The sequence below is a fragment of the Henckelia pumila genome, chromosome 3 (assembly GCF_033568475.1).
Source record: "Henckelia pumila isolate YLH828 chromosome 3, ASM3356847v2, whole genome shotgun sequence".
Lineage (NCBI taxonomy): Eukaryota > Viridiplantae > Streptophyta > Magnoliopsida > Lamiales > Gesneriaceae > Henckelia > Henckelia pumila.
The window spans coordinates 65,112,423-65,173,835 of record NC_133122.1 but is presented as its reverse complement, the minus strand read 5'-3'; the positions used below and the strand labels follow the sequence as shown (position 1 = coordinate 65,173,835).

The 61,413-nt window shown below is 36.0% G+C and overlaps 4 protein-coding genes and 1 pseudogene across 4 annotated transcripts; 2 read left to right on the top strand and 3 right to left on the bottom strand.

Moving 5' to 3' along the window:
- The first annotated feature begins 1,328 nt into the window (after positions 1 to 1,328).
- Positions 1,329 to 3,701, top strand: LOC140892988 (pentatricopeptide repeat-containing protein At1g73400, mitochondrial-like). Its single transcript, XM_073302052.1, has one exon. It carries the CDS (start codon positions 1,844 to 1,846, stop codon positions 3,587 to 3,589), a length of 1,746 nt encoding a protein of 581 aa, XP_073158153.1. The 5' UTR covers positions 1,329 to 1,843; the 3' UTR covers positions 3,590 to 3,701.
- A 4,703-nt stretch (positions 3,702 to 8,404) lies between these two features.
- Positions 8,405 to 11,025, bottom strand: LOC140888911 (uncharacterized; annotated as a pseudogene).
- Positions 11,007 to 15,498, top strand: LOC140888910 (uncharacterized). Its single transcript, XM_073296612.1, has 7 exons — positions 11,007 to 11,110; positions 13,175 to 13,311; positions 13,489 to 13,999; positions 14,206 to 14,274; positions 14,359 to 14,665; positions 14,918 to 15,016; positions 15,348 to 15,498. Exons 3-7 carry the CDS (start codon positions 13,513 to 13,515, stop codon positions 15,496 to 15,498), a joined length of 1,113 nt encoding a protein of 370 aa, XP_073152713.1. The 5' UTR covers positions 11,007 to 11,110; positions 13,175 to 13,311; positions 13,489 to 13,512.
- A 1,936-nt stretch (positions 15,499 to 17,434) lies between these two features.
- On the bottom strand, positions 17,435 to 19,102 carry LOC140888909 (uncharacterized). Its single transcript, XM_073296611.1, has one exon. The coding sequence runs from the start codon at positions 19,100 to 19,102 to the stop codon at positions 17,435 to 17,437; it is 1,668 nt and encodes a 555-aa protein (XP_073152712.1).
- Positions 19,103 to 48,408: 29,306 nt separating this feature from the next.
- LOC140893412 (nudix hydrolase 26, chloroplastic-like) lies at positions 48,409 to 49,654 on the bottom strand. Its single transcript, XM_073302484.1, has 4 exons — positions 49,524 to 49,654; positions 49,396 to 49,446; positions 49,138 to 49,230; positions 48,409 to 48,507 (listed from the first exon to the last, which is right to left on the bottom strand). Exons 1-4 carry the CDS (start codon positions 49,587 to 49,589, stop codon positions 48,409 to 48,411), a joined length of 309 nt encoding a protein of 102 aa, XP_073158585.1. The 5' UTR covers positions 49,590 to 49,654.
- Between the last annotated feature and the right edge of the window lie 11,759 nt (positions 49,655 to 61,413).

Here is a 61,413-nt window from a genome sequence, read left to right as displayed (position 1 = left end):
GGTGCAGCAGTCCTAACTGTCCATGGGCAGAGACATGCATCAAAACCATGATATATGTGATGCACGCCCATCTGCTCACACCAGACTTCCAGCCACTTCCAAGGTTGAAACAACATGCCAAACAACCCTAAGGGACCCTAACACGACCCCAAAACAGTAGGCAGCAGTCTCAAACCAGACCATGTCCAGAAACTCATTAAAACCAAGCCATATGTGTGAAAAACTTGAGTTCATGCATGTTCAATGAAAAGTTGTCATTCAAAACTACATACACATGCAACATCAGATCTTTTATGCATAAATCATTGTAATATGACTTAAATGGTGAGCAAGAAGGGATTAAAAACGTGTCTTTGCATTATATACGCTCGAAAACACTATACTGTCGCGTAGATCGTTGTTTGGGACGAACGGGACATCCAATCTTCAAGATTTCTTCAAGGTTCACATGAAAAGTGTGTGAGAGTGTGAGGGAGGGCGGCTGGAATCTGATTTGAGGCTGCTAGGTAGACTTGAGAATGGTGAGAATAATGAGGGCCAAAATAGATTATTTATTTGTACAGGCAAATGGGCTAGGCTTTAGGAATTAATTAAAACAAGTTTAAAACTTTTAAACCCATTAATTTATAAAATTAAAAACTCTAAAATTTCATAATATATAGTTATGGGCTTTTGAAAGCATCTTAAAAGTCAATAAAATGATCTATTTTAGTGAAAAATGAACTTCTATATGTATGCGTATATATATATATATATACACATTAAAACTCTTAATTTTTTAAAATAAAATCTTAAAATAATAATTTATGGCTTTTGAAAACCTTAATCACAGTTCTCAATGAAAACCTTCTATCATGTTCGTTCACGATCCCGTCTACGCGATCACAAAATAACCTTTCTCAAAAAAATTCATAAATTTCATAATGACGGGCTAAATGCTATAGTAAAATTTAAAACATGCAAATAAGTCACATAATTCACATAAGAGCACATAAAAATCATTTAACCTCTTTTTCTTTATTTTTAAATCAATAAATTTTTTAATTATACATACGAGTTTACATAATTAATTTCTGGGCGTTAAAACTTACGCTGAAAATTGATGAAAGATTAATCAATCGGAAAACCACTACGAGTATTGTGGGGGGCGGTTATGCTCTGGTACCAAATTACGTATAGAATATTTCTATTGAGAGAATGTAATTTGGGAGAAAAATTATGTTCATTGATTAACTGAAAATGTATTTACATGACTCTTATATATAAAGTTACAGTGCGTCATCAAGTAAACTAACTTTTTCACTTACTGATTAATAACTACAATTAAACTAACTATTGTGGGAGAGTGTGTTGAGTTAATAACTAATATTATGCTAGCATGAACTCATACTAGCTAGTTTACGATATAAAACATCAAATTTATTATTGGCGCAAAACGAAATGTCCAAATGAATTTTAAAGTATTGGATTCACTAGTTGATGATATAAAACGCCAAATTTATTATCAGTAGAAAATGAATAATACTAGCTACAATTTTTTTCATTTTGTTATTTTTCTTTAAAATAGTCGCTCATTCTTTGTCAGCCTGAATCTGAAATAGAACCAAGATTATATTCTTCGGAAGTTGGATGACAATACTTGAGTGACTCCAGTTTCAATCGGGTACCTATCGTTTGTCATGCGAGCGGAGAATTTGTTATGCGGTGCACCTGTTCGACGAATTGTATCAACAAGTGATTGTGCATTGTGTTTGGTGTGCATGTATAAACCGTAAGCCGAATCCTTATCGTTGTGCATCAACTTCAAAGCGTTGGATTTGCTACTGGTTGTTATTCTCTTGAGATGTTGCGTCAACTTTCAGTTTCACATGCTCTTAATACAACTCAGAGATTCTTGAGCGTTTTATGTTCGCTACCACTGGCATGTCACGGTAACCCACCACCTCGCACGGATTCATTTAATTGTTTCAGCAGAAACGCCATTTCCGGACGTACATTGTCTGCATTGTATCAAACTGTGTTCATCAACCAATATTTTCTGCATGTTACGTATTTAAGTAAAGCTGCTAAGAATCCGAAGTGTTCGAGTTCATTGGTTTTGGGTTTGATTCTTCGGAAATTTTGTACACTGGAAGGGGAGATATCTAATATTGGTAGTGTTGATTGTGCTGATGAGGTTTACAAAATAGTGTTGGATTACTCGAATCCAGAATATAAAATGGAGAAGGCTCTTGATAGACTAGCGGTAAAACTGACAACCCCTTTGGTAATAGAGGTCTTGCACAGGATTCATTACGAGGAGAAATTAGCATTAAGGTTCTTTCAGTGGGCGGCGCTTCAAGAACATTATAATCACGATCCTGAAGCATATAATAAGATTATTGACATTATGTCTAGTACTAAACACAAGGTAAAGCAGTTTCGTATTGTTTGTGATCTTCTATATTACATGAAACAAAGCAAAAAGACTTCTGTTCCCATTGAGCAGTTGACCATTTTGAGGCGCTATGCTGAGAAGCATTTGACTCATCTTCGAAAGTTTGCGAAGAAGAAGAAGATTAGAGTGAAAACCCAACCAGAGATTAATGCATTTAATCTACTGCTGGATGCTTTGTGCAAATGTTCTCTTGTCGAGGATGCGGAGGCGATTTTTAAGAGAGTGAAGATTAAGATCCATCCAAATGGTGACACTTACAATATTTTGTTTTTCATGTGGTGCAGAGTTAGGAACCCGACTATAGGAATGAATGTGCTTCAAGAAATGATTAATGAGGGTCATTCACCTGAAAGTTTCACATATAACACAGCCATCAACACATTCTGCAAAGCAGGGATGGTAACTGGATCTGCCAGGCTTTTGGAGTTCATGAACTCCCAGGGCTCGTCTATATCATCCCCCACAGCAAAATCTTATGTGATTATGATGATAGCACTTGCTGAAAATGATAGGATGGAGGAATGTTTTAAAATTTTAAATGATATGAAAAAGAGTGGATACCTTCCTGATGTGTCAACATACAAAGAACTTGTTGAGGGCATGTGTTCTGCTGGAAATATTGAGGCAGCTTATAAATTTTTGGAAGAGATGGGAAGAACAGGCTACCCTCCCGATATTGTCACGTATAATTGCTTTCTCAAAGTTCTCTGCGATAATAAGAACCGTGATGAAGCTTTTGCACTTTTTAATAAAATGATTGAGGCAGGTTGTATCCCAAGTGTACAAACTTATAATATGCTGATTGCAATGTTTTTTAGAATTGGTGATCATGATGGTGCCTTTGAGGCTTGGGATGATATGGATGAGAAGGGTTGTTCACGCGACAGTAATACTTATTGTGTGATGATCGAAGGGCTTTTCGGATGCAATAATGCTAAAGATGCAAGTTTCCTTTTGAACCAAGTTATAAATATGGGGATGAAGTTGCCATATGTGAAATTTGATGCCTTCTTGACGCAGCTTTCTAAAGTTGGTGATCTTGGGTCAATTCATAGACTGTCAGAGCACATGAGAAAATTCTACAACCCTGCTATTGCACGTAGAGTCGCCTTGAATCAGAAGCGGAAAAGCATGAGCTTGAGAGGAAATTGAGTGGTGTGACAGTTTATCAAAATGGTTGTAAGTGTTTGTTTCCATTCTTCTCTGATATGACGTCAATCATTTATCCACGGGCTCTAAACAAATTCCTCAATAAACAGATTTGCTTGACACAAATTCTTTGAAATTCTTTGCCTGAGTTTTTACTGATTTAATTTCTTGTATTCTGAACTAAAGCAACTGTGGCATTTACACACACACACCACAAAGATGATTGATCTTTGAGAACAATGAAGAGCTCTTGAATCCTAATTTCGTTGGCAGAGGTGTTGCTATACGCAAGAGATAAAAGTGAACAATTCTGATTTGTAGGTTGCTTTCTCCTTGTTTAGGTTTCTTTGTTTCCTTCATAATCTTATAAAATCTATTGTTCCTCATGGAGAAACTTCTAGGGGTAAGGCATACCAAGGATTTGGATTGGATTGGATGAGGTGTCCTATTGTGTTTTAAGTGTAAAAACTTGAATTTTTAGTAAAATTTGAAAATTTTCATTTGGGATCATTGGCTTCCTCTGTTCTCCCTTCTTTGCTTGTTGTGGTTTTGGAAAACTTAATCAATAGCTTCTGAAGTTGGACAAAGGCTGATAATCTGCATAGTTCAAATCCATCATAGAGTGCTATATAACACTTCACGGGGCTGTAGAAATGGCAGATTAACTAGAATTGTTAAAGTTTGGACTTAGACCTAACTTCACCCCAAAAACTAACTCAAGGAGGGGAGGATTGTCTTATTCCATATATAGGACTCCCAGGAATTTTATCCACCCGATGTGGGATACAATTAACACACCAACGCAACCCTCTCACGCCTAGGAATGAAACAACTCGAGCCTGGATACATTAACGAATGACCCAACTATGGAAATAACTGGTGGCCCAAGTATACGAAGTTAGACAATCCTCTTCCCTTGAGTTAGCTTTTGAGGTTTAGTTAGGTCTAAGTCCACCTTAACATGATATCAGAGTCAAGTTCCAACCCTGACCCAGGCCCACCGTTATGTGTTTGGACTGCCGATAGTTGGGTCTCCCGTTAATATATTCAAGTTTCAGATGTTCATTCTGAGCGTGAAGGGGGTGTTGGTGTGTTAGTAGTACCACATCGGTTGCGTAAAATTCCTGGGAGTTCCATTTATGGAATTAGACAATCCTTCCCTCTTGAGCTAGCTTTTGATTTGAGTTAGGTCCAAGTCCACCTTCTTAACATGGTATCAAAGACAGTCACTCGTTAATATCTCCACGCTCCAGATGTTCATTCCTAGGTGTGAGAGCGGTGTGTTGGTATGTTAATTGTCTTCCTGGACGTGAAAGGGGCGTGTTGGTGTGTAATTGTCCCACATCGACCGGGTAAAGTTCCTTGGAGTTTCATACATAGGGTTGGACAATCCTCCCCCTTTGAGCTAGCTTTTGAAGTTGAATTAGGTCCAAATCCAATCACTTGTTGAGTTAGGTCCAATTCCAGTCTCTTTAACAAGAATACTGAGACCTGTGTGTTTGAGTGATTGAGTCATGTTTTTGTCTTTCGTACTTGATGAAAACTAGAAAGTTGTTTGGTTGGCTCTTTCTTTCCTTTGATTTTCTGAAAAAACGCCAATTTTAAAAAATATGCTGTAGTTTTTTCACATTTGCAGATGGAATGTTACACCAAAATTAAGGTGACTTAAATCATGGAATAAAATGTTTTGGGAATTCAAAACTTTCACTGCTCATTCTATTTTCTCAATCAGTGCTTGCGAAACTGAAGGTGAAGAGCAGGAAAAGCCATTCAAGAATATCTTTTGTGAATCCTATTCTGAGTAAAGCCGATGTGTCAGGTTACCACAAGCAAAAGGGCAGCCATGACACCCCGGACCTCTGGGAATCTGTAAGATATGGGATTTTCATATATCTGTCGTTTTTCTAAATAATGGTTTGATGAATTTTCATTATCTTCTTGCTTTATTGGTTCTTTACATTGATGTGTACTTAAAGTTTATGATTGATGCTAAAATACATTCAAAAATCATATAAAAATCTGGATTTGAACGATCATTCGAAGATTTTGTTTTTTTCGTTATTTAATGAGGTCTCTAACAAAAATGACCTTTCTCTTTCCTTTTCGGGTAGATGTCCAACAAAGAAGAATACCGTTATGAAAAATTGGAGTTAAAATCTGACTAGACAGAATAGCTCTAAACTTGATTGGCCAGATTCTGGTAGCAGCTCAATTTAAGCCCATGTTTTTCCTACCAGGCAAGGATTACGAGAAAAAAATGGGATTTATGATGACATTGCTCCAGTTCCAGCACACTGGAATCACAAGAGCTTTTTTCAGTATGAATTTTTTGTTGGGAGCGATCCTCCACATTTTGCAAGTGCTGAATTTCTTGGTTTGCATAGGAAATATGCCTCGCAAATAGCATTCTTTGTTTAACATTGTGCATAATTGACAACTCCGTTATGGATTTCTGGTTCAAATTTTGTCGCTTTATTGCAACAGTGATGAATTTCTATATACCCATCTCCCAATACTGTACAATGCATAGGTTCTTGATACACTGATATTAAATTGGAAACAAAGAAACCAAATGATAACAACAAATGGGTTCAATTATGGAGGGGGGATATCTCTCTAATAGACTTGAAGGATCAATTGGAATATGTAAAAGACCAGCCTACGAATATCTCTTACAATTGCAGACGGTCGATATGATGGCTCCCCTCTTAATTTATCTTTGACAATATTTGCCACCCAAACAGAATCAGCCTTTGGATGGCCTTTGCTCCGAAGATTTTCCTCTTCACATACGTGCTGAAGACAACATTTTCTAATTCCAAATGTTCCATCTGCCTTATATTTGGATGCATATATTTTCCATGCACAACCACTGACATTACAAACAACGGAAACCTTTTGTCTGTCATTTTTCTTATACACAAACGATTTCATGGTAGCAATAGCATAGTTTTTAAGAACCTTTCGAAACTCATCAGCATTTTTGAAAATTTGCCCATCTCCATGAATCAAATGACTCCAAGCATCAATGGAGTTACTCTGTAGAACCATTTCATATTGAGAAGCACTTGAAGAACCAACATCCACAACAAACTAATTCCTTAAAAAAATCAACAATAAAATAATTCAATAAATCAATTGAAATACCAACATCCATATCTTAAATAAAATGTACTTACTAATTGTATGAATAAATTAAACGGTAAATTGGATTATGCATTTTTAATGTTCAGGTGTAGCACAACTACAAACAAAGAAAGATATGAATTACCTGAGAGTATTCTTGTCAATTGGAATAATTTCTTCTTTTCGGATTGCTATCATGTCAATGATATTTACTTTCATGTATACAAACAAGCGGATCATATTACTGACATCCTGATCTTCATTTAATGTCACATATAACTTTCGGTGAGGTGCAAAATATTGTAAGATGGTTGAAGAAGGATTGATTTGATCACATTTTTTGCCAAGATGCAAATACATCTGCATTAGGCTCACATCCTCCTCTATTGTGAAGGTAAACAAATGCTTATTGTATGAACAACTTCCTAGCAACATCATACCACCTTCAATATAGACTCCAATATCTTCACACAGAAAAAAGTGTTATTGTTACAATATTAATGAAGATAAGTATTAGGACTTCTGAGCAGATTCTTGTAATTACGCATAGAAAACATTGCTGTTATTGGCTCAATTTTTCAACTTTTCTTTAAAAACAAATCCTCATAACTAAAATATATCATGAAAAACAACCAATCCATAACATATAAACGCAAAATAAAGCTTTTGGGATGACTCTCTGTGCACCTCGACAATACTGTTTATTTTTTTAAGTAAACTCAACCACTGTCTAGTTTAAAAAAAAAGCTTACTTTGGGGATTTTCCCAAATTTATTGAAAAATATACAATGACAACCAACCATTTACCATAGTTCAAAATCGACATAACCAAATTCAAAACAATAATGAACACAAGAATGCAAAATGTACAAATAAAAGCAAGATCAAAAAAATCTAACATAAATTGCATGAAAAGTGAGACAAACAGAACAAACAGATCATAAAAAACCCATTCCCTTGTTTTCTTTGCTTCAGGTCGTTGTCCCTCTTCGTCGCCCCTTCCAAATCTTTTTCAGTAGGTGTCGCAGGCCACAAGGTTCCTACGGCCCATGAATTTTGCGTAGGTTCTCTACGTTGAGGAGAATATATGGAAATCTGTCGAGAACAATTGAGGAAAAAGATAATAGATGGAAATGGGTGGAGAGAAATCGAGGGAGAAGAGAAAGATGAAAAAATCGGCAGAGATAGGCGGAGAAGGAGAGTGAGAAGAAAAGATGGGCTTGAACCAAATTAAAAAATAGAATAAAATAATTAGTTTAAGGGAAATATTAAATAAAATATGAACTAGGGAATGAGAAAACAGATTTGATGTATTAGGTAGTGCATAATACAATATTATTGGGTAAAGACTGAACATTAAATCCAATTTTTCATTAGGTATTTATCTTGAGTTGCCCCAAATCCATAATAACATAATTTCATTTGTCATTCTTAATCCATTATTAATTTCATATAATTAGAATCATTTTCTTCGTCTTGAATACTTCCATCCATGTAATTTTGTTATAATTAATGTGAAAACACAATTATATTTCAAGATTCAAATTGTTAACATATTAACTTACATTATGTGATAATTCATATAAATATCAAAAGTTTTTGCTCATAAATAACATGTTTTAATTAAAACCATTATAAGAGACAAATGCAATGAATATATGATGTGATATAAATAAAGGGCTCCGAATTTTGTCAACATTGATTATAAAAAATATGTAGTAAATGTTGAAGTATGTTTGCAACAATTTGAGGGGAGAAGCTTCTCATCATGTCCACCCTTGCTTGCCTCCCTCTAACTTTAGCTTCATTAGGATTGCTCACAACATGCCTCATCACAACCTGCAGCTTATCACCACTAGGCTCACCCCATAGATGCCCTTTAAATGCTCCTTCTCTCACTTCACTCATTCCGGCTAAAGGCAACGGATAGCTATTCTCATTATGACTCCGTCGGCCCTGACCAGTTTGTAGCGATCATCGGCAACGACATTGCCATGTCCTCCACGATGGGTCTGCCCCATCCTTCCCCTCTACTAGGCAAAACAAATGCATCCGCTGCCTTGTACAACTTGGGCAGACCGACATGAGGAATATGACCATCGATCACATAAACAGGAGCCCAACCATCCTCGGGTTTCACCAAATCAGAGTCTTCCACAAACTCAACAATCTTGTTCACAAAATCACCTCCCGTGTGATACGGATTCGTCAGCAAATACAAGGAAACAGGGTCCATCCCAGAGAACTCCTTGAGATATGACCCCAACAACACATCCCACCTGTAATGGACCGGGTGCGTCCCTCTGCTTCTAGCCCATCTGGCCTTCTGCTGTGGGGCCCCGCGACCATAATCATGATCTTCTCTCCACCTGGAAAGGAGAGTTTTTTTCCTTCCCAGGATTCGAACTTGGACTATATCCAAATTCAACTCAATCCTGTACCACCAAAGATCATGATTATGGTCGCGGGGCCCCAGAGCAGAAGGCCAGATGGGCTAGAAGCAGAGGGACGCACCCGGTCCATTACACCACCCCTTCCGGTACTCCCATTTGAAAACGCTCAGGAACACAAAGGGCTTTTTTGAATTCGATCCTAACACTAGAGTGGCGATGGGATTCAGGTCCAGTGGCTCCACCGATGATGGATCAAAAAACTCATAATCAACAGGCTGAACAATCTTGCGAAGCTTGAGGGGATCAACCCCGCTTCGATTAAAAGCATGGACATGGAAATTAGTGGGAACCCAAACAAAGTCCATCCTATTACAACTTTGGATGTGTTCAACATTGACCCTATCAGTCTCGAACATGGTCCTCCCTATCACGACCCTCCACTTGCCATAACCAGCGAGCGGGCACGGAAAGGTGTGGAACAGAGGGGGATAACAAGCACCAGGTTCGCTTTGGAAAATAACAATGGTCTCATCCATTCGGCATTCAGTTTTGTAGAGCTCAATAGCCAAGTTTTTCATATCCAAAGGCAAGCCCTCCCAAAATCCAAGATTTTGCCCATCTCCGTGTTGCCGAATCCCCAGCTTTAAAAATGGATTCTTAAGTGTTGATACATAAGACCAAGCTTCAGAGCTATAGCCACCTCCTGAAAGGAAAAGGGCCATCCAAATAACACAGCGAGAAGGCTCCTATTCTCGAAGAAATTTCAAGAATTTGTAAGGGTTTGTTCGGGAGAATAAAATGGCTAACAGGATTACCAAGATTGAAATGGATTTCAGTAACAAGGAATGCCCATTAACTGGCCGGCGATTGACTTCACCTGAATCAATCGGAGGAAGAGAAATGAATTAATTCACAACGGCCGGAATGTTATTTATTTTTTTACTCATTAGATAGTTTTTTTTTTTATCTTTTCTTATATTAAAAAAATGGAAGTTAATATATATTTTTAGAAATGAAAGTTAATATATAGTACGAGAGAAAACAAAATATACATTAAAAAAATGTTAGGATCATGTCAAGTTATTAAAACATGATAATAAATTTTCGGGATACTAAATAAACATAAAGTTTTATCAATATTATAAATTAATAATTGTTTAAAATTACAAAATATAATTAGGATAAGTTAGCAAAATATGATTCTATTGTTTTGTTTTGAAATTCAAATCTATTCATATCTAACTCTTTTGATGGTATACAAAAGTTCTAACGTTACATTTTTGAATTATAATGAAATATTGTGAAGATTTTTTTTTATAAATGTTTTTTTTATGCGTAATTAGTCACGAATATAGTATATCATCAACTTCATCATCAATGTGATTTTCAATTGTGTTAGCTGTAATTTTTTTCTAAGTTTTGTACTTGTGAAAACTTTCATTTTCACTTGATAATATAGAAAAAAAAAATTTTAAAAAATATATAACAAAAATGTTAATGTTAGATCAATTTAATTATTATATATTAGTTAAATAAAAAATGAACTCTTTAAAATAATAAATTATTGATTTATTGATTAAATAACATAATTATAAATTAATAAAATTTGAATATATTGAGGGAAGATTTAAAAATATGACCTTGCCCTTCTATAGGTTTTAAAAAATAACATTGATTTGGTATATTACAAAAATATCCCTCTTAAATAAATTATTAAAACATTTTTATTCACAAATATAATCATTAAAATTCAAAATCAGATTTTCACTCAAATATTACTTCTTAAACTCTTTACCTCACAATCCAATATCCATCTCGGTCGGTCGTGAGCCCTCTTTATGATAGTCTCCAGAAACCATTTTCATTCACCATCTTCTTCCTCCATTTTCCATATCTTTCTCCAGAAACTCCGGTGGTCATCTTCTTCCTCCCACAATCATCTTTTTCGAGAGCCCATCTTCTTCCCCATCACACGCTACTTCCAATGTCCAATGAAAGAGTTATCGTAAGTTTGTTTACCTATTTTGCAAAAAAATTGTGAAATTTGTTTGTATTAGTTTCTGGGTTGTGATGTTTTGTATGATTTGAAGATATTTGTGATTTTTCATAGATCAATTTGAAATATGTGATATGCCCTAGATTACGACTAGTTTAAGAATTTAGGGCTTCAGGGCTTCCAAGGGAGGGGATAGTCGGTTATATTTGAAATTTTGAATTTGTTTTTGAAATGAAGGGGAGACTAGATGGTTTACGAAGACCATTTCATTTTTTTGTTTGAAATGAAGGAAAAAAGAGAAAAAAATATGTATCGTGGAAACCATTTTTTTTACGACCATTGGATGGTTTTGGAGACCATTAGATGGTCTACGAAGACCATTTCATTTTTTTTTTAGCATAGACCATTTCATTTTTTGCGAGACCATGAAGACCATTTCATTTTTTGCTAAGGAAACCATTGGATGGTTTTTTGAGACCATTAAATGGTCTACGAAGACCATTTCATTTTTTATTTGAAACGAAAGGAAAAAAGAGGAAAAAAGGGGTATCTTGGAGACCATTGTTTTATGTACAGTGTTTTTTTTTGCTAAGGAAACCATTGGATGGTTTTTGGAGACCATTTCATTTTTTATTTGAAAGAAAGGCCAAAAAAGACGACAAAAGATGTATCTTGGAGATCGTTTTTTATGAGCACTGTTTTTTTGCTAAGGAGACCCATTGGATGGTCTACGAAAACCATTTCATTTTTATTTGAAACGAAGTAAAAAAAAAGGAAAAAAGAGGTATCTATGAGATCATTTTTTTTATTTTTTTATGTGCACTGTTTTTGTGCTAAGGAGACCATTTTTGGAGACCATTAGATGGTCTACAAAGACCATTTTATTTTTATTTGAAAGGAAGGCCAAAAAGGCGACAAAAAAGGTATCTTGGAGACCATTTTTTATGTGCACTATTTTTTTGCCAAGGAGACCATTGGATGGTCTAGGAAAACCATTTCATTTTTATTTGAAACGAAGTAAAAAAAAAAAAAGGAAAAAATGAGTATCTAGGAGACCATTTTTTTATGTGCACTCATTTTTTGCTAAAGAGACCATTGAATGGTTTTTGGAGACCAATAGATGGTCTATGAAGACCATTTTTATAACATGTAAAGATCGTCTTTTGATCATGAATAGGTTGAGGCGGTAATTTTTTTTCTATCATTTAATATTAAAATTGATATAATTTTAATATTATTTTCTCTTACGAACGCATGTACATTTAGATACTCAACTATCTACCAGAAAAGAGGCTTTCAAGTGCAAATTAACAGTTCAAGCACGTTACAAAGAAATATCGGAGATAATAATGAATAGTCTAAATCCAGAAGAGATGAAATTCATGGTAAATAGCACACAATTTGGAAATTTAATCACTTGTTCAAAAGATTACAAAGCATGGAGTCAAATTTTATGGTATCTTATGATCAGGATGGGTTCCACAAAAAAAAAGATGAATTATGGTTTGTAGTTTGTAAGAGACCAATCTGGTTTTCATTATATGAATATTGTCAGATAACAGTACTGGATTGTAGCGAAACTTTTCCACCAATCCAATAATGTAATGATTTTAACGAAAAATATTTTCCTGGGACGATTATAGTTTTATTGAGTGATGTACGTGCAAAATTATAAGAGATGGTTGGTAGTTCTTTAATTGAAGTGAATATGGATAAAATCATATTAGCTTGTTTGTTATTTGTTGGTGGACTTCTATGGCCAATTAAGGAGAAAGGTGATCCATCTATAGATGACAAGCTACTCTATCTTATTAATGATATAGATGGTTTTAGTAAATATCCTTGGGGTAGAGTTGCTTTCAAAGAAGCTCTTGGTAGTTTGAAAAAAAAAATTAGTAGAAAAAGAGCAACAATTGATTGAGGCTCGAGCAAAGAAAAAATGCGCAAAGAATGCCACCTTCAATATGAGTGGTTTCATCCAACCTCTTCAGATAAATAATATAATTGTTTTAAAATATGAATTATTTATAATGTTAATTGATTGATAATTTCATTTGTGTATTGTGATTGTAGATATTGGCATATGAATGTATTCCAGGGATTCGGGAAGTTTTTGCAACCAAGAAAGAGGGATATAACATTCCGCTACCTCGCATGTGTCTATGGGAGTCAAATAAATGGTCTAAAAAGAAAGCTCCTCACTTACTGAGGTTAGTGATGTAGCTAACAAATTTACCAATGTATGGATTAATTTATTTATTTAAATGCTAATAACATGCATTGTATTAGTTTGTCTGTATATATGTTAATATCCTACATTGTATTAGTTTATTAGTATATATGTTAATACCTTATACTTAACTAATACGTTTAAAATATATTTGTAGGATATTATTGGTTTGTTAAGGCCTATGACTGAAGAGGTCTTCGCTGCTTATGTTTTGAATGGTTTTTTTAGTCATTCATCTGAAGATGCAATCACCGAAAAAATTGTGGAGTATATGATGGAAGGAAAAAATGTATATTGCATTCAAACACCTGCACTAGAGTCATGTAAACAGTCAGATGCCGAGCAGTTATCCCATCGTGCACATGAAGCACCAAATTCTCCATCTCATACACATGTGAATGTAAATGTTGGGGCATCTACTTCAGTTCAGTCCAATGGCATTAGAGAATACATTATTAAAAGATTGTCACAAATGGAAGCCAATTTAGAAATAAGGTTGTCAAAAAGTGAGGTTAATATTGAAACAAGATTGACTAAGATTGAGGATACACTGCAAATCATTTTGGATTATATTTCAGAGCAACACAATCTGTTTGCGAGGAAAAGGAAAAGAAACGAGAGTTTGAGCACCGACACTCCACTGCAACAGTCCTCTTCACGATACATGGGTATTGTAATAGTAATTTATGAAATTTTTGTAGTTTACTCTTAATATTTTTTTGTTTATATGCTAACAGATAAATATAATGTTCATCAATCAAAGAAAAGATTCGAGCACATACAACAATCTTCCACACAACATATTGGTAATTTGTTGATTATGCATTACAAATATTTCGTTAAATTACTAATATTTTTTTTATTATGTTAATAGATACAGGTGATGTTCATCAATCGAATGGAATATTTGAGCACATACAAAAAACATCCACACTTCAAATCGGTATTTTATAATTAGAACATGTTGAGTTACATATTTCGAATGATTTTGTGGAGTTATTAATATTTTTTGTTTATATGTTAATAGATAATGATGATGTTCTTCGATCGGAGGGAAAACCATGTCCAGAGATAGCAGAACAACTAGATTTGATGATCCCTTCATCCCCAAAACGTGTTGTTAAAAAATCAAAGTTTTTATCGACTCCATTCACCACTGAACCCTCCACCACTCCAACGATTGTCATGAAATTCAATCCATTTTTAGGTTGGTTTGACAATAAAGCATATAAGAATGATATCAAGCAGCTGAAGTTGGATTTGAAAATTATGGAGGAAAACACTATGAAGAAAGGAATGTGTGGAGATTACAACAAATTGTGGCTCAACAAATTGTACACACCTGGATCTTGGATAGATAATGATGTGATTATCTTGATTTATTTATGAGGCCAATTAGAGCAATGATTGTTGTGCTGATGATGAAGTTGGGAATAGTTAACAATAACAAGAAGTGGAATGTTGATCGACCTAGATCTTTCCCCCAACAACAATTAATGTTAGTCATATATTACACTTACTGGAATAAACTTATTTATTTTTATTATATATACTAATGTAAATTAGTATTTTTTTTCATATTGTAGTGGAGAATGTGGAGTATGTGCCATCAAGAAAGCTGCGTTGGAGCTATCTGACATGAATGTGTTAACACTCAATGATGATATAGTTGCTGATTTTAGAAAGTTCTTTACTTTATCTATTTGGAATGAGCATTGGACATTGAATAGAAAATAGATCTATTATATATTGAATTGAAAATAGATCTATTATCTTCTCAAAAAGAAAAAAAAAAGGTCTATTATATTTTGTTATGTTAGAACTTTGTTGATCATGTTGAATTGAAATATATCCTTTGAAGAAGCATCGGTCTCTTAGCATGGTCAGGTGTTATGTAAAGTGTCTTGCATTTGAAATATCTGCTTAGGCATTGAATATATAATGGTCTAATTTAAGGTCTTCTAATGGTCTTTGCTAACGTTGTATGGTCTCTGACCATTAATGGTCTTATTGAAGGTCTTCTAATGGTCTTTCATTGAGCTTGCATGGTCTCCAGAGTCGTTATGCAATGTTGTCTCCTTTAAAGAAGCATCGGTCTCTTAGCATGGTCTGTTCTTCTGTAAAGTGGCTTGGATTTGAAATATATGCTTTGGCATTGAATATCTAATGGTATCATTGAAGGTCTTCTAATGTTCTCTGCTAACGTTGTATGGTCTCTGGCCATTAATGGTCTTATTGAAGGTCTTCTAATGGTCTTTCATTGAGCTTGCATGGTCTCCAGAGTCGTTATGCAACGGTCTCTTAGCATGGTCTCTTGTAAAGTGAAACGGTCTCCCGTCTCTTAGAACGATCTCTTAACGGACGGTCTTCTCCAAAGTGTCATGCTCTTTCACCACGGTCTCTTAACTAAAGTAGAATGGTCTCTATGCATGGTCACTATTTTATGAGGCTATATGTGTCGTACTTTATAATATAATGTGTTGTAAGTAATGCAAACTTAATGTAGTTATATGTCATAAACATGTAATATATTTTGTTAGACCAAAACACTTTATGTATGATATATATATCATAATTTAAATATGTCATAACATACATATCATAAATTCATATATCATAACTTAAATATGTATATTTTATGTATCTTATGACATATTGTGATGCACAATACTTCATAACATGTTGTATATGTATTCATATAAATATATCGTTCAGATGCATGAAATATGGTATGATATATAGAGATATAGATACTTATTTTAGTAAATACATAAACCGTTTATGGATTAGATATATATATATATATATATATACTTTTAGTAAATTTAAAAAGTAACTAAATGATTTGTACATATAATAACATATAATTAGATATATATTTTGATATATAATTGAGATGATGTCTTGAATACATATACCATAGCATATATTGATATATTATGACACATTGACTTATGCTACAATATATCATAACATATTTTACATATAGTAACAATATGTTATTTATATATTGAGATGCATCATACATTTATATGATAAATCTATATACATTGTCATATACATTGAGATCTCGTTGTAAATTCATATTTTATTATATACATATAATAACATATAAATGTTATTCAAAAAAATATAAATGATGTTATTTATATGAATGACATATAATTTGATATAGAGATATATCGTGACATATAAATATATTTTACATATAATAATAATACAAAGATATATATATGTCAGTTAGATGCACAAAATATTATATATATAGTATAATGAGATAAAAAATTTAATTAGGTTGAGTTGAAATAACATATAACTCAATTAGAAAGTTGGACGACCATCATACAACTAAAACGACCATCCAAAACTAAGGGGACCATCATATAGACCATCAGCGACCATTAGACAACCAAGGTGACCATCATGAAGCTAGTGCGACCATCAAGAGACCATCAAAGCAATAAAGGTACTGAGAAACCATCAGAGACCACCATGAAGCTAGTGCGACCATCAAGAGACCACGTGAAGCTAGAGTGATCATCAAAATACCATAAAAGCAATAATGGTCCTGCGAGACCATCAAAGACCATCACGAAGCTAGCAAGACCATCAAAAGACCATCAAAGAAATAAAGGCCAAGAGAGACCATCAGAGACCATCATGAACCTAGTGCGACCATCAAGAGAACAAAAGACCATAAAAGCAATAAGGGCCCTGCGAGACCATCAAAGACCATCACGAAGCTAGCAAGACCATCAAAAGACCATCAAAGCAATAATGTTATCATCATATGCCATACAAAGACCAATCTAGCATAAAGGTCATTTACGTCTACCAAACTCCCCAACAAAAGGAATTCTATTAGTTGTTCTTCTTCCACGCCTAATTTTTAGGTCTGGAGGCAACACATGAAATTTAGGATTATTCACGGTCCAATCACATTTCTGAGGCACAGGGTACACAGTTTGAGCATATGCAAGAGCCCATGTATTCGATGAATAATATTCTGAACAAAGGTCATAACATCTGATTTTGGCTTTGAAGCTTGCTGCTATAGCATGTACACATGGAATTCTATCAATATCAAGCACTCTGCAAGTGCATTATTTTGAACCAAAATCCACAATTTCATTGTGTCCATGACCAGTAACATCATATTCCATCTCATTCAATTCTTCCACATGCATTGTCTGAGATAAAATGAACCTTTCCCGAAGAATCTTCTCCACAGAAGGTGTCACTGATGTCGTGCATTCATTTGCAGCATTACGATATCTGGTAAACCAACCCGAAGTAACCTTTTGAAGTGCATCTAGCAATGAAATAATAGGAAGCTCTCTGTCATACCATAATCTAGAATTTATCGATTCAACCCCATTTGTTGTCATTATGTTATACCTTGAGCTCGGATAATATGATCTACACCATTTTTCAAAACAAGTGTGCTCTTCCAAATAGGCTGCTAGTTGTGGATATCTGCTCTTCATATCAGCGTATTGTGAATCAAATTCAGAAGATTTATATAAGTGTGCTATTCGTGCGAATGATTCAGAAGCACCTGTTTTTCTGAATTTAGATTTTATATTTTGTGAAAGATGCCACACACAATAACCATGATGTGCATTTTCATACACATTAGCAACAACATTTATTATACCTTGATGCCTATCAGAAATAATCAACAATCTTTCATCATCAGGTATCAATTCTTGGAGGTTTTTTAGAAACCATGTCCATGATTCGGTAGTCTCTGAGTCAACAACACCCCATGCAATAGGATATTGATAAAAATCTCCATACTGGGCAGTTGCAACAAGTAACACACCTTTGTATTTACCTTTCAAAAATGTTCCATCAATGGCAATAACTTTTCTCATAAATTTGAAGCCGCTGACACATGCACCAAAAACTACAAACACATATTTAAATCTATGTTGCTCATCATTCACTCGCTTTATCATTTCCAAATACGAAGGTAGCCACATACAATTCTCATCCGGATCACCTCTTAATTTGTTTTGAGAAATTTGTTTGCCTTTCCATTCCTTATAATAAGAAACACCAAGTCCCTTATTTTGCATCATTGTCATTATCAATTTTGGTGTAGGTGTCGTGTATTTACCTTTATAATTCTCCAATAACGCAACAACAGCAGAACTCGCTTGCCTATGTCTTCTTCTTCTATCGCCAAGGTCGCATGTGTGTGTATTGCAATAAGTTTTGATACGAAAACGAGTTGAATCATTCATTTTTCCAGCTCTCACTCTCCAGGTACATGCATTGGTGACACAACGAACTTCATAAAGAATTTTTGTAGATTTCAAAACATGAATCTCGAAGCATGCAGATATCGCAATCTTTATCAGCTCATTCTTCACTTCCTCTTTGGTTTCAAATTCTTGTCCAACAGCAAGAGTTGATCCGCCTACGAAAGAATAACTAGCACTACGAGGATCACCAATAAATTGTTGTTTCACCACATCACCTCCTAAATCTTCTACCATTTGTTCATCACACAAATTAGTTGGAGTTAAGTCCACTCCAGTATAAGTTACTAAATCTTTTGTCATTTTTTCATCGGACAAATTAATTCGACTTAATTTCACTCTAACAACCTCAGTTTCTTCAATATTTGATGGATGAGATATCAATACACCCTCGTCAGTGGTAAAAGTACGATCAAAATATTCATTACGCAAAGCATTGGGTGAATGAATATCAGCATGATTGGCAACATCACTATATCCCATATCAACTTGAAGATTTACCATTTCATTACATGTACTTCTGTTAGTCGCAACAACATAATTTTCTTCATAATCGTTAACATGTGATCTTTTGATGTGGATCACGGGTCTACTATGGTGATCCCCAAATAGTAAATATGATCTCAATGCTAGCTGGTTACGCACATAAATTGGCCTCGAATTGTATGTCTGAACTTTTGGAAGATAACTTTAACTTGAAGTTATAACTATCTCTATTCACCTCTAAAACACTGCATATCTCAAAAACAACATCTTCCACATTCAAGTTTAACTCTTCCACTGTAATGGTTATCATCTGAGAATTCAATCCAAAGCTCCAATTACAAATGTCATTCTCATTAATTTCCCACTCCCCATCATATTCGCATATAATATTTGTCATGGGCATCTTGCATAAACAACAAAATCAATGTTAAAAATAGTTCAATTTTTTTTTGGCAACACAATTATAGGTTAGAAGACCATCATATAACTATGAGAGACCCATTATAAAACTATGGAGACCAAAAACTATAGAGACCATCCATGGTGTAGGGCCCTGAAATTAGTTTTCGTGATTATTGGAATTTATTATAATTATTTTTGAGATTTATTGAGCCGGGATTGAATCGAATTAAATTGGGAGTTTCAGGGACCGAAATGCAAAAGTTGGATTTTATATTATATCTCATGCAAGTTGACTTATCAAGTCACTTCACCATCACTCATCCTTCCTCTCCCTTCCTCTCCATTTCGTACGTATTGAAGCGAAAGCCATGGGAGCTTTTCAAGCTTTTCTTCCGTCCGATTTGCACGATCCTTCCGTCAGATTTTGATTCCGAGTTAAGTTTCATGATCACCGCAACGAGGGCTTCGTTTTGAAATTTGGATTGGATTTTCGGGTTTGGATCGGACTTGGGAGTTGATCGATTGAGAATTGAAGGCGATTTGAATCCTCGAAGGACTTAAAAGGTAGAAGACGACATTGATTAGAATGGGGTTGAATACTCAAGTTTGATTGATTCTCGAGCCCCGAAAATCACATACTGCATGTTTATTTGCTTGTGTGAATTGGATTGGTCATTTTATTTACACTTGCATCCATATTGAGCCGATTTCTCGATTCGTTTTGAAATTAGACGATTTAGGGAGCTATACTGAAGTGGTCTTGGATTTCGAGTTTTTCCAAGTGCTAGAATACTTCTTATAGTTGCTCTGAAGTCTAGGGGTTGAGTTGAACGACATCCACCTCGAATGGGTGTGCCGGTGAGTTGTTGTGAAGACTTGGCCCCGGGATCCCAACCGAATATCGATTGATATTTCGATTATCTGATTTGATAGTCCCGAGATTTGAAGTCATGCATTCATTCATTCACATTTTGATTTGTTATTGATTATTGCATTTCAATCTGAGGTGTTTATCCGATATTTCATGCCTGTCTCTTTTACTTAGAAATTATATTTCTAACCGGTTTATCCGGCTGTTGTCTTTGTTTGTATGTGTACTTGGCAACAGGAGGATCAAGAGCAGGACCAAGTCGTTTGGGTTAGCTCGGGGTGAGATGATAGAAGTGAGACACCGTGTCTTAGGGTTGTGTCCTTTTGGACTTGTATTGTTTTGATTAGTCGATCAAATTATGTTGTCGAATTTGTTTGGTTGATCGCGTTTTGAAAGAGTGGGTGCCCGGTGAGCCAACTTGTGGCTAAGGGCTTTGATGACTCTTCGTATAAACAATCTTTTGTTTAATATAATTTACACTTTTATTAATGGCAATGACTTTATCTTTCTTCATATTGTTATATTGTGATATACTATTGTTGTTTTGATAAAGACCTTGAATATACTATAGTGTATGTAAGATGTGGTAGAACATGGAGATGTCTATCATGAAACACATCTTATAGTCACTGTATATTCTAAACTGTTCCTAGTCGATTGAGCCGTCCGATAATAAGGATAAGGATCGCTCGAGTTTGAGACTAGCATTTGCGATGCAGAGTACCACGTTTCATTGGTAAGGAACATAGAGATGTTCGAAGCATGCAAATGGATATTCATACGATGAATGATCGAACTACCCTATCCGGACTTTCCAAGTGGTTATCACTTATCGAGTGGATAAAGTCCGCGGTTTTGGTTGTACACCATTAGTCCTTACTACTTGAAACATCATTGAGACTCTATATGCTAGTACTGTGCTTTGACTCGTTTACCGACTCTATTGGGGTCATCAGGTGTCGGGATTGGGTACAGTTACAACACATATAGGAGTCGATGATTTGTTGTCAAGGATTCACCACATACTTGCGAGTGTGGATATCCTATGCGATCTGAGGAGATATTAGTGTGACGAATCTCTGGCCAGAGTACATGATGTGTTTTAAGAAATGGTTTCTTAGTAACACATGCGATGTCACTATTTGATCTTCAAGATGTATTGCATAGTTATCGAATCTCGAACGACTCTCGATTTACCAATGGTTGTTGATTCGATCGGGATATATGGATGAAGGGACCGTACTGTACGCTAACCAAAATCTATTGGTTCTTGTAGGCACTATCAGTGATACCTAGGGAATCATGGGGCGATGTTGCTAGGCGCTCTTACCATGATTCGATGGGCAAGTCGGAAATCGTTGTTCCGAGTCACAAGGAGTTGTGAGCCCACGGCTAGCTGTATCCCTGAACCATTGAGGGTCACACAGAGTAATGGATTTTTAATCACCGTTGAGATAGTTAAATTTAAAGAGTTAAATTTAATGAACAAAGAAGTTGGACTTCTTAATTATGAGTAGAGGAGTAAGATTTCCTAAAATGACATAGGGATGGGCATTTTTGGAAATCACTGAATTTGGATTCAGAAAAATTTATTTTGACTTTAAAAGGTGCAGAAATGGTTTCTGTGAACATTGGTAAAATCGGTTTATCAATCAGAGTCACGATGAATTTTATATTAATTTCTGAACATGCGGGCTTTGCTTGTCAGGCTTGAACTTATGACTAATGGGCCCTAAGCTGTTAGCGGCCTACATTATAAATAAGTTATTGCAGTACAGAAATTATACACAACAGGTCACAAAATTTTCGAAAAACCCTAGTGATTTTCCTCTGAAGTGGCCGACCCCCTCTCCCATCTGCTCGGTAAAATCCAGTCTGTGAATTTTGAATTACAGTCTGGTTTAACGAATCAAATTCGTTAATCTCTTCGTAGAAACTTCTGATAGATTTTCTAGTGCAATCTATCAGAGGGATTAAATATCCGTTCGTGGACCTGATTGAAGAACAGTTCGTCCATCAGTTCCAGGGATATACAACAAGAGCAGAGCAATCTGTTGGTGTCCATAATCTCGCTTCGAGATTGGAGGTAAAAATTTATAATCGTTATTTAATTTTTACACACACAAATTTAATCGTAAGGTTGATACCCATTATGGAATCGTTCCATATAAAAATTTTAAACTTCCGCTGCACCGGGTATCAATCCTGATTGATCTGATCGTCGCATTCTCCAACAGTGGTATCAAAGCCAGGTTGCTCAGATCAAGCGATTAAATTAATCGATTGTACAAAAATTTTTAAGCCTCGGTTTTTGAAACAAAATAAATATTTTAAAAATAAAAATTTTTTTTTCGGGCAAAAACCCGGGCAGCGATTGGATCGCTGCCCGGGAGGTGGGGGGCAGCGATGGTCGCTGCCCAGCGCAGCGCTCGTCGCTGCCCTAGGGGCAGCCGGGCTGCCCGGCCCGACCCCATTAGGGCGCGGGCAGCCCGGGAATGTCCCGGGCGGCCCGCGGGAAAAATTTATTTTTAATTTTTAAATTAAATTTTAATATGTTAAAATTCTATTTTTGGTCCGATCAAAAATTGTTTTGATTGGTCCACGAGGCGTCGGATCGAATTGTTCGAGTCCGAAAATTTTAAAATTGATTTTTGGATAAATTTGAATTTTTGGAAAATTTAAATATTTTATCCGTTAAATTGAATTTTGAAATTAATTATTTTTGGTACAATTGATGATAAGATATGATCTTATGGATATATTGAGTAAAATATGATTTTATGTATAAAATTAGATTTTATAGAAAAAATATGATTTTATTTGATAAAAAGATAAAATATGATTTTGTATGTAAAATGAGATTTTATGTATGAAATATGATTTTATCCTTTTAAATTTAAATTGCCAATGCATGTTATCCAATAAATTAATTTTGAATTAAATGTTATTGGATAAGGATGATCGATTGCCATGACCAATTTTGTAGGTGTATGTTAGAAATTTACATTTGTTTTTATTGTTGTTGGTTTTATTAATGGGTCTGGTTTATGGCCCAATATGAATTGTCATATGTAATAAAAGTGGGCTTGGTTTATGGCCCGTTCCCACCCCTTAAAATGTATCCCCTACTTGTCATTGTTATTTATTGTAAATACATTAGATTTAGTGGGAGATCAAGATTTGAAGACGGAGGTGGGCCCAGCAAACAATAAAGACAGAAGAAATGTAAATTGGAAGCTCAATGTAATAGGATTGCATTGCATACTGCATATTACCTAGGATTGGACTAAGACTCGTGATTGGCAACCACGGGTCGATTAGAAATGGAATCGATCATCCTATATAATATGTGATATTATTGTTGTATGCATGTTTTAGACAAAATTGTGTGAATCCGACAAGCATACAAAATTTTAAAAATGATGAGACAAATTTTCAAAATTAAAATCCCTCATTTAAATATGATTTAAAATTGATATCAAGATAAATAAAGAAAATTTAAATTTGTTTAAATGTTCCTACCTTCCATCAACGATCAATGTATGAGATGCTACCCGCGGATATGGTCCGGCTCATATTATTGGGGGGGCCCGTTCGTCGGAAAGTTGTACATTGGATCGACACATGTTGTAAGTTGGGTGGAACTCCCATGGGATCGGCTCATATTATTGGGGGATCCACATGGCGACCGTCCATCACAACTTAATATTGATGGGTCATCTTGACATGTCACAATAAACGGCGTTATATTATTGGGCCCTTATTGGACATGAGGTAAAAACATGGAGGTTGCTTTGGAAGCAATTGGGCTCTACCTTTTGAAAATTATGGTTGGCTGATATTATTCGGGACCATAGATTGTCAATTGGACTCCATGTTCTCACTAAGGAAAACAGTTTTCCGTTTTCACTAGAGGGTAGTGAAATCGTTAAAATAGTGGGAGTGAGATTCATAAAATAAATTTCGCCTATTTTATGTCTTAGTAAATTGCTTAAACAATCACTGATATTTGTCTGTTTCTTTTCAGTATTTCATAAAGATGAATTCGCGTAATCCACTTTTCTCGATCCTCGAACAAAATAAGTTGACTGGCGCAAACTATACGGAATGGTTCCGTAAGTTGAAGATTGTCTTGACTTCGGAGAAGATGCTCTACGTGTTAGAAAAATCTCCTCCGAAGGAAGCACCAGCTGACATAAGTCCGGAAGAGTTAGCCAAACTTGATACATGATGGGACCATGATATCAAGGCCAAATTCTATATGCAAGCCTCGATGTCTGATGAACTCCAGAGGCGATTTGAGGACACCGTGAATGCTGCTGACATTCACGTACAACTCAAGGAACTTTTTGGGGCTCAATCGAGGGCTGAAAGGTTCGCTACTGTAAAGGAGCTAATGACGTGTCGCATGCGTGAAGGGACTTCGGTCCGTGATCATGGGGTACGAGTGATTTGGCTCATACAGAAGTTGGTAACCCTTGATTTGGTGTTGGAGCATGAACTCAACGTGGACTTACTACTTCTATCTCTTCCTTCTTCGTTTGACGGTTTTGTGGTGAATTTCAATATGAACAAGATAGAGGCCTCCCTTGAAGAGATGGTCAATATGCTTGTGACATATGAATCCACATTAAAGAAGGATAAACCGGCTTTCTTGGTGGGCTCCTCTTCTTCTGCTAAGAAGGGGCCAAGTACAAAGGGTAAGAAACGTTCTGCCCTACCCAAGAAAATCGAACCCGAGAAGAAGTACAAGACAAAGGCTTCAAACATTGAAAAATCCAAGGATGTTTGCCATTACTGCAAGAAGCCCGGTCATTGGAAGCGTAACTGCAAGGAATATCTAGAGCAGTTGCGAACTGCGAAGGGTATGTTCTATATTGAAATAAATGTTTCACTTAATACTACTTCTTGGGTATTGGATACCGGATGTGGATCTCACATTTGCAATGATTTGCAGGTGATGACAAGAAGTCGCAGGCTTAGAATGGGTGAGACCCAGCTGAGGCTCGGAAATGGTTCCAGAGTTGAAGCTAAAGCTGTGGGAGATATTTATTTAATTTTGCAGAACGGTTTTAAGTTACTTTTGAGAGATGTTTTATTTGTTCCGGATTTGATTAAAAACATTATTTCTGTTTCTATGCTTGATAGAGATGGTTATTCTTGCAATTTTGTGAATGGGATTTGCAATATTTACAAGAATGAATGTTTGATTGGACATGGACAACTCGAAAACGATCTATATAACTTAAAACTAAAAGTCGTTCCAATAAATTATGTTGATAAATCGGCAACAACAAACAAAAGGAAAATCGATAGTCAAAACCCGGCAAACCTTTGGCATGCTAGGCTAGGTCATATTTCCTCAAGGAGGATGAACAAGCTAGTGGGAGAGGGCATGTTTGATATGTTTGATATTAACTCTCTACCTACTTGTGAATCCTGCCTGAAAGGAAAAATGACTAAATCTCCTTTTAAGGGGAAACCTGAGCGTAGTCAAAATCTGTTGGATTTGATCCATACAGATGTTTGTGGTCCATTTAGAGTTGGTACTCAATATGGCCACACCTACTTTATTACCTTTACTAATGATTATTCTAGGTATGGGTATTTATATTTAATGAAATATAAGTCTGAAGCATTTGAAAAGTTCAAAGAATTCAAGGCTGAAGTAAAAAACAAGCTAGGTAAAAGTATTAAAGCACTTCGATCGGATCGAGGTGGAGAATACTTAAGTACCGAGTTTTTGGACTATCTAAAAGAGAATGGGATTCTCTCTCAGTGGACTCCTCCTATGACACCAAAGTTGAATGGTGTATCGGAGCGTCGTAATCGAACTTTGTTGGACATGGTTCGATCCATGCTGAGTTTCACTGAGCTTCCACCTTCATTTTGGTGCTATGCGCTTGAAACGGCGGTATTGTTGTTGAACAACGTCCACACTAAAGCAGTGGACAAAACACCATACGAGTTATGGAATGGCAAAGCTCCTAAGTATTCGTACTTGAGGATTTGGGGATGTCCTGCTTACGTGAAGCGGACAGTGGGAGATAAGTTGGATAGTCGATCCAGCTTATGTTATTTTGTAGGGTATCCGAAGAATTCAATCGGATATTATTTCTATTATCCTGCTGAAACAAAGGTGTTTGTTTCAAGGAATGCCACCTTCTTGGAGAAGGAGTTCTTATTGGATAAGAAAGGCGAGATGATGGAACTCGAAGAAATTCGAGAAGAACCCGAAATACAAAATAACAATCCTACACCTCAGGAACCATTGATGGACACGCCTATACTTAGAAGATCCGAAAGGACTTCTAGACCTCCTATTCGATATGGTCTTCTTCTTGAAGGGGATCAAGATGAACCCGATATTGGATGTGATCCAAGAAACTTCAAGGAAGCAATTTCTGATGCGGATTCAAATTTATGGCTTGAAGCTATGCAGTCGGAAATAGATTCGATGCATACAAACCAAGTTTGGTCTTTAGTAGATCCTCCCAATGGAATTGTTCCAATAGGGTGTAAATGGATCTACAAGAGAAAGCTTGGGCCTGATGGTAAGGTATTGACCTACAAGGCGCGATTGGTGGCGAAAGGTTATACTCAAAGACAAGGAGTTGACTATGATGAAACCTTTTCACCAGTTGCAATGTTCAAGTCCATAAGAATCCTTATTGTCATAGCTGCTTGGTATGACTATGAGATATGGCAAATGGATGTGAAGACTGCTTTTCTTAATGGAGACATTAAGGAAAAAATCTATATGAAGCAGCCTGAGGGATACACATCCATGGGAAGCGAGCATAAGGTATGCAAGCTTCAGAGATCAATTTATGGTCTAAAACAAGCATCAAGAAGTTGGAACCAGAAATTTGATGAAACAATAAAGGATTTTGGTTTCATCAAGAACCCGGAGGAACCATGCGTGTACAAGAAAGTAGTTAAGGATGCGGTGACATTCTTAGTACTTTATGTTGATGACATCCTACTCATTGGGAATGACGTAGGGATGTTGCAGTCAACAAAGATATGGTTATCAGGTAGATTCTCGATGAAGGATTTGGGTGAGGCATCCTATATTCTAGGGATACAGATCTATAGAGATAGATCTAAGAGAATGATAGGACTCACTCAATCAACCTACATCGACACCATATTGAAACGGTTTTCAATGGATGGGTCCAAGAGAGGACATCTACCCATGTGTCATGGAGTTTTTCTATCCAAGTCTATGTGTCCCAAGACGGATGAAGAGATAAAGAAAATGACACATGTACCATATGCGTCAGCCATAGGTAGTATCATGTATGGGATGATATCTACCAGACCGGATGTAGCATTTGCTCTGAGTGTCACGAGCAGATATCAAGCTAATCCCGGTCAAATGCTTTGGAAAGCCGTGAAGGATATTCTTAAGTACTTACGAAGGACTAAGAATATGTTCATGGTATATGGAGGAAGAGAACTAAAATTGGAAGGCTATACCGACTCTAGCTTCCAAAGTGACGTGGATGACTCGAAGTCAACCTCTGGATTTGTGTTCATGCTCAATGGCGGTGCTGTCTCTTGGAAGAGTTCCAAGCAGGACACCACAGCGGATTCCACCACTGAAGCAGAATACATTGCAGCATCAGCTGCTGCAAAAGAGGCCGTTTGGATGAGGAATTTCGTCCAAGAGTTGGGCGTCATTCCTGAAGTTGTTGGTCCAGTCCCGGTGTACTGTGACAACACGGGTGCCGTTGCTCAGGCAAAGGAACCAAGGTCTCATCAAAGATCCAAACACGTACTGAGGAAATACCACATCATCCGGGAGATTGTGGAAAGAGGAGACATCACTGTCGAAAGAGTGGCCTCTGCAGACAATATCGCTGATCCACTTACTAAGCCCTTGCCAGGACCATTATTTGACAAACATCGCAAAGCAATGGGTCTACGTAGTATGACTAGTTGGCTATAGGGCAAGTGGGAGATTGAAAGAGTGGGTGCCCGGTGAGCCAACTTGTGGCTAAGGGCTTTGATGACTCTTCGTATAAACAATCTTTTGTTTAATATAATTTACACTTTTATTCATGGCAATGACTTTATCTTTCTTCATATTGTTATATTGTGATATACTATTGTTGTTTTGATAAAGACCTTGAATATACTATAGTGTATGTAAGATGTGGTAGAACATGGAGATGTCTATCATGAAACACATCTTATAGTCACTGTATATTCTAAACTGTTCCTAGTCGATTGAGCCGTCCGATAATAAGGATAAGGATTGCTCGAGTTTGAGACTAGCATTTGCGATGCAGAGTACCACGTTTCATTGGTAAGGAACATAGAGATGTTCGAAGCATGCAAATGGATATTCATACGATGAATGATCGAACTACCCTATCCGGATTTTCCAAGTGGTTATCACTTATCGAGTGGATAAAGTCCGCGGTTTTGGTTGTACACCATTAGTCCTTACTACTTGAAACATCATTGAGACTCTATATGCTAGTACTGTGCTTTGACTCGTTTACCGACTCTATTGGGGTCATCAGGTGTCGGGATTGGGTACAGTTACAACACATATAGGAGTCGATGCTTTGTTGTCAAGGATTCACCACATACTTGCGAGTGTGGATATCCTATGCGATCTAAGGAGATATTAGTGTGATGAATCTCTGGCCAGAGTACATGATGTGTTTTAAGAAATGGTTTCTTAGTAACACATGCGATGTCACTATTTGATCTTCAAGATGTATTGCATAGTTATCGAATCTCGAACGACTCTCGATTTACCAATGGTTGTTGATTCGATCGGGATATATGGATGAAGGGACCGTACTGTACGCTAACCAAAATCTATTGGTTCTTGTAGGCACTATCAGTGATACCTAGGGAATCATGGGGCGATGTTGCTAGGCTCTCTTACCATGATTCGATGGGCAAGTCGGAAATCGTTGTTCCGAGTCACAAGGAGTTGTGAGCCCACGGCTAGCTGTATCCCTGAACCATTGAGGGTCACACAGAGTAATGGATTTTTAATCCCCATTGAGATAGTTAAATTTAAAGAGTTAAATTTAATGAACAAAGAAGTTGAACTTCTTAATTATGAGTAGAGGAGTAAGATTTCCTAAAATGACATAGGGATGGGCATTTTTGGAAATCACTGAATTCGGATTCAGAAAAATTTATCTTGACTTTAAAAGGTGCAGAAATGGTTTCTGTGAACATTGGTAAAATCGGTTTATCAATCAGAGTCACGATGAATTTTATATTAATTTCTGAACATGCGGGCTTTGCTTGTCAGGCTTGAACTTATGACTAATGGGCCCTAAGCTGTTAGCGGCCTACATTATAAATAAGTTATTGCAGTACAGAAATTATACACAACAGGTCACAAAATTTTCGAAAAACCCTAGTGATTTTCCTCTGAAGTGGCCGACCCCCTCTCCCCTCTGCTCGGTAAAATCCAGTCTGTGAATTTTGAATTACAGTCTGGTTTAACGAATCAAATTCGTTAATCTCTTCGTAGAAACTTCTGATAGATTTTCTAGTGCAATCTATCAGAGGGATTAAATATCCGTTCGTGGACCTGATTGAAGAACAGTTCGTCCATCAGTTCCAGGGATATACAACAAGAGCAGAGCAATCTGTTGGTGTCCATAATCTCGCTTCGAGATTGGAGGTAAAAATTTATAATCGTTATTTAATTTTTACACACACAAATTTAATCGTAAGGTTGATACCCATTATGGAATCGTTCCATATAAAAATTTTAAACTTCCGCTGCACCGGGTATCAATCCTGATTGATCTGATCGCCGCGTTCTCCAACACGTTTTGTTGGTGTTTCGAATCCCTTATATAATGTATGAGTTATGGATTGAACCTTGGTTGCTGGGATCATTGAATTGAGTTTGTAAAGACTTTTCGTGCCCTGGATTTCTACAGCTCGAGAGGGCGGCGCGGGCGCTCTGTTACTGGCGCGGGCGCGCCGTTGTTCCGCGAGGATTGGGCGCGGGCGCGCTATTTCCTGGCGCGGGAGCGCTTGTTTTTGGCGAGGTACCGGCGCGGGCGCGCGATATTTTTTTTTTTAAAAAAAAATTTGATTCGCTTTTCCGCGGCTCCTCGTGTTCTATTGTGTTTAATTAATCGAGTATAAGAAACGGGGTCTCACATTAAGTGGTATCAGAGCGATAAGATTCTTGGATTTGAACTAGAGTGAGCGGGGTAGATCGAGTCCGCATGAATTGAATTCTCGCATGTGATTGATTTATTTAAATGATTATTTTAAATACGTGCGAGCATGCTTTATTGATTCGTGAATTAATTGAATTACATGATTTGTGATTTAATTTATAAAGCATGAATTACGTGATATATATCTATAAATGTGCTATTATCTGTCATTGGATATCATTGAGATTCATGAGTACTCAGAGCAGAGTTTGGACACCGAGATTTTGAGATTGAGATTGAGTTTGAGATATTGTGTCCTAACCTTTGATATCAGATGGCACCTCGACGATCTGTGAGAAGAAATCCACCACCTTTGACTCCTCCTTCTACTGAGAATCCGCCGCCAGTAATAACTCCTCCGAATGATCAGGGTAGTACGGAAGTGGATCAGTTTGATGCAACCGCAACCCCAATGGAGACTCTATTGAAGAGATTTTGATCTTTCCGACCGCCTACCTTGACTGGTATAGAGAACTCCGTTGACTGTGAGAGTTGGCTAGAGGACATCGATGAGCTCTTTGATTCCCTTGACTATACCGATGACCGCAGAATCAGATTAGTCATTCACCAGCTTCAGGGTGTTGCCAAGAATTGGTGGACCACAAACAAGAGGGCAAATGAAAATCGAGGCACCGTTGTCACTTGGGATTTATTCAAGACTGAGTTCTACAAGCGATTCTTTCCTGTCTCGTATCGTAAGGAAAAGGGTGCCGAATTTGCGAATCTGAAGCAAAGGAATCTGAGTATCGAGGAGTACGTGAGAAAGTTTGACAGTCTCTTGAGGTTTGCACCTCACATTGCTGATCACGAGGAAGCCAAAGCCGATCATTTCATCAATGACTTGAATCCTGAAATCTTTACCTTGGTCAATACCGAGAGACCCAACAACTTTGCAGATGCTATGGATCAGGCAAAGGGAGCCGAAGCGGGACTTTTGATGCAATGAGGAAATCAGGTAGCTCCTCAGCAGCAGCAAAGATCTTTTCAGAATCAGCCTGTTCAGTTTCAGCCTCAGCAGTCCCAGTATCAGTACTAACCTTCTCAGCAATCAAATCAGTCCCCGAGGGTTGAGGGAGTTAACAGTGGAAGAAACAGGCGAGATCAGTATCGACCGAAGGGGAAGCAATTCAAGAATTCTGGGAGCAGTTCATCGAGCTCCGGTGGCTCTAGACAGTTCAGTTCCGGAAAGAATTCAGGGTTTTCAGGAGCATCGTGTAGCAAGTGTGGAGGACGCCACCCAAGTGATTAGTGTCGAGGCGTGTTTGGTAGTTGCAATATCTGCCAGCAGCCGGGTCACTTTGCTAGAGTCTGTCCTCAGCGAGGATCTGATAGAGCTCAGAGCGGCAGTTCTTCTCGACCGCCAGCTCAGCCTGAGAGATCAGCTTCTGCAGTTCATTCCTTTCAGCCCCAACATCAGACTTGTCAGGGAGGTAATCAGAATCATAACCAACTTCCTCGACAGCAGGCGAGGGTGTTTTCCCTGACAGAGGATCAGAGGCTAATGCAGCTCCGAATGACGTGATAGCAGGTAACTGTTCGATCTTTGGTTATCCTGCGTTTGTTTTGATTGATACGGGTGCTTTTCACTATTTTATTTCTAAAAGATTTGTCGTGATGCATAATTTATTTGCTGAGCCATTATCTGATGTCGTTTCTATCACTTCACCTTTGGGTGGGGAAACTGTGTCGGTGAGATTGGTCCGTAACTGTGTATTAGAATCCGAAGGAAATTCGATTGAGATTGACTGCATTTTACTTGGATTATCTGATTTTGACTGTATTGTCTGGATTGATGCTCTGACCAAGTATAGGACGACAGTAGATTGCTTTCAGAAAGTGGTTCGTTTCAGACCTGAGATGGCAGATGATTGGAAGTTTTTCGGTAAGGGTTCTCGATCCAGGATTCCTTTGATTTCTGCATTGTCCATGTCTTGTTTGCTTCAGAGAGGAGCAGAAAGATTCCTGATTTATGCAGTAGATGTTCAGAGGTCTAGTCCTGAGTTGACTGAGATACCGGTGGTTAGCGAATTTCCTGATGTTTTTCCAGATGAGATTCCTGGTTTGCCGCCGATTCGAGAGATCGAATTCAACATCGAACTTGCACCAGGTACTCAGCCCATTTCGAAAGCGCCTTATCGAATGGCTCCATTAGAATTGAAAGAGTTGAAGGAGCAGTTAGAAGATCTGATTGCCAAGGGATACATCCGACCTAGCGTATCGCCTTGGGGTGCTCCAGTGCTCTTTGTGAGAAAGAAAGACTGTAAGGCCCGGGATTATTTTATTTAATCCAGGATTATTTAATATAATCAGAGATAATTTAATTTTAATCCGAGTATATTTAATTTGGGAATATTTAGAGTTTTGATTTAAATTCTAATATTCTTAAATTAATTAGGATTGAAATTGAATTAAAATAAGGGTCGAGGACCAAATTGCAAATATTGAAGAATTGAGGGACTAAATTGCGAATTGGCTTGAAGTTATCAGATTATTATTTGCTTCATCAACATGCATACATGTGATATGCATATACTTTCAGAAAATTGAACAGAAGCCGAGATCTTCTTCCATTTTCTTTGAAACATTGATTTTCAAATTGTCGTAACTTTTGATCCGATTGTCCGATTTCAATTCCGAAAAGTTTTTTGGAATCCTTTGAACGAGGGCTTCGATCTCGTGTAAGTTTTGTGTTGTTTTATATGGATTTCGAAATCAGTAGTTGACAGATATCAGATTCTGAGTTCTTGATCATGTTTATCGACGTATATCAATTCTATATTCGAAACCGGATCAAAGAGTTTATCCTATTTGTTCTTAATCTTGAATTCAGTTATGATTCAAAGTTTATAGCTGATGTTAGGTTGATTTTGATGATGATTTATTGAGTTATATGCATGTATGAATGGTTTTGAAGATAGAATTGATGTCGATATTTTGTCGGTTATCGATTTTCAATCGCTACGCCGTCGAATCATGTTTTGAAGCTGTTTTGATAGCCTATGTTTGAGCTGAAGTCTTTATTTAGTTGTTATGAATGTTATAGCATATTTATTCTTCAGTTTCAGTTGAGTTGAAAGGCTAACGATACAAGACGCCGAGTTGAATCGAATAAGAAGAAGTTGAGGTTTGAAATGAGATTGATTGACGATATATTGAGGGTTTTGATTCGTTTCTGATATAATAAGCTTGAATTAATTTTGATATGAGTATTTTGATTGTTATATTTCAGATTGAAGAATTCAAAACCGAGATATTCGAAGGTATAATGACGACATCGCGAGTTAGGGACTTTGAAACTCAAGAACGATTATTCTTGAGTTGGCCCACAAAAAAACCACATACTTGATATGTTTTGATTTATGTTTGATGTTTTCGATCCATCTCAGGTAGTGGATCTTCGAGTTTGAGTCGATATGATAGTATATTGAATTGATTCTATGCCAAGGTTGCGGTTAACCTTATTTTCTAGCCGGGATGGCTACGATAGATGAATATCCATGTCAAGATCGGTCATGAATCTTGATGGAAATGACGTTTTATGAATCAATTATTAATCAATATATGCGTTATTTACTTTATTGTTGAGTCGAGTATGATTAGAGTTGCTATGATTTCGTTAACGCTTTATATATGTCAATTATACTGAGAATGATTTCTCACCGGATTTTATCCGGCTGTTGTCTTGTTTTGTATGTGTGCATGACAACAGATGGGGCAGAAGCTAGTCATCGACGTCATTGACAGCTGGGAGAGAGTCTAGCACGTGAGGACTCGGGTTGTAGATGCACTTAGAAGTTGGGCAAGCATGATAGAATACTTTAGTATGATGTGTTGGAAAAACTTTTGAACAAGTTGTGTAATCTCATGCTTCGAATTAGTTTGTGATCTAGAAGTGGTTGTAAAAGCTAGTATATTATGCTTGAACTTGGTTATTTGTATATGTTCATGTTCTCAGCTTTTATAACATGTTTGAAATTGACTTATAGTGAAATTCTTGCCATGGTATCAGGTTTTGACAGCAAGAGGAAGCTGCTGTGTTTTTCTGGAAATGAAGCCTGCTCGATCGGAAAGATTTCACCGATCGAGCGAGGCCTGTTTTTCTTAAACAGAAACTTTATTTTTCTTGCTCGCTCGATCGGCAGGATTCGACCGATCGAGCGAGACCAAAATATGCTCAGACCCGAGAAGAGAGATTTTCTTCTCGCTCGATCGGTAGGATTTAACCGATCGAGCGAGGTGCAATATTTTAAAATTTTTTTTTTTGGTTTGAGTATTCTTTTAAATACATGATTAATTGTTTATTAATCGTTAATTGCCCTAAAATGAGATTAGCAACCCGAGGTCCCCACAACAGGTGGTATCAGAGCGATAAGTTTCTCGGACTGAGAATAGATGAGCGGGGTAGATCGAGTCATATATTCTGATTTATTTATTGATTTCATACTTGTATGGTATATGATTCATTGATTACAAATGTTAAATTGTCACATGATGTTGTGATAATTTGTGAAGAATTTGTCGTACAATGTTTTGAATTACATGCTATTTGATTATCTGATTGAAGTAATAGCATGTATTGAATGAGTATGAATCAGAACTCGATCTCTTGAGAAGACATAATTGTGCTAATCAGAGGAGGAACTGAAACAGAAATGTGTTATGATATGATGAACTGTGCACTAATCTATTTGTTTATCAGATATGCCTCCCCGACCAGCACCGAGAGTTAGACAGACATTGGCAGTGAATGAACCAGAACAGACAAATGCTGCACAGGTCCCAGTGACAGCAACTGAACATGGACAGATTAGTACTTCTGTTGATATGTTTGGTGATGCCAATCCAATGGAGAAGCTTTTGAAGCGATTTCAGTCCTTTAAACCACCGACACTACAAGGGACTGAGAACTCTGTTGACTGTGAGAACTGGCTGGAGGATATAGAGCAGTTATTTGAGTCACTTGATTATGCGGATGAACGACGAGTGAGATTGGTAATCCATCAACTACATGGCCTTGCGAAGAATTGGTGGGTAGCGACAAAGAAAGCATTTGAAAACCGAGGTACTGTTATTACTTGGGTTGTATTTAAAATTGCTTTATATCAGCGTTTCTTTCCTGTGTCTTATCGGAAGGACAAGGGAGCGGAATTCGCAAGTTTGCAACAGGGCCAAATGAATATCGAAGATTATGTTGAAAAATTTACGAGTTTGATGAAGTTTGCTCCACATGTTGCTGCCAGTGATGAAGCTCAAGCCGATCAATTTATAAATGGCTTGAATCCTGACGTGTTTACTCTTGTAAATTCGGGAAGAACAAGTACCTTTCCTGATGCTCTGAATCATGCAAAGGGTGCAGAAGCAGGAATACTGAAACAAAGAGGAGCTCAGTTTGTTCCCCAACCTATGAAGCAACCACAAGAACAGCCACAGATTCCACAGCCACCTCGATTTGAAGCTGGAGGTAGCAGCAGTGGAAAGAAAAGTTTCTTCAAGGGTAAGAGCAAATAGTTCAAGAGATCAGGTGGTAGTAGCTCTTCTAGTTCAGGTAGTTCCCGACAGTCTAGAGCTGAACAGAGGTCAGATGTTTATTGCACTAGATGTGGAGGTCGACATACCAATGAACAATGTCGAGGTGTATTTGGAAGTTGTCATATTTGCAACAAGATGGGACACTTTGCGAGAGTCTTTCCACAACGAGGTTTTGAAGGTGCTCAGGGTACTGGATCATCTAGACCAGTAGCTCATACTGATAGACAAGTAACTTCAGTACACTCTTTCCAACCACAGTCTGCAGCACAGTGTAGAGGAGGAGGTCAGACTGTGAATCAACCTCCGAGGCAACAAGCACGAGTGTTTGCATTGACAGAGGAGCAACCACAAGCGGCACCGGACGATGTGATTGCAGGTAACTATTCTCTTTATGGTTATCCTAACTATGTCTTATTTGATACTGGTGCGTCGCATACCTTCGTTTCTGAACAATTTGTTACATTGTATTCATTGCCTGTTGAGTCATTAACTATTGTAGTGTCTATATCTTCACCATTGGGAAAAGGTATAGTATCAGTGAAGTCTGTTAGAAACTTTGTACTACAATACGAAGGTAATGAAGTTGAGCTTGACTGTATCGTTCTTGGTTTGTCTGATTTTGACTGTATAATCGGTATTGATATGTTAACCAAGTACATAGAAACAGTTGACTGTTTTCAGAAGATAGTGAGGTTCAGACCAGCGATGGCTGACGAATGGAAATTTTATGGTAAGGGTGCTAGATCTAAAATTCCCTTGATATCTGTTATTGCTATGACTGATTTGTTACAGAAGGGAGCAGAGGGATTTCTGATCTATGTAGTTGATGTACTGAAGACTAGTCCGAAATTGACTGATCTGCCAGTGGTAAATGAGTTTGCCGATGTATTCCCTGACGAGATTCCGAGATTGCCACCATTCAGAGAGGTAGATTTCGGTATTGAATTGATGCCAGGTACACAGCCGATATCGAAAGCACCATACCGAATGGCACCGATTGAACTGAAAGAACTGAAAGATCAACTTGAAGATTTGTTGGCCAAAGGATATATCATACTGAGTGTATCCCCATGGGGTGCTCCAGTATTATTTGTTAGAAAGAAGGACGGATCGATGAGATTATGTATTGACTACCGGCAATCGAACAAAGCAACGGTAAAGAATCGTTATCCTTTACCTCGTATCGATGATTTATTTGATTAATTGCAGGGATCGTCGATATATTCGAAGATTGATCTACGATCCGGTTATCATCAGTTGAGGGTTAGAGACGAGGACATTCCTAAGATTGCATTTAGAACCAGGTATGGCCATTATGAATTCATAGTCATGACTTTTGGTCTAACGAATGCACCACCAGTTTTTATGGGATTGATGAATATAGTATTTCAAAGATATTTAGACGACTTTGTGATTATCTTTATCGATGATATTTTGATATACTCTAAGAATCTGTGTGAACATGCTGATCATCTCCGAATTGTACTGAGAACATTAAGAGAAGAGAAATTGTATGCCAAGTTATCCAAATGTGAATTTTGGTTGCAGAGAGTTGTTTTTCTTGGTCATATAATTTCAGGAGATGGCATTTCAGTTGATTCAAGTAAGGTTGAAGCTATGATTAGTTGGCAGAGACCGACATCTGTGCCAGAAATTCGAAGTTTTATGGGCTTAGCTGGTTATTACCGTCGATTCATTCGAGATTTTTCATCAATAGCGAAGCCTATTACACAGCTTACACAGACAAATGCACCATTTATTTGGTCTGAGGCGTGTGAAAGGAGTTTTATCGAACTAAAGAAGAGATTGACTACAACGCCAGTTTTGAAAATCCCTACAGGTACTGGTGATTTTGTTGTATATTGTGATGCTTCTCACCAGGGTTTGGGATGTATTTTAATGCAGAAAGGACATGTTGTAGCTTATGTTTCTCGACAACTGAAACCACATGAAGTCAGGTATCCGATTCATGATCTTGAATTGGCTGCAATCGTCTTTGCATTGAAGATCTGGAGACATTACTTATACGGCAAGAAGTTTGAAATATTTTCTGATCACAAAAGTCTAAAATATCTGTTCTCACAATCCGAATTGAATATGAGACAACGACGATGGCTTGATTTATTGAAGGATTTTGATTGTGAAATGAAATACTATCCAGGGAAATCTAATGCAGCAGCGAATGCCCTGAGTAGAAAGGTGTGTGCTCTATCCTTGTCTACGGTAGGTGCATCTAATTTGATTGAGGATTGTTGTATTTTTGGGTATGTATTTGAGACAAATAGAAGGCCGATGAGAGTATATGCAATCAGTGCTGAGCCAGAATTGCTGATTCGTATCAAAGAAACACAGAAAGCCGATCAGAATGTACAGAAATCAATTGAAATGATCCGATCAAGACATCAGTCTGAGTACAAGGTTAGTGACGATGATATCTTGTATGTGAATAACCGAATAGTTGTTCCCAATATTTCAGACTTGAGATAGAAAATTTTGAAAGAAGCCCATTGTAGTCGCTTCAGTGTTCACCCTGGAGGCAGAAAGATGTACAACGACTTGAAGAATCAGTACTGGTGAAAACAAATGAAGTCTGACGTGACTGAATTTGTATCCAAATGTTTGAATTGCCAACAGGTGAAGGCTGAAAGAAAGAAACCAGGTGGCCTATTACAGAGTTTATCGATTCCTGAATGGAAATGGAACCACATTTCCATGGACTTTGTGACGAAATTGTCACGATCATCTCGAGGATGCGATGCTGTTTGGGTGATCATCGACAGATTGACAAAATCTGCGTGCTTTATTCCTTACCGAATGACTTATCGTCATGATCAAATGGCAGATCTCTATATTTGAGAAGTGGTAAGACTACACGGTGTGCCAAAATCTATAGTTTCTGACCGAGATCCGAGATTCACTTTGCACTTTTGGCATAGCCTATAGGAAGCTCTAGGTACGCGCTTACATTTAAGTACTGCTTACCATCCTCAAACTGACGGTCAATCTGAACGAACTATTCAGACGCTTGAGGATATGTTGAGCTGTAGTACTTGATTTTGGTACTACATGGCAAGATTCTATACCACTCGTGGAATTTTCTTATAACAATAGTTATCAGACGAGTATCAAGATGGCTCCATTTGAAGCGTTATATGGGAAGAAGTGCCGATCTCCACTGTATTGAGATGATGTTTCTGAGGTACCTGAATTAGGGCCAGATTTGATTAGACAGATGACTGAGAAAGTGAAGTTGATACAGCAGAGAATGAGAAAAGCGCAGCATAGACAAACCAGATATGCGAATGTACGACGACGGCCATTATCTTTTGATCAGGGAGATAGAGTGTTTCTGAAGATTTCACCGTTCAGGGGCACAGTCAGATTTGGCAAACGAGGAAAGTTATCTCCACGATATATTGGGCCATATGAGATTCTCAAAAAGATAGGCAATCTAGCTTATCGACTCGCTCTTCCTATGTCTTTATCTAGAATACATGATGTCTTTCATGTATCGATGTTAAGGAAGTATATATTTGATGCATCTCATGTGATTCGATCTGATGAAGCTTAGTTGGATGACACTCTTAGCTATTTCGAGCAACCTATTCAGATTCTCGATAGGAAGACAAAGCAACTCCGAACGAAGACCATTTCATTGGTTAAGATTCAATGGAGTAGGCACGGAGTTGAAGAAGCGACGTGGGAAGTTGAAGATGATATGAGACAGAGATTTTCTTATCTATTCCATTGATGTGAGTTCTTATTCAGTTTTCTGTTATTCTTTATTCTTATGAGTATACAGACTGCATATCTATACTGTTTATGAATTCGAGGACAAACTCATGTCTTAGTGGGGGAGAAATGTAAGGCCCGAGATTATTTTATTTAATCCAGGATTATTTAATATAATCAGAGATAATTTAATTTTAATCCGAGTATATTTAATTTGGAAATATTTAGAGTTTTGATTTAAATTATAATATTCTTAAATTAATTAGGATTGAAATTGAATTAAAATAAGGGTCGAGGACCAAATTGCAAATATTGAAGAATTGAGGGACTAAATTGCGAATTGGCTTGAAGTTATCGGATTATTATTTGCTTCATCAGCATGCATACGTGTGATATGCATATACTTTCAGAAAATTGAACAGAAGCCGATATCTTCTTCCATTTTCTTTGAAACGTTGATTTTCAAATTGTCGTAACTTTTGATCCGATTGTCCAATTTCAATTCCGAAAAGTGTTTTGGAATAATTTTGACGAGGGCTTCGATCTTGTGTAAGTTTTGTGTTGTTTTATATGGATTTCAAAATCAGTAGTTGACAGATATCAGATTTTGAGTTCTTGATCATGTTTATCGACGTATATGCAATTCTATATTCGAAACCGGATCGAAGAGTTTATCCTATTTGTTCTTAATCTTGAATTCAGTTATGATTCGAAGTTTATAGCTGATGTTAGGTTGATTTGGATGATGATTTATTGAGTTAGATGCATGTATGAATGGTTTTGAAGATAGAATTGATGTCGATATTTTGTCGGTTATCGATTTTCAATCGCTACGCCGTCGCATCGTGTTTTGAAGCTGTTTTGATAGCCTATGTTTGAGCTGAAGTCTTTATTTAGTTGTTATGAATGTTATAGCATTTTTATTCTTCAGTTTCAGTTGAGTTGAAAGGCTAACGATACAAGACGCCGAGTTGAATCTAATAAGAAGAAGTTGAGGTTTGAAATGAGATTGATTGACGATATATTGAGGGTTTTGATTCGTTTCTGATATAATAAGCTTGAATGAAGTTTGATATGAGTATTTTGATTGTTATATTTTAGATTGAAGAATTCAGAACCGAGATATTCTAAGGTATAATGACGACATCGCGAGTTAGGGACTTTGAAACTCAAGAACGATTATTCTTGAGTTGACCCGCAAAAAAACCACATACTTGATATGTTTTGATTTATGTTTGACGTTGTCGATCCATCTCAGGTAGTGGATCTTTGAGTTTGAGTCGATATGATAGTATATTGAATTGATTCTATGCCAAGGTTGCGGTTAACCTTATTTTCTAGCCGGGATGGCTACGATAGATGGATATCTATGTCAAGATCGGTTACGAATCTTGATGGCAATGACGTTTTATGAATCAATTCTTAATCAATATATGCGTTATTTACTCTATTGTTGAGTCGAGTATGATTAGAGTTGATATGATTTTGTTAACGCTTTATATATGTCGATTATACTGAGAATGATTTCTCACCGGAGTTTATCCGGTTGTTGTCTTGTTTTGTATGTGTGCATGACAACAGATGGGGCAGAAGCTAGTCATCGATGTCATTGACAGCTGGGAGAGAGTCTAGAACGTGAGGACTCGGGTTGTAGATGCACTTAGAAGTTGGGCAAGCATGATAGAATACTTTAGTATGATGTGTTGGAAGAACTTTTGAACAAGTTGTGTAATCTCATGCTTTGAATTAGTTTGTGATCTAGAAGTGGTTGTAAAATCTAGTATATTATGCTTGAACTTGGTTATTTGTATATGTTCATGTTCTCAGCTTTTATAACAAGTTTGAAATTGACTTATAGTGAAATTCTTGCCATGGTATCAGGTTTTGACAGCAAGAGGAAGCTGCTGTGTTTTTCTGGAAATGAAGCCCGCTCGATCGGCAAGATTTCACCGATCGAGCGAGGCCTATTTTTCTTAAACAGAAACTTGATTTTTCTTGCTCGCTCGATCGGCAGGATTTGACTGATCGAGTGAGACCAAAATATGCTCAGACCCGAGAAGAGAGATTTTCTTCTCGCTCGACCGGTAGGATTTAACCGATCGAGCGAGGTGCAATATTTTAAATTTTTTTTTTTTGGTTTGAGTATTCTTTTAAATACATGATTAATTGTTTATTAATCGTTAATTTCCCTAAGATGAGATTAGCAACCCGAGGTTCCCACAAAGATGGTTCTATGCGACTTTGCATCGACTATCGCCAGTTGAATCAAGCGACGGTCAAGAACAAATATCCTCTACCTAGGATTGACGATCTTTTTGACCAACTACAGGGTTTTTCAGTGTATTCGAAGATAGATCTGAGATCAGGGTATCATCAGCTGAGAGTTCGCGGCGAGGATGTGCCTAAGACAGCTTTCAGAACCAGATATGGGAATTTCGAGTTCATAGTCATGCCATTTGGTTTGACCAATGCTCCAGCAGTTTTTATGGATCTGATGAATCGTATCTTTCAGCGATATTTGGATGAGTTCGTCATTATCTTCATTGACGATATTCTAATCTATTCGAAGAACCGTTCAGATCATGCAAAGCATTTGATGATTGTATTGCAGGTTTTGCGAGCCGAACAGTTGTATGCTAAGCTATCAAAGTGCGAGTTCTGGTTGGACCGAGTTGTGTTTCTAGGCCACATTGTATCAGGAGATGGAATTTTTGTCGACCCCAGTAAGATCGAGGCAGTTATGAATTGGCCGAGACCGACATCAGTGCCAGAAATCCGAACCTTTATGGGTTTGGCGGGCTATTATCGCCGATTTATCGAGGGATTCTCTTCCATTGCAAAGCCGATTACTCAGTTGACCCAGAAGAATGCACCGTTTGTTTGGTCCGAGGAATGCGAGGCCAGTTTTATTGAATTGAAGAAGAGATTGATCAGCGCTCCGATCTTGTCTATTCCATCAGGTAAGGGAGGTTATTCCGTTTACTGTGATGCTTCTCACCGTGGTCTTGGATGCATTCTTATGCAGAGGAAGCATGTCATAGCTTATGCTTCGAGGCAGCTGAAGCCGCATGAGACTCGTTATCCGATCCATGATCTTGAGCTTGCCGCAATCGTCTTTGCTTTGAAGACCTAGCGCCATTATCTTTATGGTGAGTTGTTTGAGATATTTTCTGACCATAAAAGCCTGAAATACTTGTTTTCCCAGTCCAAGCTGAACATGAGATAGAGGAGATGGATGGATTTGCTTAAGGACTTCAACTGTGAGATCAAGTATTATCCTGGAAAGTCGAATGCAGCTGAGACGCTCTTAGTCGGAAGCTTTGTTCATTATCTCTTTCTACGAGGGGTGTCTCTCAGTTGATTGAAGACTATTGTACTTCTGGTTTGGAGTTCGAGACCGATAGGAGATCCATCAGAGTTTTTGCGATTCAGGCCGAACCAGAGTTGTTTCAGTTGATCAGAGAGGCTCAGAGATCTGATCCGAGCATTCAGAGTTCGATAGAGAGGGTCAGATTAGGTCACCAGTCAGAGTTTCAGGTCAGGGATGATGTGCTATTCGTGAATAACCGTATTGTTGTGCCCGATGTTTCTGAGTTGAGACAGCGTATTCTTCGAGAGGCGCATTGCAGTCGGTTCAGTGTTTATCCCAGAGGCCGGAAGATGTATAACGACTTGAAGACTCAGTTTTGGTGGAAGCAGTTGAAAGGAGATGTCGCGAGGTTTGTGTCCCGTTGTCTGAATTGTCAACAAGTGAAAGCTGAAAGGAAGAAACCAGGTGGCTTATTGCACAGTTTGCCAGTTCCGGAATGGAAGTGGGATCACATCTCTATGGATTTCATCACGAAGCTACCGCGTTCAGTTAGAGGTTGTGATGCGATTTGGGTAGTGATTGACCGGTTGACGAAATCTGCTTGTTTCATTCCTTACCGTATGACATACCATCATGATCAGATGGCCGAGTTGTATGTCAGAGAGGTTGTGAGATTGCACGGCGTGCCGAAGTCGATAGTATCAAACAGAGATCCGAGGTTCACTTCTCACTTTTGGCACAGTCTACAGGGGGCATTGGGTACTCGTTTGCACTTGAGCACAGCGTATCACCCTTAGACCGACGGTCAGTCCGAGCGTACGATCCAGACATTGGAGGATATGCTTCGCGCAGTAGTGCTTGATTTTGGCTCAGGTTGGCAGGATTCTTTACCTCTAGTGGAGTTTTCGTACAATAACAGCTTCCAGGCAAGTATTGGAATGGCACCTTTCGAAGCTTTGTATGGGAAGAAGTGCAGATCTCCGTTGTTTTGGGATGAGATTTTAGAATCACCTGAGTTGGGCCCAGATATGATTCGCGACATGGCAGAGCAAGTGAAGTTGATTTGAATCAGGATGAAGACAGCCCAAGATCGACAGGCCAAGTACGCGAATGTCAGATGCAGACCGCTGTCTTCTGATCAGGGAGACCGTGTGTTTCTGAATATTTCTCCGTTCAGAGGCACTGTCAGATTCGGGAAAAGAGGAAAGTTGTCGCCGAGATTCATTGGTCCGTATGAGGTTCTGGAGAAGATAGGCAATCTTGCCTATAAGATTGCTCTTCCTCTGTCTCTTTCAGGCATCCATGATGTGTTTCACGTTTTGATGTTGCGGAAATATCATCCGAATCCGTCTCATGTTCTTCAGCCAGACGAGGCCGAACTCGATGAGACTCTAAGTTACTTTGAGCGACCGATTCAGATTCATAGGAAAGAGAAGCAGCTCAGAAACAAGTCGATTTCGTTAGTGAAGATTCACTGGAGTCGTCACGGAGTCGAAGAAGCAACTTGGGAGACCGAATCTGATATGAGGCAGCGATTTCCAGAATTGTTCGATTGAGGTGAGTTCTTTTTCAGTATGGTTCTTTCTTGTTTCAGTCTATGATTTGTCAGATTTCGAGGACGAAATCGAATCTTAGAGGGGGGGAATTGTAAGGCCTGAAATTAGTTTTCGTGATTATTGAAATTGATTATTAATTATTTTGGAGATTTATTGAGCCGGGATTGAATCGAATTGAATTGGGAGTTTCAGGGACCGAAATGCAAAAGTTGGATTTTATATTATATCTCATGCAAGTTGACTTATCAAGTCACTTCACCATCACTCATCCTTCCTCTCCCTTCCTCTCCATTTCGTACGTACTGAAGCGAAAGCCGTGGGAGCTTTTCAAGCTTTTCTTCTGTCCAATTCGCACGATCCGACCGTCAGATTTTGATTTCGAGTTGAGTTTCACGATCACCGCAACGAGGGCTTCGTTCTGACATTTGGATTGGAGTTTCGGGTTTGAATCGGACTTGGGAGTTGATCGATTGAGAATCGAAGACGATTTGAATCCTCAACGGACTTAAAAGGTAAAAGACGACATTGATTAGAATGGGGTTGAATACTCGAGTTCGATTGATTCTCGAGCCCTGAAAATCACATACTGCATGTTTATTTGCTTGTGTGAATTGGATTGGTCATTTTATTTACACTTGCATCCATATTGAGCCGATTTCTCGATTCGTTTTGAAATTAGACGATTTAGGGAGCTATACTGAAGTGGTCTTGGATTTTGAATTTTTCCAAGTACCAGAATACTTCATATAGTTGCTCTGAAGTCTAGGGGTTGAGTTGAACGACATCCACCCCAAATGGGTGTGTCGGTGAGTTGTTGTGAAGATTTGGCCCCGGGATCCCAACAGAATACCGATTGATATTTTGATTATCTGATTTGATAGTCCCGAGATTTGAAGTCATGCATTCATTCATTCTCATTTTGATTTGTTATTGATTATTGCATTTCAATCTGAGGTGTTTATCCGATATTGCATGTCTGTCTCTTTTACTTAGAAATTATATTTCTAACCGGTTTATCCGGCTGTTGTCTTTGTTTGTATGTGTACTTGGCAACAGGAGGATCAGGAGCAGGACCAAGTCGTTTGGGTTAGTTCGGGGTGAGATGATAGAAGTGAGACACCGTGTCTTAGGGTTGTGTCCTTTTGGACTTGTATTGTTTTGATTAGTCGATCGAATTATGTTGTCGAACTTGTTTGGTTGATCGCGTTTTGTTGGTGTTTCGAATCCCTTATTTAATGTATGAGTTATGGATTGAACCTTGGTTGCTGGGATCATTGAATTGAGTTTGTAAAGATTTTTCGTGCCCTGGATTTCTGCAGCTCGAGAGGGCGGCGCGGGCGCGCCATTGTTCCGCGAGGATTGGGCGCGCGATCTTTTAAAAAAAAAAAATTTTGATTCGCTTTTCCGCGGCTCCTCATGTTCGATTGTGTTTAATTAATCGAGTATAGAAGATTAGAAACGGGGTCTCACACATGACAAGTTTAGGAGACCATCATATAACAACGAGAGACCGTTATAAAACTACATAGACCATCCATGACAAGGTAGGAGACAATCATATAACCATGAGACCATTATAAAACTATGGAGACCGTTAAAAAACTACGGAGACCATCCACAACAAGCATCCACAGCAAGGCTAGCTATGAAAGACCATCATAAACTACGGGACCATCCACAGCCAGGTAGGAGACCATTATAAAACTACGGAGACCATCCATAGCAAGGTAGGAGACATTATAAAACTATGGAGACCATTATAAAACTACGGAGACCATCTACAACAACCGGCTAGACTATGAGACAATCATATAACTATGCGATACTATTATAAACTACAGAGACCATCCACAACAACCATGATATAATCACACTAATCATAGTACATAACTACAGAACCATTATCTAAATACGAAGACCATAAAAGATCAATGTTATAAACAAGAAGACCATTACAAAATCTGCATGCAAGCTTACAAAAAGAGAATTAGAGGAAAAATATGTATACCTAGCTTGTGAATGGAGAAAAAAAAATCACAGAAGGTGAATTAAAACTAGAAGAAAAGAAGATTATCACAGAATCTGCATACAAATTTAAAAAATTAGGGGAAAAAGCTTGTGAATGGAACCCAGAAAAGAAATGATGTTAAGTTGATGAAAATGAAAAGACAAAGAAGAAATCAATGGAATCGGAGAAGAGAAGAAAACGCATGAACCGATGAAAAATAGAGAAAACAATAGGAGAGAGAGGCAACGTACACTTTAAATTTGAATTTGACAAATCACATTAATTAGAATATATAATTATTTTATTTATTTTATTTTTTATAAAGTACAATAATTAGTTAAGTCTAAATTAAGATTAATGTATTTTTAATCAAAATGGAGGTCATTGACTTAAAAAAAAAAATTAAGGTCATTTGACCAAAAATGAAGACCAAATAAGGTCATTTTTTTAAATGCCCCTTTGCATATGTATTTTGTGAAAAATAATTCGGATTTCAAATTTTCTTTGAAATAAACAATTAATTTGGCCAACCCATTCCATTCAGCACTTTCCTTAGCTCTCCAAACAATTAATCTTATTCTCTTCCACACAGTGTTTCTTTATTTGATCAATTCCAAAACCCTAATTCCTATAATTGTAATTGATAGAATGAGAGAGTTTTTGGGGCCAAGAAAGATAAAGAACCTTCTCCATCCATTCAAGACACCACCGATCGCGTTTGTCTCTTTCTTTCATTGCTTGTATGTATATCATGATTGACTTGTGATTGTTTTATGTTGAGAATTGTGTTGCTTTTTTGTTTTATGGGTCCCAAATTGTAATCGTGATTTGGGGCTTCAATAATTTTTGGATAAAATCTGCTCATGATCTTTGTTGTACATTGGCAAAAGAGGTGACAGTGTTGATGATAAGATCAAGAAACTTGATTCTGAGCTAGTGAGATATAAAGAGCAGATAAAAAATACACGACCAGGTCCTGCGCAAGAAGCTGTCAAAGCTAGAGCTATGAGAGTTCTTAAGCAAAAGAAAATGTAAGCTTTTTTTTTTTCCAACAACCATGCTAATGTATATGGCTTGATATCATATTCCCAATGCCTTCTTCAGCATCATCTCGGGTGGTAAATTGATGGCACCGATAGTGCATGTTATTCTTTCTATGATTGGAAGTTCTTCGGATCTTTATTTTAGTTCAGAACCCTCTTTTGGTGGTGTGCTAAATGCTGTAGCTGAAAGTTGGTTATTCAAGTACAATTAATTGATCTGTTGACCTGCACTGTAATACCCAAAAAATCCATAAATCTATTCATGATTTATTAATGAAATTATAAATGAATTTTAAGTATTTTATTTTATTTAATCATGATTTAATAGTTATTCTTAATTAAATAATTTTATGTGTTGTGTGAATGATTTAAAAGTTGATATTTCATGTATTAAAATACATGTTTATTTATTTTGTTAAATGATTGGGAAAAGGAGGCATTTCGAGTTTAAATCTATCAGGATCGTATAACGAATCCCTATCTGTTCAAAGGGAAAATAAAAGAGGTGTAGATTTGATCTGTGGTCTACTTCGATTCAAAAATTGGGAAGAAAAAACTGCAACTTAAGTGACCTCAACCCCGAAAGCAGCAGCCAGCAGCATAAAAAGTCCACTGTTCAAAATTGAGTTTATGATGGTTCAAGTAGGCACAAGTACTTACCATTTATGTGCTCGACCTTTCCAGTCTGAACCCCATTGTTGCTTAAGTTTTTCCCTGAATTCTGGAGGGAAATCATGCGTTAACCAATACGGCACCTGAAGATGGAATTGTCTTTAAGACTAGCTCAATGATGCATTACACCATAAATCACGTTGAAGAAAGGGTCAGAATTTTTCGATTTTGGACATATCCACATAATAAAAAGCTTCCATTTTGTTTGGAAAAACTACACCTTTTCGACTTTCTGTTTAACTTTTTCAATGCCTTAACTTGAAAAATGTCAAAGAATATATAAACTAATTAAACTCCAACCACTCATACTACAATTTACTGTTGAATGAACATTTTTCAACCGTGGCGAAGAAATTTTTTCGCTAAATGTAATCAAAGCTCCCACACAAACTAGTCCATAACTGGTAATGGGGAACCTATCGTCGCTTACAGTAAAGAGAAAATTTATGCATTTCGACACCGAATCTCTTCCCCGGTTGTAAGGTGTTTAAAAAAAGTGCACCACAAGACAAGTACAAAATTAATCAAGATAGTTTTCCGAGATCAAATCATTATAGTCTTTGAAATCTCATTAAGTCCTCTTCTTAGCCACGGGGAAGAACAGAATGGGGGCAAGCACCTTTAATTTATAACGCTTTCCTTATCAAACCTTAATGTCTTTTTCAGAAATAAAAACTCGTAAAGTCAACACTTCGAATTGAAACAAGTTGTACCTCAGCCACAATATCAGCAGAGGTAACTCTAGTTTCTTCTCTCAACTCCCTCATGACGGCAGTCCTAGGATCCTCATTTTTATCAATTCCTCCCTAAGAAGCAGATTGAACTTTAAAAGTAAGAGAAGATTAGCATAAGAAAAAAAACAAAACAAAACAAAATCCACCAATTAAAATTCTGGGTTTTACGTAAGTCCCGTCGATTTCTCAAATCCCAACCACATTTTCGTCAATATAATATCCATATCTGAAACTCACCTGAGGCATCTGCCAAGCATTTGGTATATCAAGCCTGGAAGCAGCAAAAATCTAGCACAAATCCACATAAAAATCATCAGACACAGACACAGAGCCAATAGAAATCCAAGAAATAAACATCGACCCACCTTTCTAGATGGGTTGATGAGACAAATCCCGACATTTCTTCGGTAATCTTGAGGTGGGTTTTCCATGGATAAGGAGAATGGAACGAATGTGTTGGTTCGTCGGAGGAAAAGAGAAGCTGGATGAGAATGAAGGAAAGGTCGAACGAAAGCCATAACGCTGTCTTACTTTACCTTGCTTTTAGTCACGATATGTAATTACTGCAATGCCCTTCCAAAATGAAGTGGTAAAAATAACAAAATCTCACATATATAACATTTACATTTAAAAGTCTAATTATAATTATAAGAATTTTAAAGTGTACTTATTACAAAAAATAAACAACACAAAAACTTCAATTGCCAAATTTGTGAGATGAATCTTCAATTTGGGTCACAAATAAAAAAAATATTATTTTTTATTGTAAATATCTCACGAATAATAATTCGTGAGACTGTCTCGTAAGACAAACTCAACAAACAATTGTTCAAATAATCAAAATTTTACTAAATAAATATTATGTGATGAAAAATTATGATATCAGTGTACGATAATTTTTTTTTTCAAACATATATTATATAAAAATATAATAAATCTTTCTCAAGTCTCTAAAAAAATAATTTAAAAAAAGCGTGTCAACCCGGGTTCACTCGAAACGGACTCGATCAACTTTATTTCTTTGGATCAAATTTTGGGTTCAACCCGATCAAATCAAAACCCAAAGGTATCCAAGATAAAAACAAAAACGTGAGAGACCTAATCTCCCAATACATAAATGTGAGTATACAAACCTATATAAAAAATAGATGAACATGTATTGGTTATTTGGGTCAATAATAGACTCTCGTGTTAATTTTAGAGGCACCTAGGTGTGTTGCACTATGCCCCCAAAGAACCCGTGCGTAGCTCTCACACTCTATAAGATCTTGGACCTTTAATGTCACAGGTCACCGTAACATCACTAGGTGGCTTTTGGTATCCGATCGTCCAAGAAAAAGAGTTGAGGGTCCCAACCCTCGTCGGAGTAAGTTATTTTAGAGATTTTGATGAATTTATTTCATATGGTTAATCCAGTCTTTCAATTTTTCATTTCTTTTTGCTCTACTTATTCGATCCATAAAGCAGACCGAGTAAACCAATAAGAAAATACCAAGAAATCTTGGGATACCCTCAACAATTATTTCATTTATCTTATCAACGCAGTCAACATATCCATCATCCCACTATCTCCGACACCACCCAGTGAAAATCGAACAAAAATACTCGATACGAGAGCAAATCCAACTTCTGTTATCCCCTTTCACCCATCTACGTAGGGGACCAACAGTAAAGAGCCCGCAACAGTCAACATGATCATCAACAATTGAAACATTTTCATTCCAATTTTTCATCTCAATTGAGTCATATCCAAATCCGATAATTTTACAAGAGCATTGGGCCCACACCCAATGAAAGGAGATGTTGTCGCAACGGTGATTACCCATACATTATTATTTACCAATTTCTTCTCCATATTCGTGTTCAAATATAACATGAGTAAAAGATAATTATATATTTACGAATATAATTAAAAAACAGGTCCCCATCCTCGCACCGAATACAAAATCAGTCTCCATCCCCGCCCCATTCTCTGTTATTTTAATCGGGGATTCTTGATCCCGTCCCCGCGGGGACTTAATCCACATAATTTTCCTCATACCCAAAATTATATATAATTCAATTTTATTTTAAAACACATAAATAATTTGGTGTAAAAGTTTTTTTATGGTAAATGAAATTTTAAAATTAATCAAAATATCATAAATAAAAAATATAACTACCAATCAAATTTTTTTAAAAAAACATTTTATATCAAAATTTCAAATATTTTGAAATAAATAATAAATATACATGGGAATTTCTGTATGTCCCAACCCTCGCCGGAGTAAGTTATTTTAGAGATTTTGATAAATATATTTCATATGGTTAATCCAGTCTTTCAATTTTTCATTTCTTTTTGCTCTACTGATTCGATCCATAAAGCAGACCGAGTAAACCAATAAGAAAATACCAAGAAATCTTGGGATACCCTCAACAATTATTTCATTTATCTTATCAACTAAGATCGCAGTCAACATATCCATCATCCCCAATCTCCGACACCACCCAGTGCAAATCGAACAAAAATAGTCGCTACAAGAGCAAATCCAACTTCCGTTATCCCTTTCACCCGTCTACGTTAGGGACCAACAGTAAAGACCCCGCAACAGTCAACATGGTCATCAACAATTGAAAATTTTTCATTCATATTTTCCATCTCAATTTAGTCATATCCAAATCCGATAATTTTACAAGAGCATTGGGCCCACACCCAATGAAAGGAGATGTTGTCGCAACGGTAATGACCCATACATTGTTATTTACCAATTCCTTCTCGATATTCATGTTCAAATATAACATGAGTCAAAGATAATTATATATTTACAAAGATAATTACAAAACAGGTCCCTATCCTCGCACCAAATACAAAATCAGTGTCGATCCCCACCCCATTCTCTGTTATTTTAATCAGGGATTCCCGATCCCCGTCCCCGCGGGGACTTAATCCCCATAATTGTCCTCATACCCAAAATTATATATAATTCAATTTTATTTTAAAATACATAAAATAATTTGGTCTAAAAGTTTTTTATGGTAAATAAATTTTAAAATTAATCATAATATCATAAATTAAAAATATAACTACCAATCAATTTTTTTTTAAAAGAACATTATATATCAAAATTTCAAATATTTTGAAATAAATAATAAATATACATGGAAATTTCGGTATGTCCCAACCCTCGCCGGAGTAAGTTATTTTAGAGATTTTGATGAATATATTTCATATGGTTAATCCAGTCTTTCAATTCTTCATTTATTTTTGCTCTGCTGATTTGATCCATAAAGCAGACCGAGTAAACCAATAAGAAAATATCAAGAAATCTTGGGATATCATCAACAATTATTTCATTTATCTTATCAACTAAGATCGCAGTCAACATATCCATCATCCCACAATCTCCGACACCACCCAATGCAAATCGAATAAAAATACTCGCTCGAGAGAAAATCCAACTTTTGTTATCCTCTTCCATCCATCTACGTAGGTGACCAACAGTAAAGACCCCGCAACAGTCAACATGATCATCAACAATTGAAAAATTTTCATTCCTATTTTCCATCTCAATTTAGTCATATCCAAATCCGATAATTTTACAAAAGCATTGGGCTCACACCCAATGAAAGGAGATGTTGTCACAACGATAATGACCCATATATTGTGATTTTCAAATTTATTCTCGATATTCATGTTCAAATATAACTTGAGTGAAAGAAACCAACTCTAGAACATTAGGACAATAAAAGTTTTTATTCGGTGCCTATTCAAAAAAATAAATGAATTTAAATTTATTGGGGAATAGAAGCGCTAGTTCAATTATATAACACTAGTTTAGATAAAAATTAATGTATTACACTAATAACAAAATTAACTACCATTAAAATTTTTATTAATTTATTTTTATAACTCTAGTTTTGTATGTCTCAACCCTCGCCGAAGTAAGTTATTTCAGAGATTTTAATTAATATATTTCATATGGTTAATCCAGTCTTTCAATTCTTAATTTCTTTTTTGCTCTAGTGAGCCGATCTAAAACACAGATCGAGTAAACAAATAAGAAAATATCAAAAAATCTTGGGATAATATATAATTCAATTTTATTTTTAAATACATAAAATAATTTGGTGTAAAAGTTTTTTATGGTAAATACAATTTTAAAATTAATCATAATATCATAAATAAAAAATATAACTACCAATCAAAATTTTTTAAAGAACATTATATATCAAAATTTTCAAATATTTTGAAATAAATAATGAATATACATGGGAATTTCTGTATGTCTCAACCCTCGCCGGAGTAATTTATTTTAGAGATTTTGATGAATATATTTCATATAGTTAATCCAGTCTTTCAATTTTTTATTTCTTTTTGCTTTACTGATTCGATCCATAAATTAGACCGAGTAAACCAAGAAGAAAATACCAAGAAATCTTGGGATACCCTCAACAGTTATTTATTTATCTTATCAACGCAGTCAACATATCCATCATCCCACTATTTCCGACACCACCCAGTGCAAATCGAACAAAAATACTCCCTACGAGAGCAAATTCAACTTTCGTTATCTCCTTCCACCCATCTACGTAGGGGGCCAACAGTAAAAACTCCGCAACAGTCAACATGATCATCAATTAAAACATTTTTCATTCCTATTTTTCATCTCAATTTAGTCAAATCAAAATTCGATAATTTTACAAGAGCATTGGGCCCACACGCAATGAAAGAAGATGTTGTCGCAACGGTGATCACCCATACATTGTTATTTGCCAATTTCTTCTCCATATTCGTGTTCAAATATAACATGATTCAACGATAATTATATATTTACGAAGATAATTAAAAAACAGGTCCTATCCTCGCACCGAATACAAAATCAGTGTCCATCCCCGCCCCATTCTCTGTTATTTTAATCGGGGATTCTTGATCCCCGTCCTCGCGGGGAGTTATCCCTATAGTTTTTCTCATACCCAAAATTATATATAATTCAATTTTATTTTTAAATACATAAAATAATTTGGTTTAAAAGTTTTTTATGGTAAATAAAATTTTAAAATTAAAAAAATATCATAAATAAAAAATATAACTACCAATCAAATTTTTTTTAAAGAACATTTAATATCAAAATTTCAAATATTTTGAAATAAATAATAAATATACATGGGAATTTCTGTATGTCCCAACCCTCACCGGAGTAAATTATTTTAGAGATTTTGATGAATATATTTCATATGGTTAATCCAGTCTTTCAATTTTTTTTTATTTCTTTTTGCTTTACTGATTCGATCCATAAAGCAAACCGAGTAAACCAGTAAGAAAATACCAAGAAATCTTGGGATACCCTCAACAATTATTTAATTTATCTTATCAACTAAGATCTCAGTCAACTTATCCATCATCCCAAAATCTTCGCCACCACCCAGTGCAAATCGAACAAAAATAGTCGCTACGAGAGCAAATCCAACTTCCGTTATCTCCTTCCACCCATCTACGTAGGGGACCAACAGTAAAGACCCTGCAACAGTCAACATAGTCATCAACAATTGAAAAATTTTCATTCCTATTTTCCATCTCAATTTAGTCATATCCAAATCCGATAATTTTACAAAAGCACTGGGCCCACATCCAATGAAAGGAGAATATGTCGCAACGGTAATGACCCATACATTGTTATTTACCAATTCCTTCTCGATATTCGTGTTCAAATATAACATGAGTCAAAGATAATTATATATTTACAAAGATAATTACAAAAAAGGTCTCTATCCTCACACCAAATACAAAATCAGTGTTCATCCCCGCCCCATTCTTTGTAATTTTAATCACCGATTCCCGATCCCCGTCCTCACAGGGACTTAATCCCCATAATTGTCGTCATACCAAAAGTTATATATAATTCAATTTTATTTTTAAAATACATAAAATAATTTGGTGTAAAAGTTTTTTATGGTAAATATAATTTTAAAATTAATCATAATATCATAAATAAAAAATATAACTACCAATCAATTTTTTTAAAAGAACATTATATATCAAAATTTCAAATATTTTGAAATAAATAATAAATATACATGGGAATTTTGGTATGTCCCAACCCTTTGCGGAGTAAGTTATTTTAGAGATTTTGATGAATATATTTCATATGATTAATCGAGTCTTTCAATTCTTCATTTCTTTTTGCTCTACTGATTCGATCCATAAAGCAGACCGAGTAAACCAATAAGAAAATACCAAGAAATTTTGGGATACCCTCAACAATTATTTCATTTATCTTATCAACTAAGATCGCAGTCAACATATTCATCATCCCACAATCTCCGACACCACCCAGTGCAAATCGAACAAAAATAGTCCCTACGAGAGCAAATACAAATTCCGTTATCCCCTTCCACCCATTTACGTAGGGGACAAAAAGTAAAGACCCCGCAACAGTCAACATGGTCATCAACAATGAAAAAATTTTCATTTCTATTTTTCATCTCAATTTAGTCTTATCCAAATCCGATAATTTTACAAGAGCATTGAGCCCACACCCAATGAAAGAAAATGTTGTCACAACGATAATGACCCATATATTGTGATTTTCAAATTTATTATCGATATTCGTGTTCAAATATAACATGAGTGAAAGAAACGAACTCTAGAACATTCCGACAATAAAAATTTTTATTCGGTGCCTATTTAAAAAAATAAATGAATTTAAATTTACTGGGCTATAGAAGCGCTAGTTCAATTATATAACACTAGTTTATATGAAAATTAATGTATTACACTAATAACAAAATTAACTACCATTAAAATTTTTATTAATTTATTTATATAACACTAGTTTTGTATGTCCCAACCCTCGCCGGAGTAAGTTATTTCAGAGATTTTAATGAATATATTTCATATGGTTAATCCAGTCTTTCAATTCTTAATTTCTTTTTTGCTCTAGTGAGCCGATCTAAAACATAGATCGAGTAAACCAATAAGAAATTACCAAGAAATCTTGGGATACCCTCAAAAATTATTTGATTTATCTTATCAACTAAGATCGCAGTCAACATGTCCATCATCCCACAATCTCCAACACCACCCAGCGCAAATCGAACACACATAGTCGCTACGAGAGCAAATCCAACTTCCGTTATGCCCATCCACTTATCTATGTAGGGGACCAACAGTAAAGACCCAACAACAGTCAACATGGTCATCAACAATTGAAAAATTTTCATTCCTATTTTCCATCTCAATTTAGTAATATCCAAATCCGATAATTTTACAAGAGCACTGGGCCCACACCCAATGAAAGGAGATGTTGTCGCAACGGTAATGACCCATACATTGTTATTTACCAATTCTTTCTCGATATTCGTGTTCAAATATAACATGAGTCAAAGATAATTACAAAACAGGTCACTATCCTCGCACCGATTACAAAATCAGTGTCCATACCCGCCCCATTCTCTGTTATTTTAATCGGGGATTCTTGATCCCCGTCCCCGCGGGGACTTAATCCCCATAATTTTCCTCATACCCAAAATTATATATAATTCAATTTTATTTTAAAATACATAAAATAATTTGGTGTAAAAGTTTTTTTATGGTAAATAAAATTTTAAATTTAATCATAATATCATAAATAAAAAATATAACTACCAATCAAATTTTTTTTAAAGAACATTATATATCAAATTTTCAAATATTTTGAAATAAATAATAAATATACATGAGAATTTTTGTATGTCCCAACCCTCACCGGAGTAAGTTATTTTAGATATTTTGATAAATATATTTCATATGTTTAATCCAATCTTTTGATTCTTCATTTCTTTCTGTTTTACTGAGCCGATTCATAAAGCAGACCGAGTAAACCAATAAGTAAATACCAAGAAATCTTGGGATACCCTCAACAAATTATTTGATTTATCTTAATAACTAAGATCTCCGTCAACATCTCCATCATCCCACAATCTCCGACACCACCAGTGCAAATCGAACAAAAATAGTCGCTACGAGAGCAAATCCAACTTCGGTTATCCCCTTCCACCGATCTACGTAGGGGGGCAACAGTAAAGACCTCGCAATATTCAACATGGTCGTCAACAATTGAAAAATTCTCATTCCTATTTTCCATCTCAATTTAGTCATATCCAAATCCGATAATTTTACAAGAGCACTGGGTCCACACCCAATGAAAGGAGGTGTTGTCACAACGATAATGACCCTTATATTGTTATTTTCAAATTTATTCTCGATATTCGTGTTCAAATATAACATGAGTGAAAGAAACCAACTCTAGAACATTCCGACAATAAAATTTTTATTCGGTGCCTACTCAAAAAAATAAATAAATTTAAATTTTATGGGCTATAGAAGCGCTAGTTCAATTATATAACACTAGTTTAGATGAAAATTAATGTATTACACTAATAACAAAATTAACTACAATTGAAATTTTTATTAATTTATTTATATTTGTACTTAAATTTCAAAAATAAATTATAATTAAAAAATAAAAGTAAATAACATGAATTTAGGTGTCAAAAATACTAAAATAAATTGTTGTAAAATAAAAGTAGATATTAAAAATTCAATTCATCAGTATAAATAAGTAAAAGTTAATTATATATTTAAAAATATAATTACAAAAAAGTTTTTATCCTCGCACCGAATACAAAATCATTCTCCATCACCGCCCCCATCAAATTCTTTTAGTGGAATCCTTCTGAAAACAGAAGAAGAGGTGTCGTAGGAGATTAAGTTCCGAAAATTCATAAAAAATACTTTGTTCCTTTTACTTACTGCACTTACGTTACTTTGATCCGCCTTAGCTTTTAAAGTTCAATTCTGCAAGGAAGATTTTTCCGCCTGATTTTATCAGATATTTCGAGCAGAACAAAGTTTTAAGCAATTAAACCTTCTGTCTGGTTTTAACAAATTAGATCGAAACATCGTTAAATTTTAAAATATTGTATTCAAACACCATTTTCGATCTAAACAGGGACCAAGAGCACTGGACCCATATCAACTTAGTCATAACTAAAAGCTAATAATTTTACAAGATCACTGGACCCACACCCAATCACAAGAGATGTTTTCGTAGTGGTAATGCATTCATTGTTATTTCCCAATTTCTAAAATGAGTTAAAGAAACCAACTCTAGAACATGATGACAATAAGAATTTTTAATCGGATCCTGTTTAAAAAAGGTAAATTAAATTAAATTTACTGTGCTATAGAAGCGCTAGTTCAATTATATAACACTAGTATAGATGAACATTAATGTATTACATTAATAAAAAATTAACTACCACTAAAAATTATGTTAATTTATTTTTATTTTACTTAAATTTCTAAAATAAATTATAATTAAAAAATGGAAGTAAATAACATGACATTAGGTGTCAAAAATATTGAAATAAGTATAAAATAAAAGTAGATATTAAAAATTCAATTTATCAGTATAAATAAATCAAAGATAATTATATATTTACAAAGATAATTACAAAACAAGTATATATCCTCACACCGAATAAAAAATCAGTCTCCTTCCCCGCCCTATATATTCCCTGTTATTTTTAATCAAGGATTCTCCATCCCCAACCCCGCGGAAACTTAAGCCACATACTTGTTCCCAAACCTGAATATATATATACATACATATATATATATATATATATATATATATATATATATATATATATATAGTTTTGATATTGTGAGCATCTATCATGTGCACTTATGTGTGCATCTGCTGATGTGGCGTTCGCCTATTGGATGTAAAAGATGACACGTCAGCAGTGCACACAAAAGTGCACATCATGGGTGCTCATAATATCAAATCTGTATATATATATATATATATAATTCAAATTTATTTTAAAATACATAAAATAATTTGGTATAACAAATTTTGATTGTTAATAATATTATAAAATTAATCATAATATCATAAATAAAAATACACTACCAATCAAAAAACTTTTTTTTATGGAATATTATATATAATAATTTCAAATATTTTTGAAATAAATAATAAATATATACATGATATATTTTAATATTTTTTTATTTCTACATAAATAAATGAATTCAAATAATATTTTTATATTATAATATTTATATAACAACAAGAGAATGCATTATATATAATTCATAAGATAATACAAATTAATAAATAAAACTATTTTTAATTTTAAAAATTAGCTTAATTTATACTTATTTCAAGATTTTAAAAACTTTAATTTAATAAATAAAAAAAATTAAATTTCAATATTATTATTATTATTATTATTATTATTATTATTATTATTATTATTATTATTATTATTATTATTATTATTATTATTATTATCATCATCATCATCATCATCATCTCAACTATTTTATAATAGTTGAAGGGCTTATAAAAACTGCTTTTGAAGACGCCAAATTTACTTTTCCCGTTTTGCCCTTTCTACACAGTAATCTTTTAATTGAATATCATTTTCTGAGGGACTCGTAAAAACGAACGTTTCACGATTAATTTTTTAACCTCCGACTTCTCATTCGACGTCGCTTTAGGTTTATCCTCATTTGCTCACCAACTATTACTTCTCCATAAGTACTCCATTCTCCACTCCAAATCTTTGACACAAGGTAAGGACTCGAAAATTTCCTCCCAATCTCTCTGCTTTTTCTTGGTTTTTAATATTTGGTTTGGATTTTCGAATTTTTATGTATTCTATTTTCTATTTTCTGGATGCAAGAAATACGCTTACTTTGTTGGGCTTCCGATTTGGAATATTTGCGCTCTACACGGTAAAAGAAGGTAAGGGTTCAAATAATTGTCTCACGATCTCGCAACTCTGGTTGATGTTGATATTCTGAGTGTGTTCTTCATTGGAAAATATCTCTAATTTTTTTGGATGAATTTAATTTCAGAATTCACAGGGATAAGACGGAGAAAGAACAAATGATGAGGAGAAATGAATTGAAGTTTGCTACACACTGAATCCCTCAACAACCATCATCTGGATCAAGCGACATAAACATCTCTATCATATTTTCAAAACTCTAATAAAATCCTAGAAAAAGAAAAAAAAAATCTCCCACACGCACCAAAACGTGACAATATGGCAATAAAAAAAATATTCGATCCTCGTGCATTTCTTATACATAAAAGTTAGATAGAAAATAAAAAATTTAAACTTTATCATTCTTCCTCGTCACGGGAAAAAAGTGGTATAAACATTGGGGAAGATCTCAACTCTCAAATGTAGAAAAATAGTCATAAAGGAAAAAAAAGAAAAAGAAAAAAGATTTTTCTCTTGAATTTATATTGCACTGTGGACCCTTATAGCAACTATTTTGTATTTGTGCTCGTTTTACGAAAATAATTAACTTAAGTTTTTTAAGATCTCATTATAGAGTTCTTTTATGGTGCCCAACACTATATGCCCACTTCATACCCATCATGTACAATTCAACTCATCTATTGTACCGGTCAACTCATCTATTGTACATGGTGGGCATGAAGTGGGCATATAATGTTGGGCATCATAAAGGAACTCCTCACTCGTCCCCGACAACTAAAACCCAGGTAGTGGGTTTTAGTGATACGAAATTTTTTTAAAAAAAACAACTAAACTCAGTAGTGGGTTTTAGTGATCGGGGATGAGTTGGGCAGGAATAGTTGGGCAGCTCAAAATTACTATATATATATATATATATATATATATATATATATATATATATATATATATATATATATATATATATATATACAGTCATGATCCACTGCACACCAGTGTGCAGGGATTTTGTGTGCACCGCGGGATGTTCGCGAGAACATCTCAGATGTTCACGCGAACATCACAGGGTGCACACAAAATCTCTCCACACTGGTGTGCAGGGGAACAAGATTATATATAGAGTTTCTTTGAAGTGCCCACCTACCATGTTCACCAATGATGTGGCACTATTCTATTGGATGTGATAAAGATATGATAAATTGTAGGTCCAATAGAATAGTGCTACATCATTGATGGGCATGGTAGATGGGCACTTGAAAAAAACTATATATATATATATATATATATATATATATATTGACTATATATCACTAGTATGCATCAACATTAAGACATCTTTTCGATTAGTAGTAATACAAAACCTCAAGATGGTAGTTACTTTAGGGCAAGGGCGGTACTAAGAGGGCTTGCACCGGCCCCCTCAAGTCGGTCACTTTTATAGGTTATTAGTAACTGTCCACCCACTGCCCTTCAAAAGTATTTTATGATTGTTTA

What these genes read in the sequence shown, in the direction of transcription:
- LOC140888910 (XM_073296612.1), top strand. Translation starts at nt 13,513, where the DNA reads ATGACTGAAGAGGTCTTCGCTGCTTATGTTTTGAATGGTTTTTTTAGT. An exon ending in GTCCTCTTCACGATACATGG is followed by an intron (nt 14,000 to 14,205) that starts GTATTGTAATAG and finishes TTATGTTAATAG; the next exon opens with ATACAGGTGATGTTCATCAA. An exon ending in ATAGTTGCTGATTTTAGAAA is followed by an intron (nt 15,017 to 15,347) that starts GTTCTTTACTTT and finishes GTCTTATTGAAG; the next exon opens with GTCTTCTAATGGTCTTTCAT.
- LOC140888909 (XM_073296611.1), bottom strand. Translation starts at nt 19,102, where the DNA reads ATGGTAAATCTTCAAGTTGATATGGGATATAGTGATGTTGCCAATCAT.
- LOC140892988 (XM_073302052.1), top strand. Translation starts at nt 1,844, where the DNA reads ATGTTGCGTCAACTTTCAGTTTCACATGCTCTTAATACAACTCAGAGA.
- LOC140893412 (XM_073302484.1), bottom strand. Translation starts at nt 49,589, where the DNA reads ATGGAAAACCCACCTCAAGATTACCGAAGAAATGTCGGGATTTGTCTC. An exon ending in TCATCAACCCATCTAGAAAG is followed by an intron (nt 49,447 to 49,523) that starts GTGGGTCGATGT and finishes GATTTGTGCTAG; the next exon opens with ATTTTTGCTGCTTCCAGGCT. An exon ending in CTGCTGATATTGTGGCTGAG is followed by an intron (nt 48,508 to 49,137) that starts GTACAACTTGTT and finishes TTCCATCTTCAG; the next exon opens with GTGCCGTATTGGTTAACGCA.